This window comes from Tachyglossus aculeatus, chromosome 22, assembly GCF_015852505.1.
Source record: "Tachyglossus aculeatus isolate mTacAcu1 chromosome 22, mTacAcu1.pri, whole genome shotgun sequence".
In the NCBI taxonomy this organism is placed as follows: Eukaryota; Metazoa; Chordata; class Mammalia; order Monotremata; family Tachyglossidae; genus Tachyglossus; species Tachyglossus aculeatus.
In genome coordinates this window covers 48,459,599-48,530,803 of record NC_052087.1, presented here as the reverse complement: position 1 = coordinate 48,530,803, position 71,205 = coordinate 48,459,599, and the positions used below count along the sequence as shown (strand labels likewise).

The 71,205-nt window shown below is 51.0% G+C and overlaps 1 protein-coding gene across 1 annotated transcript; it reads left to right on the top strand.

Annotated features, from left to right (window-relative positions):
* The first annotated feature begins 37,427 nt into the window (after nt 1-37,427).
* Nucleotides 37,428-68,846, top strand: EHD1 (EH domain containing 1). Its single transcript, XM_038764932.1, has 5 exons — nt 37,428-37,910; nt 47,885-47,982; nt 64,584-64,996; nt 67,878-68,042; nt 68,285-68,846. Exons 1-5 carry the CDS (start codon nt 37,507-37,509, stop codon nt 68,807-68,809), a joined length of 1,605 nt encoding a protein of 534 aa, XP_038620860.1. The 5' UTR covers nt 37,428-37,506; the 3' UTR covers nt 68,810-68,846.
* Nucleotides 68,847-71,205: the final 2,359 nt, after the last annotated feature.

The following is a 71,205-nucleotide window of genomic DNA, read 5'->3' as shown; positions in this document are numbered from 1 at the left end:
ACTCTATTTATTAGTTTATTTTACTTGTACATATTTATTCTATTTATTTTATTTTGTGAATATGTTTTCTTTTGTCATCTGTCTCCCCCTTCTAGACTGTGAGCCCGCTGTTGGGTAGGGACCGTCTCTAGATGTTGCCAACTTGGACTTCCCAAGCGCTTAGTCCAGTGCTCTGCACACAGTAAGCGCTCAATAAATATGATTGAATGCATGAATGAATGATCATTCATTTGTACATATTTATTACTCTATTTATTTATTTATTTATTTTACTTGTACATATCTATTCTATTTATTTTATTTTGTTAGTATGTTTGGTTTTGTTCTCTGTCTCCCCCTTTTAGACTGTGAGCCCACTGTTGGGCAGGGACCGTCTCTATATGTTGCCAATTTGTACTTCCCAAGCGCTTAGTACAGTGCTCTGCACACAGTAAGCGCTCAATAAATACAATTGAATGAATGAATGAGAGAGCACAGTACAACCCCGCTGTTGGGTAGGGACCGTCTCTATATGTTGCCAACTTGTACTTCCCAAGCGCTTAGTCCAGTGCTCTGCACACAGTAAGTGCTCAATAAATATGATTGAATGAATGAATGAGCAGAGTTGGTAGATACATTCCCTGCCCCCAGTGAGCTTACAGTCTAGAGGAGGAGATAGACATTAGTATAAATAGAGAATTTATAAATACATAATAATAAAGGCATTTGTTAAGTGCTTACTATGTGCAAAGCACTGTTCTAAGCGCTAGGGAGGATACGAGATGATCAGTCTGGTGACCTCTCCTACTGAGAGCTCACCTCCTCCAGGAGGCCTTCCCAGATTGAGCCCCTTCCTTCCTCTCCCCCTCGTCCCCCTCTCCATCCCCCCATCTTACCTCCTTCCCTTCCCCACAGCACCTGTATATATGTTTGTACAGATTTATTGCTCTATTTATTTATTTATTCATTTTACTTGTACATATCTATCCTATTTATTTTATTTTGTTAGTATGTTTGGTTTTGTTCTCTGTCTCCCCCTTCTAGACTGTGAGCCCACTGTTGGGTAGGGACTGTCTCTAGATGTTGCCAACTTGTACTTCCCAAGCACTTAGCACAGTGCTCTGCACACAGTAAGCACTCAATAAATACGATTGATTGATTGATTGATTGATTGATCAGGCTGTCCCACGTGGGGCTCATAGTCTTAATCCCCATTTTACAGATGAGGTCACTGAGGCACAGAGAAGTGAAGTGACTTGCCCCAGGTCACACAGCTGACAATTGGCAGAGCCGGGATTTGAACCCGTGACCTCTGACTCCCAAGCCCGGGCTCTTTCCATTGAGCCACGCTGCTTCTCGTGCAGTGGGGCTGAGGGTGGCCTGAAGGGTACAGATCCAACTGCAGAGACGATCTGATTGCTTTGAGAAGCAACGTGGCCTAGCGGATAGAGCGCGGGCCTGGAGGACTGGGAATCAGAAGACCTGGGTTCTAATCCTGTCTCCACCACGTGCCCGCTGTGTCTTTTAGGACAAGTCACTTATCTTCTCTGATGCTCAGTTTCCCCATATGTAAAATAGGGATTCAATACCTGTTTTAAAAAATGGTACTTATTAAGCACTTACTATGTGCCAAACACCATTCTAAGTGCTGAGTGTATATATGTTTGTACATATTTTTTACTCTATTTATTTATTTATTTTATTTGTACATATCTATTCTATTTATTTTATTTTGTTAGTATGTTTGGTTTTGTTCTCTGTCTCCCCCTTTTAGACTGTGAGCCCACTGTTGGGTAGGGACTGTCTCTATATGTTGCCAATTTGTACTTCCCAAGCGCTTAGTACAGTGCTCTGCACATAGTAAGCGCTCAATAAATACGATTGATGATGATGATGATGATGAGGTAGATAGAAGTTAATCAGGTTGAACACAGTCCCTGCCCCTCATGGGGCTCACAGTCTAAGAAGGAGGGAGAACAGGTATTTAATCCCCATTTTCTAGATGAGGAAACTGAGGCACAGGGAAGTTAAATGACTTGATCAAGGTCACAGTTCTCCCTCTACCTCAAGCTGGGACCCCATGTGGGACAGGGACTATGAACGATCTGATCTTATTGCATTGTTCCCATGCCAGAGCTGAGTGTAAGGCTTGGCACAGAGCTGGTGGTTAATGAATACCATCATAATTATTATTTTTTAAAAATCCCCACTCCCACCCATCAGTCTGCCGGCCGCGGAGCTTCTTCTATAGCCCATATCCAGGCCTCATTGTTTAACACTGGGTCCAATGTGCCCTTAAAATATATTTTCCAGCCCATCCTCCCCAGTCTCTGGTTTCTCCTTTTTTTTTTTTAATGGTATTTGTTAAGCACTTACTGAGTGTGGGGCACTGTACTAAGCGTTGGGATAGATACAAGGTAATCGAGTTGAACCCAGTCCCTGTCCCACAAAGGGCTCAAAGTCTTAATCCCCATTTTAATAATAATGATGATGATGATGATGATGATGATGATGATGATGATGACGTGATGTTAGACTGTGAGCCCACTCTTTTAGACTGTGAGCCCACTGTTGGGTAGGGACTGTCTCTATATGTTGCCAAATTGTACTTCCCAAGCGCTTAGTACAGTGCTCTGCACACAGTAAGCACTCAATAAATGCAATTGATGATGATGATAATGATGGTATTTGTTAAGTGCTTACTATGTGCTAAGCACTATTCTAAGGCTGGGGCGATACAAGGTGATCGGGTTGTCCCACGTGGGGCTCACAGTCTTAATCCCCATTTTAATAATAACAATGATGATGATGGTATTTGTTAAGTGCTTACTATGTGCTAAACACTATTCTAAGTGATGGGGCGATACAAGGTGATTGGGTTGTCCCACGTGGGGCTCACAGTCTTAATCCCCATTTTGATAATAACAATGATGATGATGGTATTTCTTAAGCGCTTACTATGTGCTAAGCACTATTCTAAGCGCTGGGGGAATACAAGGTGATCGGTTGTCCCACGTGGGACTCACAGGCTTAATCCCCATTTTACAGATGAGGTAACTGGGGCACAGAGTAGTTAAGTGGCTTAACAAGACACAGCTGACAAGTGGCGGAGCCGGAATTTGAACCCATGACCTCGGACTCCCAAGCCCGGGCTCTTTCCACTGAGTCACGCTGCTTCTCTATGAGGTAACTCTATTTCACGTATTTTCTCTATTTTACATATGAGGTAACTGACGCCCAGAGAAGTGAAGTGACTTGCCCAGGGTCACCGAGCAGACAAGCGGGGATTAGAACCCAGGTCCTCTGACTCCCAAGCCCTAGGCCGTGCTGCTTCTCTGCTGCTCCTTTTCAGTTTCCCACCCAGCAGATGCTTGGGGAACCGGCTGCGCCTATTCTTCAATTCCCCTGGCATAATAAGAATAATAATGATGGCATTTATTAATCAATCAATCAATCAATCGCATTTATTGAGCGCTTACTGTGTGCAGAGCACTGTACTAAGCGCTTGGGAAGTACAAGTTGGCAACACATAGAGACGGTCCCTACCCAACAGTGGGCTCACAGTCTAATGGCATTTATTAACTGCTTACCTTGTGCAAAGCACTGTTCTAAGCGCTGGGGAGGTTACATTCATTCATTCATTCAATCGTATTTATTGAGCACTTACTGTGTGCAGAGCACTGTACTAAGCGCTTGGGAAGTACAAGTTGGCAACACATAGAGACGGTCCCTACCCAACAGTGGGCTCACAGTCTAATGGCATTTATTAAGCACTTACCTTGTGCAGAGCACTGTTCTAAGCGCTGGGGAGGTTACATTCATTCATTCATTCAATCATATTTATTGAGCGCTTACTGTGTGCAGAGCACTGTACTAAGCGCTTGGGAAGTCCAAGTTGGCAACATACAGAGACGGTCCCTACCCAACAGTGGACTCACAGTCTAGAAGGGGGAGACAGAGAACAAAACACAAAATATTAACAAAATAAAATAAATAGAATAAATGCAATAATAATGACGATGGCATTTATTAAGCACTTACTATATGCAAAGCACTGTTCTAGGCGCTGGGGAGGTGACAAGATGATCAGGTTGTCCCGCGGGGGGCTCACAGTCAATCCCCATTTTACAGATGGGGGAACTGAGGCACAGAGAAGTTGTGACTTGCCCTAAGTCACACGGCTGACAACCGGCAGAGCTGGGATTTGAACCCATCATCCCATGACGCTGCCTCCAATGATAGCATTTATTAAGCGCTTACTGTATGCAAATCACTGTTCTAAGCGCTGGGGAGGTTACAAGGTGATCAGGTTGTCCCACCGGGGGGCTCACAGTCTTCATCCCCATTTTACAGATGAGGGAACTGAGGCCCAGGGAAGTGAAGTGACTTGCCCAAAGTCACACGGCTGACAACTGGCAGAGCTGGGATTTGAACCCATCATCCCATGACGCTGCCTCCAATGATAGCATTTATTAAGCGCTTACTGTATGCAAATCACTGTTCTAAGCGCTGGGGAGGTTACAAGGTGATCAGGTTGTCCCACCGGGGGGCTCACAGTCTTCATCCCCATTTTACAGATGAGGGAACTGAGGCCCAGGGAAGTGAAGCGACTTGCCCAAAGTCACACAACTGGCAATTGGCAGGGCTGGAATTTGAACCCATGACCTCGGACTCCAAAACCCGTGCTCTTTCCACTGAGCCACGCTGCTTCTCTACTTCTGCGCATTTAGCTTTGATTCTATTTGTTCTGACGACTTTGACACCTCTTACTCTGCGCAAAGCCCTGTTCTAAGCGCTGGGGAGGTTACAAGGTGATGAGGTGGTCCCACGGGGGGCTCGCAGTCTTCATCCCCATTTTCCGGATGAGGCCCAGAGGGGTGAAGCGACTTGCCCGAAGTCACACAGCTAAGTGGCGGAGCCGGGATTTGAACCCACCACCTCTGACTCTCAAGGCCAACTGGTAATAATAATAATAATGATGGTATTTGTTAAGCGCTTACTATGTGCAAAGCACTGTTCTAAGCGCTGGGGGGGATACAAGGTGATCAGGTTGTCCCCCGGGGGGGCTCACTGGTACTTCCCAAGCGCTTAGTACAGTGGTCTGCACACGGTAAGCGCTCAATAAATACGATTGATGATGATGATGATGGTCTTTCTACTGAGCCACGCTGCTTCTCGTCCTTCGCTGCTCCACCCCAGAACCTAGCGGGCGAGGGTCCCGTCCGGCCGTTGAATCGGGCCTATGGCTAGTAGGGCAGCGCTAGTCGAAACAGTGGTATTTATTGAGTGCCTACTTTGGGGACAGGCCTAGGACCAAGTGTTGGGAAAGTACAAACAGGGAAGAGTCTGCACAGAAGAGTCTGCACTGCACAGAGTACAGTGCTCCGCACATAGTAAGCGCTCAATAAATACGATTGATTGATTGATTGAAGAGTCACGTTTCAAATACACGCACATTCCGGAGGCATATGGCATTCAGGCCAGGGATGAAGGCACCTGTATATATGTTTGTACATATTTATTACTCTATTTATTTTACTTGTCCGTATCTATTCTATTTCTTTTATTTTGTTCGTATGTTTGGTTTTGTTCTGTCTCCCCCTTTTACACTGTGAGCCCACTGTTGGGTAGGGACCGTCTCTAGATGTTGCCAATTTGTACTTCCCAAGCGCTTAGTACAGTGCTCTGCACATAGTAAGCGCTCAATAAATACGACTGATGATGATGATGATGAAGGACTCTTCTCCTGTCAAGAACGCCGGCTTCATCCTGAGTTGGAAAATGATGGTATTTGTTACGTGCTTACTAATATATGTACTTCCCAAGCGCTTAGTACAGTGCTCTGCACATAGTAAGCGTTCAATAACTACGATTGATGATGATGATGCTGATGAAGGACTCTTCTCCTGTCAAGAACGCCGGCTTCATCCTGAGTTAGAAAATGATGGTATTTGTTAAGTGCTTACTAATATATGTACTTCCCAAGCGCTTAGTACAGTGCCCGGCACACAGTCAGCGCTCAATAAATACGATTGATTGATTAATAATAATAACGATGGCATTCATTAAGCGCTTATTCTGTGCAAAGCACTTAATAAATGCCATCGTTATTATTATTAATAATTAATAATTATTAATTAGGTTACAAGGTGATCAGGTTACAAGGTGATCAGGTTGTCCCCCAGGGGGCTCACAGTCTTAATTCCCCATTTTACAGATGAGGGAACTGAGGCCCAGAGAAGTCAAGCGACTTGCCCAGAGTCACACAGCTGGCAATTGGTGGAGCCGGGATTTGAACCCGTGACCTCTGACTCCAAAGCCCGTGTTCTTTTCCACTGAGCCACACTGCTTCTCTATGTGCAAAGCACTGTTCTAAGCGCTGGGGAGGCTACAAGGTGATCAGGTTGTCCCACAGGGGGCTCACGGTCTTAATTCCCCATTTTACAGATGAGGTAACTGAGGCCCAGAGAAGTCAAGCGACTTGCCCAGTGTCACACAGCTGGCAATTGGTGGAGCCGGGATTTGAACCCGTGACCTCTGACTCCAAAGCCCGTGTTCTTTTCCACTGAGCCACACTGCTTCTCTATGTGCAAAGCACTGTTCTAAGCGCTGGGGAGGTTACAAGGTGATCAGGTTGTCCCACGTGGGGCTCACGGTCTTAATTCCGCATTTTCCAGATGAGGTAACTGAGGCCCAGAGAAGTGAAGTGACTTGCCCAAAGTCACACAGCTGACAATTGGTGGAGCTGGGATTTGAACTCATGACCTCTGACTCCAAAGCCCGGGCTCTTTTCCACTGAGCCACACTGCTTCTAAATATAATTTTATTATTATTATAATGTTATATATTATGTTATATAATAATAATAACCAATCAATCAATCGTATTGGGCACTTACTGTGTGCAGAGCACTGTACTAAGCGCTTGGGAAGTACAAGTTGGCAACATATAGAGACAGTTCCTACCCATAATAATAATAATAATGATTGTGATGGTATTTGTTAAGCGCTTACTAAGCACTGTTCTAAGCACTGGGGGCGATACGAGGTGATCAGGTTGTCCCACGTGGGGCTCACAGTCTTCATCCCCATTTTACAGATGAGGGAACCGAGGCACAGAGCAGTTAAGTGACTTGCCCACAGTTGCCCAGCTCACAAGCGGCAGAGCCGGGATTGGAACCGTGACCTCTGACTCCCAAGACCTTGCTCTTTCCACTGAGCCACGCCGCTTCTCTATTCTCCCAAGCGCTTAGTACAGTGCTCCGCGCGCAGTAAGCGCTCAGTAAATACCACTGATTGATTGCCATTGGCTCAGTGCAAAATAAATGCCGTATAAGGTCAACTAATAGGTTGTTGACAGGCATAATTCCTCAGTTTTCCCTGCCTGGCCTTCTTCCCAGCTTCCACCAACCACGCTTCCTGTCCCTCTGGCACCTCCCCTTACCCACTGGTAAGAATGCCAGCCCAGGGCACGGATATGCCCGGCGGGAGGGAAGATAATAATAATAATAATAATAATAGTGGCATTTGTTAAGCGCTTACTATGTGCAAAGCACTGTTCTAAGCGCTGGGGAGGATACAAGGTGATCAGGTTGTCCCCCATGGGGCTCACAGGCTTCACCCCCATTTTACAGATGAGGTCACTGAGGCACAGAGAAGTGAGCTGAGCGCCTAACACGTGCAGCGTGCTGTAATAATAATCATAATAATCATATTATTATATCATAGTCATATTATTACATTCAATATAATATAATATTATTCAATATTATTCAATAGTCAATATTAGTCAATATTATTCAACATATATTGAATATATTATTCAATAATCACATTATTCTATCATATTCATATTATATTATTATCATGATCATATTGTTATTCATAAGAATCATATTATGATTATAATAATAATCATAATAACCATAATAGTGGTCGCATTTTTTAGGCACTTACTATGTGCAAATCACTGTTCTGGGCACTGGGGAGGTTACGGGGTGATCACTGTGATCTAATGACTAGAAAACCAGAATAGAGGTTCCTTTATCAGTAGAAAGATTGCAAGGCTAAAAGTGAGAAGACATGACCCTAGTCCTGACTCTTCTAATGTTTAAATATGTGACCTTGGGTAAGTCACCAAGCCTCTCTGTGCCTCGATTTCCCCTTTTGTTAAACTAGGCTAACTAGTTAACTATATGACTATTCTAGTTATATACGTAAATATGTTTGTATGTATTTATTACTCTATTTATTCATTTTACTTGTACATATTTATTCTAATTATTTTATTCTGTTAATCTGTTTTGTTTTGTTGCCTGTCTCCCCCTTCTAGACTGTGAGCCCGCTGTTGGGTAGGGACCGTCTCTAGATGTTGCCAACTTGGACTTCCCAAGCGCTTAGTCCAGTGCTCGGCACACAGTAAGCGCTCAATAAATACGATTGAATGAATGAATGAATGAATGAAGTGACTTGCCCAAAATCGTGGGCAGCGGAGGGGTGTCAACTCACTATAGGCAAAGAATGTCTCTCCCACCTCTGTTGTTTTCCAAGCGCTTAGTACAGTACTCTGCACACAGTAAGCTCTTAATGAATATTATTGATGATGATTGGAAATGGGGGAAGGGGAAAGCCAGGGTGAGAGAAAGCAGGCTAGGAAAGCTTGCATGGCAGGAGTTCATTCATTCATTCAATTGTATTTTTTTTATAATGGCATTTATTAGGTGCTTACTATGTGCAAAGCACTGTTCTACGTGCTGGGGAGGATACAAGGTGATCAGGTTGTCCGCCGTGGGGCTCACAGTCTTCACCCCCATTTTACAGATGAGGGAACTGAGGCACAGAGAAGTGAAATGACTTGCCCAAAGTGGTGGGCGGCGGAGGGGGTGTCAACTCACTATAGGCAAGGAATGTCTCTCCCACCTCTGTTGTTTTGTACTCTTCCAAGCGCTTAGTACAGTACTCTGCACACGGTAAGCTCTTAATAAATATTATTGATGATGAGTGGAAATGGGGGAAGGGGAAAGCCAGGGTGAGAGAAAGCAGGCTAGGAAAGGTTGCATGGCAGGAGTTCATTCATTCATTCAATCATATTTTTTTATAATGGCATTTATTAAGCGCTTACTATGTGCAAAGCACTGTTCTAAGCGCTGGGGAGGATACAAGGTGATCAGGTTGTCCGCCGTGGGGCTCACAGTCTTCACCCCCATTTTACAGATGAGGGAACTGAGGCACAGAGAAGTGAAATGACTTGCCCAAAGTGGTGGGCGGGGGGCGGGGGAGGTAAACTCACTATAGGCAAGGAATGTCTCTCCCACCTCTGTTGTTTTGTACTCTTCCAAGCGCTTAGTACAGTACTCTGCACACAGTAAGCTCTTAATAAATATTATTGATGATGAGTGGAAATGGGGGAAGGGGAAAGCCAGGGTGAGAGAAAGCAGGCTAGGAAAGCTTGCATGGCAGGAGTTCATTCATTCATTCAATTGTATTTTTTTTATAATGCATTTATTAAGTGCTTACTATGTGCAAAGCACTGTTCTAAGCGCTGGGGAGGATACAAGGTGATCAGGTTGTCCCCCGTGGGGCTCACAGTCTTCACCCCCATTTTACAGATGAGGGAACTGAGGCACAGAGAAGTGAAATGACTTGCCCAAAGTGGTGGGCAGCGGAGGGGGTGTCAACTCACTATAGGCAAGGAATGTCTCTCCCACCTCTGTTGTTTTGTACTCTTCCAAGCGCTTAGTACAGTACTCTGCACACGGTAAGCTCTTAATAAATATTATTGATGATGAGTGGAAATGGGGGAAGGGGAAAGCCAGGGTGAGAGAAAGCAGGCTAGGAAAGCTAGCATGGCAGGAGTTCATTCATTCATTCATTCATTCATTCTTTCTTTCTTTCTTTCTTTCTTTCTTTCTTTCTTTCTTTCTTTCTTTCATTCATTCACTCAATTGGGTTTTTTTATAATGGCATTTATTAAGCGCTTACTATGTGCACTATTCTCAGTGCTGGGGAGGTTGGTTATTCATTCATTCATTCATTCAGTCGTATCTATTGAGCGCTTACTGTGTGCAGAGCACTGTACTAAGCGCTTGGGAAGTCCAAGTTGGCAACATCTAGAGACGTCCCTACCCAACAACGGGCTCACAGTCTAGAAGGGGGAGACAGAGAACAAAACAAAACGTACTAACAAAATAAAATAAATTGAGTAAATATGTACAAATAAAATAAATAGAGTAATAAATACGTACAAACATATATACAGGTGCTGTGGGGAGGGGAAGGAGGTAAGGCAGGGGTGCTCAGCGCTTAGAACAGTGCTTTGCACATAGTAAGCGCTTAACAAACACCAACATTATTATTATTGTCCCACAGGAGGCTCACAGTCCTCATCCCCATTTTCCAGATGAGGTAACTGAGGCCCAGAGAAGTGAAGCGCCTTGCCCAAGGTCACACAGCTGACAACTGGCGGAGCTGGGATTTGAACCCATGACCTCTGGCTCCAAAGCCCGGGCTCTTTCCACTGAGCCACGCTGCTTCTCGTTTGATCACGTACTGTGTGCAGAGCACTGTACTAAGCGCTGGGAAAGCACAATTCAGCAACAAATAGAGACAATCCCTCCCCAATAATGGGCTCGCAGGGTAGAAAAGTTAAAAGAGCAAGAAAGTTGAGCCTGGAAGGGAATTCTCGGGAGGAGAACAAACCCAGGAAGGAGAATTGGTGACGGGGAGGTGGGAAAAGACCTGAATTTTGGAAGGGAAGATCTGCTCCTTCTTCCTCCTAACTGCCTCCTTGGGGAAGCAGCGTGGCTCAGCGGAAAGAGCCCGGGCTTTGGAGTCAGAGGTCATGAGTTCAAATCCCGACTCCGCCAATTGTCAGCTGTGTGACTTTGGGCAAATCACTTAACTTCTCTGGGCCTCAGTTACCTCATCTGGAAAATCATCATCATCAATCAATAGTATTTATTGAGCACTTACTGTGTGCAGAGCACTGGACTGAGCGCTTGGGAAGTCCAAGTTGGCAACATCTAGAGATGGTCCCTACCCAACAGTGGGCTCACAGTCTAAAAGGGGGAGACAGAGAACAAAACCAAACATACTAACAAAATAAAATAAATAGGGAAAATGGGGATTAATAATAATGATGGCATTTATTAAGCGCTTACTATGTGCAAAGCACTGTTCTAAGCGCTTGGGAAGTACAAGTTGACAACATCTAGAGACAGTCCCTACCCAACAGTGGGCTCACAGTCTAAAAGGGGGAGACAGAGAACAAAACCAGACATACTAACAAAATAAAATAAATAGGGAAAATGGGGATTAATAATAATAACAATAATAATGGCATTTATTACATGCTTACTATGTGTAAAGCACTGTTCTAAGTGCTGGGGGGTTACAAGGTGATCAGGTTGTCCCACGGGGGGCTCACAGTCAACCCCCATTTTACAGATGAGGGAACTGAGGCCCAGAGAAGTGAAGTGACTTACCCAAGGTCACACAGCTGACAATTGGCAGAGCCGGGATTTGAACCCACGACCACTGACTCCAAAGCCGGGCTCTTTCCACTGAGCCACGCTGCTTCTCTAAGACTGCGAGCCCCCTGCGGGGCAACCTGATCACCTTGTAACCTCCCCAGCGCTTAGAACAGTGCTTTGCACATAGTAAGCGCTTAATAAATGCTATTATTATTAAATATAAATTATGGTAGCGCCTGTTTCCCCTACTCGATTCCAAACTCCTGGAGGGCAGAGGTCATGTCCACTCTCAGAATCTTACTTGGCAGGCAGTAAGTGTTCAAGAAATCATCAATCGTATTTATTGAGCGCTTACTATGTGCAGAGCACTGTACTAAGCACTTGGGAAGTACAAATTGGCAACATATAGAGACAGTCCCTACCCAACAGTGGGCTCACAGTCTAAAAGAAATATGATGGATCGACTGCCTCAATCCACCTGAGGTGAAGAAGTGTGGCCTAGTGGAATCAGAAGATCTGGGTTCTAATCCCACCTCCGTCACTGGTCTGCTGGGTGACCTTGGGCAAGTAACTTAATATCTTTGGGCCTCAGTTACCTCATCTGTAAAATGGGGATTCAGAGTGTGAGTCCCTTGTGGGACAGCGACTGTGTCCAACCTGCTTGGCTTATTTCTATCCCAGTGCTTAGTACAGTGCCAGAAGATCTGGGTTCTAATCCCACCTCCGTCACTGGTCTGCTGGGTGACCTTGGGCAAGTAACTTAATATCTTTGGGCCTCAGTTACCTCATCTGTAAAATGGGGATTCAGAGTGTGAGTCCCTTGTGGGACAGCGACTGTGTCCAACCTGCTTGGCTTATTTCTATCCCAGTGCTTAGTACAGTGCCAGAAGATCTGGGTTCTAATCCCACCTCCGTCACTGGTCTGCTGGGTGACCTTGGGCAAGCCGCTCAATTTCTTTGGGCCTCAGTTACCTCGTCTGTAAAATGGGGATTCAGAATGTGAGTCCCTTGTGGGACAGCGACTGTGTCTAACCTGATTGGCTTATTTCTATCCCGGTGCTTAGTACAGTGCCAGAAGATCTGGGTTCTAATCCCACCTCCGTCACTGGTCTGCTGGGTGACCTTGGGCAAGCCACTCAATTTCTTTGGACCTCAGTTACCTCGTCTGTAAAATGGGGATTCAGAATGTGAGTCCCTTGTGGGACAGCGACTGTGTCGAACCTGATTGGCTTATTTCTATTCCGGTGCTTAGTACAGTGCCAGAAGATCTGGGTTCTAATCCCACCTCCGTCACTGGTCCGCTGCGTGACCTTGGGCAAGTCGCTTAATTTCTTTGGGCCTCAGTTACCTCATCTGTAAAACGGGGATTCAAAGTGGGAGTCCATTGTGGGACAGCGACTGTGTCCAACCTGATTGGCTTATTTCTATCCCAGTGCTTAGTACAGTGCCAGAAGATCTGGGTTCTAATCCCACCTCCGTCACTGGTCTGCTGGGTGACCTTGGGCAAGCCGCTTAATTTCTTTGGGCCTCAGTTACCTCGTCTGTAAAATGGGGATTCAGAATGTGAGTCCCTTGTGGGACAGCGACAGTGTCCAACCTGATTGGTTTATTTCTATCCCAATGCTTAGTACAGTGCCAGAAGATCTGGGTTCTAATCCCACCTCTGTCACTGGTCCGCTAGGTGACCTTGGGCAAGTCGCTTAATTTCTTTGAGCCTCAGTTACCTCATCTGTAAAATGGGGATTCAAAGTGGGAGTCCATTGTGGGACAGCGACTGTGTCCAACCTGCTTGGCTTATTTCTATCCCAGTGCTTAGTACAGTGCCAGAAGATCTGGGTTCTAATCCCACCTCTGTCACTGGTCTGCTAGGTGACCTTGGGCAAGTCCCTTAATTTCTTTGAGCCTCAGTTACCTTGTCTGTAAAATGGGGATTCAGAATGTGAGTCCCTTGTGGGACAGTGACTGTGTCCAACCTGATCGGCTTATTTCTATCCCAGTGCTTAGTACAGTGCCAGAAGATCTGGGTTCTAATCCCACCTCCATCACTGGTCTGCTGGGTGACCTTGGGCAAGCCGCTTAATTTCTATGGGCCTCAGTTACCACGTCTGTAAAATGGGGATTCAGAGTGGGAGTCCCTTGTGGGACAGCGACTGTGTCCAACCTGATTGGCTTATTTCTATCCCAGTGCTTAGTACAGTGCCAGAAGATCTGGGTTCTAATCCCACCTCCGTCACTGGTCTGCTGGGTGACCTTGGGCAAGTCGCTTAATTTCTTTGGGCCTCAGTTACCACGTCTGTAAAATGGGGATTCAGAGTGGGAGTTCCTTGTGGGACAGCGACTGTGTCCAACCTGATTGGCTTATTTCTATCCCAGTGCTTAGTACAGTGCCAGAAGATCTGGGTTCTAATCCCACCTCCGTCACTGGTCTGCTGGGTGACCTTGGGCAAGTCGCTTAATTTCTTTGGGCCTCAGTTACCTCGTCTGTAAAATGGGGATTCAGAGTGGGAGTTCCTTGTGGGACAGCAACTGTGTCCAACCTGACTGGCTTATTTCTATCCCAGTGTTTAGTACAGTGCCTGGCTGCACACAGTAAGCGCTCAATAAATACGATTGAATGAATGAATGAATGGCACATAGTAATCCTTTAACAAATAACCTTAAAAAATAGCTAATATGATGACAGGCAGAGCCCGTTGTTGGGTAGGAACAGTCTCTATATGTTGCCGACTTGTACTTCCCAAGCGCTTAGTACAGTGTTCTGCACACAGTAAGCGCTCAATAAATATGATTGAATGAATGAATGAATGAGGAAATGTAAAACGGCTTGTCTGGGGGGAGACAGTGCACATCCTCACTCACAGAGGCTGGTTCTGATCCAATAAATGACCCCAAGCAGGGCCCTCTTCCTCAGCCTCAGTTTCCCCTTTGGAGATGAATAATTCCTGTGTTCTCCCAAGAGTTGCTGTGAGGGCCATGGATGTGACATTTTGTGAGTCCCTTGGTGGGAAGGGAACTGAAGGGACTAAATGTTTTCTTCTCATCCTGAGGAATTTTGTTTGACTTGAGCTCCATCCAAGGCAATAAGATGGGGAGAGAGGCTCAGAAATGAGAGAGATTGTGTGTGTGTCTGTGTGTGTGAGAGAGAGAGAGAGAGAGAGAGAAAGAGAGAGAGAGAGTGATGGGGGAGAAATAAATGGAGAAGAAAAGAGGGGCAGAAGAGAAGGGGGAGGGAAAAGATAATAATAATAATGATGATGGCATTTATTAAGCGCTTGCTATGTGCAAAGCACTGTTCTAAGCGCTGGGGAGGTTACAAGGTGATCAGGTTTTCCCGTGGGGGGCTCACAGTTTTAATCCCCATATTACAGATGAGGTAAGTGAGGCCCAGAGAAGTGAAGTGACTTGCCCAAAGTCACACAGCAGACAATTGGCAGAGCCGGGATTTGAACCCCTGACCTTTGACTCCAAAGCCCGGGCTCTTTCCACTGAGCCACGCTGCTTCTCTAAGATGAGGGAGGGAGGGAGGGAAGGAAAGAGTAAAGAAGGGGAGAGGGAAGGTGGGGGGGACTGGAAAGAATGAGGAAGGGATGGTGGGATGGAGGGAGAGAAAGAGATAAAGAGAGAAGGGGAGCAGGAAAGAGGGGAGAAGGGAAGGGGGGAAGGATGAGGGAGGGAGAAAGAGAGAGAAGGGGAGTTTCTCCTCTTATAATATTTATTTAATAATAATAATTATAATTATAATTATATAATATTTATAATATTCATATTATTTATTGATTGATTTTACTTGTACATTTCTACCCTATTTATTTTATTTTGTTGGTATGTTTGGTTCTGTTCTCTGCCTCCCCCCTTTTAGACTGTGAGCCCACTGTTGGGTAGGGACTGTCTCTATGTGTTGCCAATTTGTACTTCCCAAGCGCTTAGTACAGTGCTCTGCACATAGTAAGCGCTCAATAAATACGACTGATTGATTGATTGAGTGAGTGAGAAAGAGGGGTAGAGGGGAAGCAGAGGAGAAGAAGGATGAGGGAGGGAGGGAGAAAAAGAGAGTGAGAGAGAGAGAGAGAGCGTGAATGTGTGTGTTTGATACATATACATAAACCCAGAGTGACTTTATCTCAGCAGGAGGAAGGGTTCCCCTGCAAGCTGGCTGACTTTCTGTAAATAAATCCTCCAGGCCTCCAGCCGCCCCTTGCCCCCACAGGGGGTTCAAATAGCAAAGGACATCAATCGAACCCAGCGCAGGAGGGAGAAGAGTCTCCAGTGAAGTTCTGATGGCTTTGCCAAGGAATGCGTCCTCCAGACCTTTCTCCCTCGGAAAATTTCTTCATTTTCTTCCTCGTTCCCCACCCCTCCCCACAGTGGACTACAGCCTCCTTCCTCCTCCCAGCCCAGTTGGGGTTATCGTGTTATCGAGCCGTGGCCTAGAGCCAACCGCATTACGCTCAACGCCAATCTCCGCGGTGTCCCCTTCTCCCAGCGGAGTTGGGGTGGCGACCCTGGTGACCCCTCTCGCTGAGGTCACGCTGGACCAGGCCGGCCGCCTCTGTATATGTTGCCAACTTCTACTTCCCAAGCGCTTAGTCCAGTGCTCTGCACACAGTAAGTGCTCAATAAATACGACTGATTGATTGATTGATTGACTGAAGCCAAAGGAGCAGCATGGCCTAGTGTTAAGAGCCCGGGCTTGGGACTCAGAGGTCATGGGTTTTAATCATCATCATCAGCATCATCATCATCAATCGTATTTACTGAGCGCTTACTATGTGCAGAGCACTGTACTAAATGCTTGGGAAGTACAAATTTGCAACATATAGAGACAGTCCCTACCCAACAGTGGGCTCACAGTCTAAAAGGGGGAGACAGAGAACGAAACCAAACATACTAACAAAATAAAATAAATAAGATAGATATGTACAAGTAAAATAAATAAATAAATAAATAAATAGAATCCTTGTTTCCCAGACTGAGCCCCCGGCCTTTTCCTCTCCTCCCTCTGTCCTACCCGCTTCCCCTCCCCACAGCACTGGTGTCTATCTGTACATACGTATTCCTCTATTAATTTTATTAAAGATGTGTGTATAGCTATAATTCTAGTTATTTTGATGGTATTGACACCTCTCTACTTGTTCTGTTGTCCGTCTCCCCTTCTAGACTGTGAGCCCATTGTTGGGTAGGGACCGTCTCTATATGTTGCCAATTTGTACTTCCCAAGCGCTTAGTTCAGTGCACACAGTAAGCGCTCAATAAATACGATTGATCGAGTGGCTGAAGATCCCACACCCTTTCCGAGATCCCGGGCAGCAGCCGGGAAGGGGCCTGGATTCCCTGCCCATTCTGGGCACGCCGCTCCCGTGTTTTACTTTCAAGATGAATGTGACAGACTTCCCCAACGGAAAAAACGGTTGCCCTCGGCATCTCCTTAGAAACAATCCTGCATCTCCATCCTCCATCCTGGAGAGACGCTTGGCTTTAGTTGGTTCGAAATGAATTTCGATTCTAAGGGATCCCAATCTCTTGGCCAAAGGCACGGAACAAAGCGGCTGAGTCTCACTTCCCCACCAGCTTTTTGAGAATACAAGAGGAAAGGAAATCCCTTTTCTCTCCAGCTAGAATGGAGCCTTTCAGGGCGAGCCTGCTTGGGGGGGACCACCATTCAGAACGAAATGACCGAGACCTTCTTTTTTTTTTAGTCAATCCATGCGCGTGAATCTGCTTTTATTTTTTTTTTTAAATTGGATTGGCTTCAGAGAAAATGTTTGGGAAGAAAAAGGAAAAGATGTCTGAAAACAGTAGGCCAAATGTTCGACTCTTTCTTATTTTACCCCTCCCACGCCCTAGTCCCTGGGCAAACACAGCTTGAAAAGTGAAACTGTTCCAATTCAAAGAGGCTTGTTAGGACGCCCATTCCGAAACAGTTTCAACCAAGTGCGGTGAGAGTAAAATAGGGGCCTGGGAGTTAGGAGACCTGGGTTCTAGTCCCTGTTCTGCCACTTGCCTGCTGAGCAAGTCACTTAATTCTCTGTGCCTCAGTTTCCTCATCTGTAAAGTGGAGACAGAATACTGTTCTTTTAGACTGTGAGCCCACTGTTGGGTAGGGACTGTCTCTATATGTTGCCAATTTGTACTTCCCAAGCGCTTAGTACAGTGCTCTGCACACAGTAAGTGCTCAATAAATACGATTGATGATGATGGTTCATTTATTCATTCGTTCATTCAATAGTATTTAGTGAGCAAGTGCTTACTGTGTGTAGAGCACTGTACTAAGCGCTTGGGAGAGTTCAATACAACAAAACAGATACATTCCCTGCCCACAGTGGGCTTAGAGCCTAGGGGAGGTAAGCATTAACAGAAATAAATAAATGACAGATATTGGTTCTCAGACTGTGAGTCCCACGTGGGGTGTTCAGCCCACAGTTAAAGCATTTAATATATACTATCACTGTTATTCCACCTGGAACAGATTTGCCTACCAGTTTTCTGGATTACAATAATAGTAAGATTAATTATGGTACTTGTTATGGGCTTACTATGTGCCAAGCACTGTTCTAAGCGCTAGACTAGATACAAGTTAAGTAGGTTGGACACAGTCCCTGTCCCACCTGGGGCTCACAGTCTTAATCCCTATTTTACAAATGAGGCCACTGAGGTACAGAGGAGTGAAGTGACTTGCCTAAGGTCACACAGCAGATCCATGGCAGAGCCAGAATTAGAACCCATATCCTTCCAACTCCTAGGCCCGTGCTCTATCCACTAAGCCACGCTGCCTCTCCGGATCTGTCAAAGCGGTGGTCTGGGGAGAATTATTTCTCCTCTCTTGCAGCCTCTGCGGGGTCGATGAGCTGCAGTGGAGAAAGTTACTGCGTAACTACAGGCCAAGAGATTTTTATAAATAACCCAGAAACATTTTGTCTTGAAACTTGGGAGGGTTGAGTTTTCCCACCATTCACTCAGGGCTCTGGGGATGTCTGAGAAATCAAGTGACAGGTCTTTTGGCCCTGCCGATGAAATTGCCGCCAGCAGATCCAGGATTTCTGTCTCTGCCTGAAACCAGGGTCTCGTGAAGGGCTCCGGGGTCTACCCTGCTTCTGGAAGAAAAAAAATCACCTCTCGGGAGATAAGCACTTGAGTCTTGGTGACTCGGCAGAAAGATTCTACCGCCCGTTCATCCACCGCCCTCAGTTTCCCTTTCTGAGGGAGAAGCAAGGTGAATTTACAAAGCACTTGATAGATGGAGGGGTTGAAGGAATTCTTGTGCCTGGGAGAAATTTTTTGATCTCCTGCTTCAGCTAGTAAAGACTCCAGCTTCTCAATCAATCAATCAATCAATCAGTGGCATGGTGGATAGAGCACAGGCGTGGAAGACAGAAGGTCATCCCCCTCATCCCCCTCTCCACCCCCCCATCTTACCTCCTTCCGTTCCCCACAGCACCTGTATATATGTATATATGTTTGTACATATTTATTACTCTATTTATTTATTTATTTTACTTGTACATATCTATTCTATTTATTTTATTTTGTTAGTATGTTTGGTTTTGTTCTCTGTCTCCCCCTTTTTAGACTGTGAGCCCACTGTTGGGTAGGGACTGTCTCTATATGTTGCCAACTTGTACTTCCCAAGCGCTTAGTACAGTGCTCTGCACACAGTAGGTGCTCAATAAATACGATTGATGATGATGATGATGATGGGTCCCAATCCCGGCTTCACCACTTCTCTGCTGTGTGACCTTGGGCGAGTCGTTTCACTTCTCGGTGCCCCTTCTGCAAAATGGGGATTGAGACTGTGAGCCCCACGGGGGACAGGGACTGCGTCCAACTTGATTTGCTTGTATCCACCCCAGAGCATAGCACAGTGCCTGGCACATAGTAAGTGCCAAATACCATCATTATTATTTATTGAGTGCTTACTACGTGCAGAGCAAGAGGGTTTAATTGGGGAAGGATTCCGGTTCTCCTTTCCCCTAGGGGTGTGAATCCCAGGGGAGGCAGGGACTGAAGCCCATCTGCTTATAATCAATCAATCAATTGTATTTTTTGAATGCTTACTTTGTGCCGAACACTGTACTAAGGGCAGAGTGGGTAGGCCTGCTCCCTCCCCACAAGGAGCTTACAGTCTGAAGCAATACAATCTATACTGCTTCTGCTTGGCGCGAAGAAAGCGCTTAACAAATCCCCCAATTATTATTATTGAATCTTTCAAATGTTAACTGTGCCACAGTCAGTCTTCCTAGAGTGGACCCAGTGAGATAAAGCAGTGTGGCTCACTGGTTAGAGCTCAAGCCTGGGAGTCTGAAGGACCTGGGTTCTAATCCCATCTTGGCCGTGTCGGCTGCGTGATCTTGGGCAAGTCACTTAACTTCTCTGGACCTCAGTTACCTCGTCTGTATCATAGAGATTAAGAGTGTGAGCCCCGAATGGGGCAGGGACTGGGTCCAACCTGATTAACTTGATTCTACCCCCGTGCTGAGAACAGTGCTTGGCACAGAGTAAGTGTTTAACAAGCACTATTATTATTATTATGAAGTAAATTAAGGCTACAGAACCCAACTCGCTCTCAGATAGGAAAGGGGATGCCTCAGCTCCCAGGTTTCCAACCCCTCTCATTAAATGGAAATTAGAAATTTAAATTCAAAATGAGACCGCACCCTCAGCCCTTACCTCCTTCCCCTCCCCACAGCACCTGTATATATGTATATATGTTTGTACGTATTTATTCCTCTATTTATTTATTTTATTTGTACATATTTATTCTATTTATTTTATTTTGTTAATATGTTTTGTTTTGTTGTCTGTCTCCCCCTTCTAGACTTTGAGCCCGCTGTTGGGTCGGGACCGTCTCTATATGTTGCCAACTTGTACTTCCCAAGCGCTTAGTACAGTGCTCTGCACAGAGTAAGCGCTCAATAAATACGATTGAATGAATGAATGAATGAATTTACTTATGCTCATCCTCAGCATTTGTGTATCTTCTAGACTGTGAGCCCGCTGTTGGGTAGGGACCGTCTCTGTATGTTGCCAACTTGTACTTCCCAAGTGCTTAGTACAGTGCTCTGCACACAGTAAGCACTCAATAAATATGATTGAATGAATGAATGAATGATTCTACGTGTATTCGACTGAACGTTCAATTTTATTTCTTCCGACTGCATGGTCTGGGACTGTTTCTACATCCATCTCTCCTTGTGGGCAGGCAACTTGCACAGGACAATCCCAAGAGCCTATTATGAGAAGCAGCGTGGCTCAGTGGAAAGAGCACGGACTTTGGAGTCGGAGGTCATGGGTTCAGATCCCTGCTCCGTCACTTGTCAGCTGTGCGACTTTGGGCAAGTCACTTCACTTCTCTGGGCCTCAGTTACCTCATCTGTAAAATGGGGATTAAGACTGTGAGCCCCCCATGGGGCAAACTGATCACCTTGTAACCTCCCCAGCGCTTAGAACAGTGCTTTTCACATAGTAAGCGCTTAATAAATGCCATTATTATTATTAAGGGCATTGCACTCAGTCATGCTCATTAACTAGGAGAGGCAGTTTGATGCAGGGACATGAGAATGGGTGTGGGGCTCAGAGAACCTGAGTTCTAATCCTACTCCCACTCCCTTCCACGTCACCCTCGGAGCTTGGATTTGCACTGTTTACTCACCACACCCTCAGCCCCACTGACTTCTGTATATATCCATAATGTATTTATTTATTTAATGTATTTATAACCCTCAGCCCCAGTGACTTCTGTATATATCTTTAATGTATTTATTTATATTAATGTCCACCTCCCCGTCTAGACTGTAAACTTGTGGGCAAGGAACACATTTATCAATTCTGTTATACTCTCCCGTTTGCTTCTTACATTGCTCTGAACAAGAGAAGCAGCGTGGCTAAGAGAAGCAGCGTGGCTCAGTGGAAAGAGCCCGGGCATTGGAGTCAGAGGTCGTGGGTTCAAATCCCGGCTCCGCCGATTGTCAGCTGTGTGACTTTGGGCAAGTCACACAGTCTTCTAGACTGAGCCCGCTGTTGGGTAGGGACCGTCTCTACATGTTGCCAACTTGTACTTCCCAAGCGCTTAGTACAGTGCTCTGCACACAGTAAGCGCTCAATAAATACGATTGAATGAATGAATGAAAGTCACTCCTCTGTGCCTCAGTGACCTCATCTGTAAAATGGGGATTAAAACCGTGAGCCCCCCGTGGGACAACCTTGTAACCTCCCCAGCGCTTAGAACAGTGCTTTGCACATAGAAAGCACTTAATAAATGCCATTATTATTATTACACAGTAAGCACTCTCAATAAATACAATTGGTCGACTGATGGATTGATTGATAAATCTGTCTCTGCCTCTTCCCTGCCGTGTGATTAGAGGCAAATCACTTGCGCTCTCTGAGCCTCAGTTACCTCATCTGCAAAGTGGGTATCATACCTACCTTTCCCTCCTTCACAGGGTTGTTGCGAGGACAAGAATGACTTAAGTACTGTGAAAGTGTTTTGGAAAGAAAGGCAAGGTATTATTACTACGCCCTTTCCTCTCCATTCAAACCGCTACTAAATTAATCCAATCGCATATCCTATCTCGCCTTGATTACTGTATCAGCCTCCTTGCTGACCGCCCAGCTTCCTGTCTCTCCCAATCCAGTCCATGCTTCACTCCGCTGCCCGGATCATTTTTCTACAGCAACTTTCAGGACATGTTTCTCCGCTCCTGAAGAAACCCCAGTAGTTGCCCATCCACCTTCGCATCAAACAAAAACTCCTCACCATTGGCTTCAATCAATCAATCAATCAATCGTATTTATTGAGCGCTTACTATGTGCAGAGCACTGTACTAAGCGCTTGGGAAGTACAAATTGGCAACACATAGAGACAGTCCCTACCCAACAGTGGGCTCACAGTCTAAAAGGGGGAGACAGAGAACAGAACCAAACATACCAACAAAATAAAATAGGACAGAAATGTACAAGTAAAATAAATAAATAAATAAATAAATAGAGTAATAAATATGTACAACCATATATACATATATACAGGTGCTATGGGGAAGGGAAGGAGGTAAGATGGGGGGATGGAGAGGGGGACAAGGGGGAGAGGAAGGAAGGGGCTCAGTCTGGGAAGGCCTCCTGGAGGAGGTGAGCTCTCAGCAGGGCCTTGAAGGGAGGAAGAGAGCGAGCTTGGCGGAGGGGCAGAGGGAGGGCATTCCAGGCCAGGGGGATGACTGACTGACTGACTTCAAAGCGCTCAGTCAATCTTGCCCCCTCCTACCTCACCTCACTACTCTCCTATCATCATCATCATCATCAATCGTATTTATTGAGCGCGTACTGTGTGCAGAGCACTGTACTAAGCGCTTGGGAAGTATAAATTGGCAACATATAGAGACAGTCCCTACCCACAACCAGCCCGCACACTTTACTCTTCTATTGCTAACCATCTCACCATACCTCCATCTTTCCTATCTCACTGCCTCGTCCTCATCCGGCCGCCGGCCTGGAACACACTCCTTCCCCAAATCCGGCAGACAATTACTCTCCCCCGCTTCAAAGCACATCTCCTCCCAGGGACCTTCCTTGACTAAGCCCCCTTTCCTCTTCTCTTTTCCTTTTCCACTCCCTTCGGCATCACCCTGACTTTGCTCCCTTGGTTCTCCCCCCCTCCCAGCCCCACCACGCCTCCATCCATATCCGTCATTTATTTATTTTTATCAATGTCTGTCTACCCCTCTAAACTATAAGCTCGTTTTGGGCGGAGAATGTGCGTTCATTGTATTGCCCTCTCCCAAGCACTTCCTACAGTGCTCTGCACCCAGTAAGTGCTCAATAAATACTATTGAATATTATTGAGCCTCAGTTACTTCGTCTGTAAAATGGGGATTCAGAATGTGAGTCCCTTGTGGGACAGCGACTGTGTCCAACCGGCTTGGCTTATTTCTATCCCAGTGCTTAGTACAGTGCCGGAAGATCTGGGTTCTAATCCCACCTCCGTCACTGGTCTGCTGGGTGACCTTGGGCAAGTCGCTTAATTTCTTTGAGCCTCAGTTACCTCATCTGTAAAATGGGGATTCAGAATGTGAGTCCCTTGTGGGACAGCAACTGTGTCCAACCTGACTGACTGGAAATTAGAAATTTCTATGAATGAATGAATGAATACTATTACTACTGCTATCAATCAATCCATCAATTGCATTTATGGAGCACTTATTGTGTGCAGAGCACTGTACTAAGCGCTTGGGAGAGTACAATACAGGTACTCCCCCTTCTAGACTGTGAGCCCGCTGTTGGGTAGGGACTGTTTCTATGTGTTGCCGACTTGTACTTCCCAAGCGCTTAGTACAGTGCTCTGCACACAGTAAGCACTCAATAAATACGATTGATTGATTGATTGATTACAATATGATAGAATTGGTAGACACACTCCCTGCCCAGGAGCTTACATTCTAAAGGGGGACACAGACATTAATATAAATTAAAAAAAGACAGATATACAGACACCGAAGTGCTGTGGGACTGAGAGAGAGGTTAATAAAGGCTACAAATCCAAGTTTAAGGGTTCATTCATTCATTCATTCATTCATTCAATCGTATTTATTGAGCACTTACTGTGTGCAGAGCACTGTACTAAGCACTTGGGAAGTACAAGAGAAGCAGCGTGGCTCAGTGGAAAGAGCCCGGGCTTTGGAGTCAGAGGTCATAGGTTCAAATCCCGGCTCCGCCACTTGTCAGCTGGGTGACTTTGGGCAAGTCACTTAATTTCTCTGGGCCTCAGTTCCCTCATCTGTAAAATAGGGATTAAGACTGTGAGCCCCCTGTGGGACAACCTGATCGCCTTGTAATCTCCCCAGCGCTTAGAACAGTGCTTTGCACATAGTAAGCGCTTAATAAATGCCATCATTAATAAATGCCATCATTATTACAAGTTGGCAACATATAGAGACGGTCCCTACCCAACAATGGGCTCACAGTCTAGAAGGGGGAGACAGACAACAAAACAAAACAAAACATGTGAACAGGTGTCAAGTCATCAGAAGGGTGATGCAGAAGGATGTGGGAGAAAAGGAAAAGAGGGCTTAGTTGGGGAAGGCCTCTTGGAGGAGTGCTATTACTACTACTACCAGTTATAATAATAATAATAATGGCATTTATTAAGCGCTTACTATGTGCAAAGCACTGTAGCAATCCTAACCCTCAGACCTAGCTTCAACCTGGACTCCATGCCCTCTCAGGAATTCAGGAGATCAGCCTCCTACCTTACCCCAGTTTTTATTATCATCATCATCATCATCAATCGTATTTATTGAGCGCTTACTGTGTGCAGAGCACTGTACTAAGCGCTTGGGAAGTACAAGTTGGCAACATATAGAGACGGTCCCTACCCAACAGTGGGCTCACAGTCTAAAAGGGGGAGACAGAGAACAAAACCAAACATACTAACAAAATAAAATATTTTATTCCCTTCCCTGAATCTCCTTTCAGTCCCCCGCAGTGATCAGCCAAGCAATACTCCTTCCTGAAGCAGGAGAACTAGAACACTTGTCTGCTGTGTGAGCTTGGGCAAGTCAGTTCACTTCTCTGGACCTCAGTTCCCTCATCTGTAAAATGGGGATTAAGGCTGCGAGCCCTTTGAGAGACAGGGACTGTGTCCAACTCAGTTATCTTTTATAATAATAATGATGATGGCATCTGTTAAGTGCTTACTATATGCCAAGCACCGTTCCAAGCACTGGGGGGGATACAAGGTAATCAGGTTGTCCCACATGGGGCTCGCAGTCTTAATCCCCATTTCACAGATGAGGGAACTGAGGCACAGAGAAGTGAAGTGACTTGCCCAAAGTCACAAAGCTGACAAGTGGCAGAGAGGGATTAGAACCCATGACCTCTGGCTCCAAAGCCCGGGCTCTTTCCACTGAGCCATGCTGCTTCTTCAGCTTTATCTATCCCAGTGCTTGGCACATAGTAAGCCCTTAAATACCATTTTAAAAAGCCCATAAAGCTGTAATTTCACCGTTTCCAGAGTGGATCCATCTAAGAGCTAGCCTATCGCCCTACTCCTGTCTCTCCCATCAACCGCTTCCAGGGAAGCGACTGTCCGGCATCAAGGCAGGTTACCTAACAATGACCATTCCCAAAATTCCTACATCACTGCCGCTACTTGCAGAGGCCCTCAGTCACAAAGCTGACAAGTGGCGGAGAGGGATTAGAACCCATGACCTCTGGCTCCAAAGCCCGAGCTCTTTCCACTGAGCCATGCTGCTTCTTTAACTTTATCTATCCCAGTGCTTGGCACATAGTAAGCCCTTAAATACCATTAAAAAAAGCCCATAAAGCTGTAATTTCACAGTTTCCAGGGTGGATCCATCTAAGAGCTAGCCTATCGCCCTACTCCTGTCTCTCCTATCAACTGCTTCCAGGGAAGCGACTGTCCGGCATCAAGGCAGGTTACCTAACAATGACCATTCCCAAAATTCCTACATCACTGTCGCTACTCGCAGAGGCCCAAGGGCAGGGGTGGGGAGGGGACGACAACCAGCCGGAAGGAACAAGAAGACATGGGTAAGGACATGACCAGACCCGAGAGTAAAGAAGGCAACTCTGAGGGGAAAGCAGAAGTTGCCTCAATTTCCTAAGTCCCAGAGTTCCCCTGCAAAGATCGTTTGCCCTTTAGTTGCTGTCCTTCTTCCCCAAGAGAGGGTATTTCCAACTGTGGTTCCTCAAAACTTGAGAAGCTGACCACTTCCTTCGCTGTACCCCCTCGACTTCTCCATGAGCTTCTCCTGCTGTCTGTGAATCGTGTCCTGTCCAATTTGCCGCACTCACCCAGAGGCGGGATTCTCTGCTTTTCCCATCTAGACCCCAATCCTTAGCCCCCGCTGCAGGAAGTTATCCTCTCTTTATTTCCCTCTCTTACCCCCATCATGCCCCATCTCCCTCCTGCTTTCTTCCTCTATCTTCCGCTCATTCACTTCTTTTCACACCGAGTCTCCATTTTGACCTCTGCTTCCTCACCCCACTCTTCATCCCCCCAGATTGGTGTTTGAGGAAAACCAGGACATGGGAGTGTGTGGAAAAGGAATGAATGAAAGAAGGATTATGGGGAGACAGGGAGAGTGGGTAATCATCACTCTATTTATTTAATTAATTTATTTGTACATATCTATTCTATTTATTTTATTTTGTTAGTATGTTTGGTTTTGTTCTCTGTCTCCCCCTTTTAGACTGTGAGCCCACTGTTGGGTAGGGACTGTCTCTATATATTGCCAATTTGTACTTCCCAAGCGCTTAGTACAGTGCTCTGCACATAGTAAGCGCTCAATAAATACGATTGATGATGATGATGATCTAGGCTTTTGAGACCCCCCCTCGCACTTTCGATGCTCAAGAGTTTAGGGGAGATGGGAAAGGAGTATTTGTGAGGAGTCTCTAGACTGTAAACTCCTGTGGGCAGGGAATGTGTCTACCGATTCTGTTGTATTGTACTTTCATTCATTCATTCAATCGTACTTATTGAGCGCTTACTGTGTGCAGAGCACTGTACTAAGCGCTTGGGAAGTACAAATCGGCAACATATAGAGATGGTCCCTACCCAACAACGGGCTCACAGTCTAGACGGGGGAGACAGACAACAAAACAAAACAAGTAGACAGGCATCAATACCATCAAAATAAATATAATTATAGCTATATACACATTATTATTAATAATAATAATGGCATTTATTAAGCACTTACTATGTGCAAAGCACTGTTCTAAGCGCTGGGGAGGTTACAAGGTGATCAGGTTGTCCCACGGGGGGCTCACAGTCTTTAATCCCCATTTTACAGATGAGGTAACTGAGGCACAGAGAAGTGAAGTGACTTGCCCAAAGTCACACAGCTGATAATTGGGGGAGCCAGGATTTGAACCCATAACCTCTGAACCCAAAGCCCGTGCTCTTTCCACTGAGCCAAGCTGCTTCTCTATTAATAAAAATAGAGTAATATGTATGTACAAATAGACACCAGTGCTGTGGAGAGGGGAAGGGGGTAGTGTAGAGGGGGGCGATGAGGAGGAGAGGAAGGGGAGGAGAGGAAAAAAGGGGGGGGCTCAGTGTGGGAAGGCCTCCTGGAGGAGGTGAGCTCTCAGTAGGGCTTTGAAGGGAGGAAGAGAGCTAGCTTGGCGGATGAGTGGAGGGGGGCATTTCAGGACAGGGGGAGGATGTGGGCCGGGGGTTGATGGCGGGACAGGCGAGAACGAGGCACGGTGGGGAGGTTAGCGGCAGAGGAGCGGAGGGTGCGGGCTGGGCTGGAGAAGGACAGAAGGGAGGGGAGGGAAGAGGGGGCAAGGGGATGGATGGACAGCCTTGAAGCCCAGGGTGAGGAGTTTTTGCTTGATTCGAAGGTTGATAGGCAGCCACTGGAGATTTTTGAGGAAGGGAGTGACATGCCCCAAGCGTTTCTGCACATAGATAATCCAGGCAGCAGAGTGAAGTATAGACTGAAATGGGGAGAGACAGGAGGATGGGAGATCGGAGAGGAGGCTGATGCAATAATCTAGTCGGGATAGGACAAGAGATTGAACCAGCAAGGTTGCGGTTTGGATGGAGAGGAAAGGGCAGATCTTGGCGATGTTGTGGAGGTGAGACCGGCAGGTTTTGGTGGCGGATTGGATGTGCGGGGTGAATGAGGGAGCGGAGTCGAGGAAGACACCAAGGTTGCGGGCTTGTGAGACGGGAAGGATGGTAGTGCCGTCTACCGTGATGGGAAAGTCAGGGAGAGGACAGGGTTTGGGAGGGAAGATAAGGAGCTCAGTCTTGGATATGCTAAGTTTTATATGGCATGCAGACATCCAGATGGAGATGCCCTGAAGGCAGTAGGAGATATGAGCCTGGAGGGAGGGAGAGAGAATGGGCGGAGATGTAGATTTGGGTGTCATCAACGTAGAGAGATGATAGTTGAAGCCGTGTGAGCCAATGAGTTCACCAAGGGAGTGACTATAGATGGAGAACAGAAGGGGACCAAGAACTGACCCTTGAAGAACCCCTACAGTAAAGGGATGGGAGGGAGAGGAGGAGACCACAAAGGAGACTGAGAAGGAAATGCTGGAGAGATAAGAGGAGAACCAGGAGAGGATGTAGTCTGTGAAGCCAAGGTTGGATAGCGTGTTGAGGAGAAGGGGGTGGTCTACAGCGTCGAAGGCAGCTGAGAGGTCAAGGAGGATTAGGATGGAGTAGAAGCTGTTGGATTTGGCAAGAAGGAGGTCATTGGCGACCTTTGAGAGGGCAGTTTCGGTGGAGTGTAGGGGACGGAAGTCAGATTGGAGGGGGTCGAGGAGAGAGTTGGCGTTGAGGAATTAGAGGCAGCGCGTGTAGATGACTCGTTCAAGGAGTTTGGAAAGGAATGGTAGGAAGGAGATAGGGCGATAACTAGAAGGGGAGGTGGGGTCAAGAGAGGGTTTTCTTTAGGATGGGGGAGACGTGGGCATGTTTGAAGGCAGAGGGGAAGGAGCCAGTGGAGAGTGAGTGGTTGAAGATGGAAGTTAAGGAGGGGAGGTGGGAAGGGGTGAGAGTTTTCATAAGATGAGAGGGAATGGGGTCCAAAGCACAGGTGGAGGGGGTGGCACTTGAGAGGAGGGAGATCTCATCTGAAAATACTGCTGGGAAGGATGGGAAAGTAGCGGAGAGGGTTGAAAACGGCGGGGATGGAGAAGGGGGAGGGGTGACTTTGGGGAGCTCAGACCTGATGGTGTTAATTTTTACTAATGAGGTAGGTGGCCAGTTCGTTGGGGGTGAGGGATGGAGGAGGGGGAGGAACAGGGGGCCTGAGGAGAGAGTTAAATGTCCGGAAAAGCTGACGGGGGTGACGGGCATGGGTGTCAATAAGGGAAGAAAAATAGTTTTGCCTGGCAGAGGAGAGGGCAGAGTTAAGGCGGGAAAGGATAAATTTAAAGTGAACAAGGTGGGCTTGGTGTTTAGACTTTCTCCAGCAGCGTTCAGCAGCTCGAGCATAAGAGGCGGACAGTGGCAGCTATACAAGGCCGTGGGTTACTGAAGGGAAAGGGAAGCGAGCGAGCTGAGTTGAGTAGAGAGGGTGGAGTTGAGAGCAGTAATCTGGTCATCAAGAGCCGGTAGAGAGGATAGGGAGGTGAGGGGGTGTGTGATCATCATCATCAATCGTATTTATTGAGCGCTCACTGTGTGCAGAGCACTGTACTAAGCGCTTAATGTGATGCGCTGAGAGAGATGGATGAGGTTGAGAGAGCGGAGGTCTCTGTGGGAGAGTAATATAGATTTACAGGGTGGAGGAGTGTGAGAGAGAGACAGGTGAGAAGGTTATGATCAGAGAGAGGGATCAGAAGAGAGAGAGCTTTCCGAGCGCTTAGTTCAGCGCTCTGCACACAGTTAAGTGCTCAATAAATAACATTGATTTATACGCGGGAGTGCCTGGAGGGCCTATCAAGGAAGAGTTATTGATCAGAAAAGGGATAATTTCCAGCTTTATTGGGCAGGGATAATGGTGAAGAAGGGATTCGTGGGGTACGAGTCCCCCTTCTTCCTGCCCCCTGGCTCTTACGTATCTATCTGTGATTTTATTTATTTATATTGATGCCTGTTTATTCATTCATTAAAATCGTATTCATTGAGCGCTTACTGTGTGCAGAGCACTGAACTGAGCACTTGGGAAGTACAAATTGGCAACATATAGAGACGGTCCCTACCCAACAATGGGCTCATAGTCTACAAGGGGGAGACAGACCACAAAACAAAACAAGTATTGGTATTGACGTCTATCTCCCCCCACAATAATAATCATTATTATTATTATGGTATTTGTTAAGTGTTTACTATGTGCCAAGGACTGTCCTAAGCACTGGGGTAGTTACAAGGTAATCAGGTTGTCCCAAATGGGGATCCCAGTCTTAAACCCCATTTTCCAGATGAGGTCACTGAGGCCCAGAGAAGTGAAGTGGCTTGCCCAAGGCCACACAGCAGACAAGTGGCTGAGTCGGGATTAGAACCCATGACCTCTAACTCCCAAGCCCATGCTCTCTCAGGACTGTGAGCTCGTTGTGGGCAGGGATTGTCACTTTATTGCCATAGTGTATCTTCCCAAGCGCTTAGCCCAGTGCTCTGCGCACAGTAAGCGCTCAATAAATAATAATATAATAATAATATAATAATAATAAATAATTACAAATATAATACAGTCTTTTAGACTGTGAGCCCACTATTGAGTAGGGACTGTCTCTATATGTTGCCAAATTGTACTTCCCAAGCGCTTAGTACAGTGCTCTGCACACAGTAAGCGCTCAATAAATACGATTGATGATGATGATGATGATGACCGAACGAATGAAATCAAAGCTCTGCTGAAGGCTCACCTCCTCCAAGAGGCCTTCCCAGACTAAGCCCCCGCTTTTCCTCTGCTCCTCCTCCCCTCCCCATCGCCTCTCCCCTCTGCCCTACCCCTTTCCCCTCCCCACAGCACTTGTGTGTATTTGTACATATTTATTACTTTATTTTATTAATGATGTTTATATAGCTATAATTCTATTCATCTATTCTGATGGTATTGACACCTGCATGCTTGTTTTGTTTTGTTGTCTGTCTCCCCCTTCTAGACTGTGAGCCCGTTGTTGGGTTGGGACCATCTCTATCTGTTACCGATTTGTACTTTCCAAGCGCTTAGTCCAGTGCTCTGCACACAGGAAGCGCTCAATAAATACGATTGGATGAATGAATGAAAGAATGAATGAAGGGGAGGCAGATCCCCCCTCAAACCTCAAAGGGCAAACTGTAGGGCAGCAATGGGCAGGCCTTTGGGCTGTGGTGCCGGCCTGAGGTGACGCCCTCGCACCTGCCCCCTTTCCCACCTTTTCCCAACCTCATTTATTTTCATTTAATTGCATTTATTCATTCATTCATTCATTCAATTGTATTTATTGAGCGCTTACTGTGTGCAGAGTGCTGTACTAAGCGCCTGGGCACTGTTCTAAGCGCTTGATAAGGGCAGCAATGGGCAGGCCTTTGGGCTGTGGGGCAGGCCTTTGGGCTGTGGTGCCGGCCTGAGGCGACACCCTCGCACCCGCACCCTTTCCCCAACCTCCTGATTTATTCATTCATTCAATTGTATTTCTTGAGTGCTTACTGTGTGCAGAGCACCGTACTAAGCGTCTGAGCACTATTCTAAGCGCTTGCTAAGGGCAGCAATGGGCAGACTTTTGGGCTGTGGTTCCGGCCTAAGGCGACGCCCTCGCACCTGCCCCCTTTCCCACCTTTTCCCAACCTCCTCATTTATTTTCATTCAATCGCATTTATTGAGTGCTGTGTGCAGAGCACTGTACTAAGCGCCTGGGCACTGTACTAAGCGCTTGCTAAGGGCAGCAGTGGGCAGGCCTTTGGGCTGTGGTGCCAGCCTGAGGCGATGCCCTCGCACCCACCCCCTTTCCCACCTTTTCCCAACCTCCTCATTTATTTTCAATCACATTTATTGAGTGCTGTGTGCACAGCACTGTACTAAGCACCTAAGCACTGTTCTAAGCGCTTTCTAAGGGCAGCAATGGGCAGGTCTTTGGGCTGTGGTGCCGGCCTGAGGCGATGCCCTCGCACCTGCCCCCTTTCCCACCTTTTCCCAACCTCCTCAGTTATTTTCATTCAATTGCATTTCTTGAGTGCTGTGTGCAGAGCACTGTACTAAGCGCCTGGGCACTGTACTAAGCTTTTGCTAAGGGCAGCAGTGGGCAGGCCTTTGGGCTGTGGTGCCAGCCTGAGGCGACGCCCTCGCACCCGCCCCCTTTCCCGCCTTTTCCCAACCTCCTCATTCATTCATTAATTCAATTGTATTTATTGAGCACTTACTGTGTGCAGATCACTGGACTAAGCGCTTGAGCACTGTACTTAGAGAAGCAACATGGCTCAGTGGAACGAGCCCGAGCCTTGGAGTCAGAGGTCATGAGTTCAAATCCCCACTCCGCCACTTGTCAGCTGTGTGACTTTGGTTAAGTCACTTCACTTCTCGGGGCCTCAGTTACCTCATGTGTAAAATGGGGATGAAGATTGTGAGCCCCCAGTGGGACAACCTGATCACCTTGTATCCTCCCAGCGCTTAGAACAGTGCTTGGCACATAGTAAGTGCTTAATACATGCCATTATCATTATTATTATTACTACTACTAAGCGCTTGCTAAGGGCAGTAATGGGCAGGCCTTTGGGCTGTGGTGCCGGCCTGAGGCGATGCCCTCGCACCTGCCCCCTTTCCCGCCTTTTCCCAACCTCCTCATTTATTTTCATTCAATCGCATTTCTTGAGTGCTTACTGTGTGCAGAGCACTGTACTAAGCACCTGAGCACTGCTCTAAGCGCTTGCTAAGGGCAGCAATGGGCAGGCCTTTGGGCTGTGGTGCCAGCCTGAGGCGACGCCCTCGCACCCTCCTCCTTTCCCGCCTTTTCCCAGCCTCCTCATTTATTTTCACTCAATCGCATTTATTGAGCACTTACTGTATGCAGAGCACTGTACTAAGCGCCTGGACATTGTTCTAAGCGATTGCTAAGGGCAGCAATGGGCGGGCCTTTGGGCTGTGATGCCGGCCTGAGGCGACGCCCTCGTACCCGCCCCCTTTCCCCAACCTCCTCATTTATTCATTCATTCAATTGTATTTATTGAGTGCTGTGTGCAGAGCACTGTACTAAGCGCCTGAGCACTATTCTAAGCGCTTTCTAAGGGCAGCAATGGGCGGGCCTTTGGGCTGTGGTGCCGGCCTGAGGCGACGCCCTCGCACCTGCCCTCTTTCCCGCCTTTTCCCAACATCATTTATTTTGATTTAATCGCATTTATTCATTCATTCATTTATTGAGCGCTTGCTGTGTGCAGAGCACTGTACTAAGCGCCTGGGCACTGTTCTAAGCGCTTGCTAAGGGCAGCAATGGGCGGACCTTTGGGCTGTGGTGCCGGCCTGAGGCGACACCCTCGTACCCGCCCCCTTTCCCCAACCTCCTCATTTATTCATTCATTCAATTGTATTTATTGAGTGCTAACTGTGTGCAGAGCACTGTACTAAGCGCCTGAGCACTGTTCTAAGCGCTTGCTAAGGGCAGCAATGGGCGGGGCTTTGGGCTGCGGTGCCGGCCTGAGGCGACGCCCTCGCACCTGCCCTCTTTCCCGCCTTTTCCCAACCTCATTTATTTTGATTTAATCGCATTTATTTATTCATTCATTCATTCAATCATATTTATTGAGTGCTTACTGTGTGCAGAGCACTGTACTAAGCACCTGGGCACTGTTCTAAACGCTTGCTAAGGGCAGCAATGGGCGGGCCTTTGGGCTGTGGTGCCGGCCTGAGGCGACACCCTCACACCCGCCCCCTTTCCCCAACCTCCTCATTTATTCATTCATTCAAATTGTATTTATTGAGCGCTTACTGTGTGCAGAGCACTGTACTAAGTGCCTGGGCACTGTTCTAAGCACTTGCTAAGGGCAGCAATGGGCAGGCATTTGGGCTGTGGTGCCGGCCTGAGGCGACACCCTCGTACCCGCCCCCTTTCCCCAACTTCCTCATTTATTCATTCATTCAATTGTATTTATTGAGGGCTAACTGTGTGCAGAGCACTGTACTAAGCGCCTGGGCACTGTCCTAAATGCTTGCTAAGGGCAGCAATGGGTGGGCCTTTGGGCTGCGGTGCCAGCCTGAGGCGACGCCCTCGCACCTGCCCTCTTTCCCGCCTTTTCCCAACATTATTTATTTTGATTCAATCGCATTTATTCATTCATTCATTCATTTATGGAGCGCTTACTGTGTGCAGAGCACTGTACTAAGCGCCTGGGCACTGTTTTAAGCGCTTGCTAAGGGCAGCAAAGGGGCGGGCCTTTGGGCTGTGGTGCCAGCCTGAGGCGACACCCTCGTACCTGCCCCCTTTCACCAACCTCCTCATTTATTCATTCATTCAATTGTATTTATTGAGTGCTGTGTGCAGAGCACTGTACTAAGCGCCTGAGCACTATTCTAAGCGCTTTCTAAGGGCAGCAATGGGCGGGCCTTTGGGCTGTGGTGCCGGCCTGAGGCGACGCCCTCGCACCTGCCCTCTTTCCCGCCTTTTCCCAACATCATTTATTTTGATTTAATCGCATTTATTCATTCATTCATTTATTGAGCGCTTGCTGTGTGCAGAGCACTGTACTAAGCGCCTGGGCACTGTTCTAAGCGCTTGCTAAGGGCAGCAATGGGCGGGCCTTTGGGCTGTGGTGCCGGCCTGAGGCGACACCCTCGTACCCGCCCCCTTTCCCCAACCTCCTCATTTATTCATTCATTCAATTGTATTTATTGAGTGCTAACTGTGTGCAGAGCACTGTACTAAGCGCTTGGGCACTGTTCTAAGCGCTTGCTAGGGGCAGTAGTGGGCAGGCCTTTGGGCCGTTGTGCCGGCCTGAGGAGACGCCCTTGCCCCTGCCCCCTTTCCCGCCTTTTTCCAACCTCATTTATTTTGATTTAATTGCATTTATTCATTCATTCATCCATCCATCCATTCATTCATTCAATCGTATTTATTGAGCACTTACTGTGTGCAGAGCACTGTTCTAAGTGCCTGGGCACTGTTCTAAACGCTTGCTGAGGGCAGCAATGGGCGGGCCTTTGGACTGTGGTGCCAGCCTGAGGCGATGCCCTTGCACTCGCACCCTTTCCCCAACCTCCTCATTTATTCATTCATTCAATTGTATTTATTGAGCGCTTACTGTGTGCAGAGCACTGTACTAAGCGCCTGGGCACTGTTCTAAGCGCTTTCTAAGGGCAGCAATGGGCGGGCCTTTGGGCTGTGGTGCCGGCCTGAGGCGACGCCCTCGCACCTGCCCCCTTTCCCGCCTTTTCCCAACATCATTTATTTTGATTTAATCGCATTTATTCATTCATTCATTTATTGAGCGCTTGCTGTGTGCAGAGCACTGTACTAAGCGCCTGGGCACTGTTCTAAGCGCTTGCTAAGGGCAGCAATGGGCGGGCCTTTGGGCTGTGGTGCCGGCCTGAGGCGACACCCTCGTACCCGCCCCCTTTCCCCAACCTCCTCATTTATTCATTCATTCAATTGTATTTATTGAGTGCTAACTGTGTGCAGAGCACTGTACTAAGCGCTTGGGCACTGTTCTAAGCGCTTGCTAGGGGCAGTAGTGGGCAGGCCTTTGGGCCGTTGTGCCGGCCTGAGGAGACGCCCTTGCCCCTGCCCCCTTTCCCGCCTTTTTCCAACCTCATTTATTTTGATTTAATTGCATTTATTCATTCATTCATCCATCCATCCATTCATTCATTCAATCGTATTTATTGAGCACTTACTGTGTGCAGAGCACTGTACTAAGCGCCTGGGCACTGTTCTAAACGCTTGCTGAGGGCAGCAATGGGCGGGCCTTTGGACTGTGGTGCCAGCCTGAGGCGATGCCCTTGCACTCGCACCCTGTCCCCAGCCTCCTCATTTATTCATTCAGTCAAATGTATTTATTGAGCATTTACTGTGTGCAGAGCACTGTACTAAGCGCCTAGGCACTGTTCTAAGCACTTGCTAAGAGCAGCAATGGGCGGACCTTTGGGCTGTGGTGCCGGCCTGAGGCGACGCCCTTGCACCCGCACCCTTTCCCCAACCTCCTCATTTATTCATTCATTCAATTGTATTTATTGAGCGCTTACTGTGTGCAGAGCACTGTACTAAGCGCCTGGGCACTGTCCTAAATGCTTGCTAAGGGCAGCAATGGGCGGGCCTTTGGGCTGTGGTGCCGGCCTGAGGCGACGCCCTCGCACCTGCCCCCTTTCCCGCCCTTTTCCAACCTCCCCCCCCCCCTCCAGCGAGCATGCGCAGGAGACAAACGGACGCGCTGTTGCCTCGGGGGGCCGACCCTCGCGAGAGTTTGAATTAGCCAATAAGAAGCGGGGAAAACGTGGCGGGGCCGGGCGCGGCGCCGAGGCCCGTTGAGGCGAGTCCGCCTCCATCCCCTCGCGACTTCTAGACTGTGAGCCCACTGTTGGGTAGGGACCGTCTCTATATGTTGCCAACTTGTACTTCTCAAGCGCTTAGTCCAGTGTTCTGCACACAGTAAGCGCTCAATAAATACGATTGAATGAATGAATAGCGCGCGCGCGGCTAGGGCGGGCCCCGCGCCTGCGCAGAGTGGGCAGGGAGCGCGGCTAGGGCGACCCCCGCGCCTGCGCACAGTCGGCAGGGAGCGCGGCGAGGGTGGGCCCCACGCCTGCGCAGAGCGGGCAGGGAGCGCCGCTAGGGCGGGCCCCGCGCCTGCGCAGAGTGGGCAGAGCGCGCAGCGAGGGCCGGCCCCGCGCCTGCGCAGAGCAGGAGAGGTACGTGCCGGGGGCTGGCCCCGCGCCTGCGCAGAGTGGGCAGGGAGCGCGGCTAGGGCGGGCCCCGCGCCTGCGCAGAGCGGGCAGGGAGCGCAGTTAGGGCGGGCCCCGCGCCTGCGCACAGTCGGCAGGGAGCTAGGCGAGGGTGGGCCCCGCGCCCGCGCAGAGTGGCCAGGGAGCGAGGCGAGGGCGGGGCGCCCGGCGAGGCTGGGCCCCGCGCCTGCGCAGAGCGGGCAAGGCACGCGGAGAGGGCGGGCCCCGCGCCTGCGCAGAGTGGGCAGGGCGTGCGGCGAGGGCGGGCCCGCGCCTGCGCAGAGCGGGCAGGGAGCGCAGTTAGGGCGGGCCCCGCGCCTGCGCACAGTCGGCAGGGAGCGCGGCGAGGGTGGGCCCCGCGCCTGCGCAGAGTGGCCAGGGAGCGAGGCGAGGGCGGGGCGCCCGGCGAGGCGGGGCCCCGCGCCTGCGCAGAGCGGGCGAGGCACGCGGAGAGGGCGGGGCCCCGCGCCTGCGCAGAGCGGGCAAGGTACTCGACGGGGGCTGGTCCCGCGCCTGCGCAGAGCGGGCGGGGCGCGCGGCGAGGGCGGTCCCCGCGCCTGCGCAGAGCGTCGGGTCCCGCCCCTCCAACGGCGCCGCCCCCCGCGGTTACCCGGCGGGCCCGCCGCGTCCAACCGGTCTGGAGCGGTCGTCCCGCTGGGCGCTCCCTCAGCCTCCTCAGCCGCCTCGTCGTCGTCCTCGTCGTCCTCCTGGTCCTGGTCGTCCGGCGGCGCCATCATGTTCAGCTGGGTGAGCAAGGACGCCCGGCGCAAGAAGGAGCCGGAGCTGTTCCAGACGGTGTCGGAGGGTCTGCGGCAGCTGTACGCGCAGAAGCTGCTGCCGCTGGAGGAGCACTACCGCTTCCACGAGTTCCACTCGCCGGCCCTGGAGGAGGCCGACTTCGACAACAAGCCCATGGTGCTGCTGGTGGGCCAGTACAGCACCGGCAAGACCACCTTCATCCGCCACCTGATCGAGCAGGACTTCCCCGGCATGCGCATCGGGCCGGAGCCCACCACCGACTCCTTCATCGCCGTCATGCACGGGCCCAGCGAGGGCGTCGTCCCCGGGAACGCCCTCGTCGTCGACCCCCGGAGGCCCTTCCGCAAGCTCAACGCCTTCGGGAACGCCTTCCTCAACAGGTGACGACCCCCCCCCCCCATCCTCCTCCTCCTCCTCTTCCTCCTCCTCCTCCTCACGCGCCAGGCCCTCTTCTAATAATGATAATAACGGCATTTGTTAAGCCCTTACTGTGTGCAAAGCACTGGGGAGAATACGCGCCAGGCACTGTTCTAATACTAATAATAATAACGGCATTTGTCGAGCAATTACTATGTGCAAAGCACTGTTCTAAGCACTGGGGAGAATACGGGCCAGGCACTGTTCTAGTAATAATAATAACGGCATCCCCCTCCTCAATCATTACGGCGCTTATCACGCGCCAGGCCCTCTTCTAATAATAATAATGATGGCATTTGTTAAGCCCTTACTGTGTGCAAAGCACTGGGGAGGATCATCATCATCAGTCGTATTTATTGAGCGCTTACTGTGTGCAGAGCACTGTACTAAGCGCTTGGGAAGTACCAATTGGCAGCATATAGAGACAGGCCCTACCCAGCAGTGGGCTCAATCAATCAATCAATCATATTTATTGAGCGCTTACTATGTGCAGAGCACTGTACTAAGCTCTTGGGAAGTACAAATTGGCAACATATAGACAGTCCCTACCCAACATTGGGCTCACAGTCTTAAAGGGGGAGACAGAGGACAAAACCAAACAAACTAACAAAACAAAATAAATAGAATAGATAGGTACAAGTAAAATAAATAAATAAATAGAGTAAAAAATATGTACAAACATATATACAGGTGCTGTGGGGAAGGGAAGGAGGTAAGACGGGGGGATGGAGAGGGGGACGAGGGGGAGAGGAAGGAAGGGGCTCAGTCTGGGAAGGCCTCCTGGAGGAGGTGAGCTCTCAGCAGGGCCTTGAAGGGAGGAAGAGAGCTAGCTTGGCGGATGGGCAGAGGGATTGGGGGCATTCCAGGCCCGGGGGGGCTCACAGCGCGCCAGACACTGTTCTAATAATAATAACGGCATCCTCCTTCTCTGTCATTACGGCGCTTATCACGCGCCAGACACTCTTCTAATAATAATAATGGCATTTGTTAAGCGCTTACTATGTGCAAAGCACTGGGGAGAATGAGCGCCAGGCACTGTTCTAGTAGTAATAATAACGGCATCCTCCTTCTCAGTCATTACGGCGCTTATCACGCACCAGGCCCTCTTCTAATAATAATAATAATAATAATAATAATGATGGCATTTGTTAAGCCCTTACTGTGTGCAAAGCACTGGGGAGAATCATCATCATCAGTCGTATTTATTAAGCGCTTACTGTGGGCAGAGCACTGTACTAAGCGCTTGGGAAGTACCAATTGGCAACATATAGAGACAGTCCCTACCCCACAGTGGGCTCACAGTCTAAAAGCGCGCCAGGCCCTCTTCTAATAATAATAATAATAATAATGGCATTTGTTAAGCACTTACTATGTGCAAAGCACCGTTCTAAGCTCTGGGGAGGATACAAAGTGATCAGGTTGTCCCATGTGGGGCTCACAGTCTTCATCCCCACTTTACAGATGAGGGAACTGAGGCCCAGAGAAGCGAAGTGACTTGCCCAGGCAATCAGGTTGTCCCATGTGGGGCTCACATTCTTCATCCCCATTTGACAGACGAGGGAACTGAGGCCCAGAGAAGCGAAGTGACTTGCCCAGGCAATCAGGACGTCCCATGTGGGGATCACATTCTTCATCCCCACTTTACAGACGAGGGAACTGAGGCCCAGAGAAGCGAAGTGACTTGCCCAGAGTCACACAGCTGACAGTTGGCGGAGCCGGGATTTGAACCCATGGCCTCCGACTCCAAAGCCCGGGCTCTTTCAACTGTTCCGCAGGATATTACAATTCAATCAATCAATCAATCGTATTTATTGAGCACTTACTGTGTGCAGAGCACTGTACTAAGCACTTGGGAAGTACAAGTTGGCAACATACAGAGACGGTCCCTACCCAACAGTGGGCTCACAGTCTAAAAGGGGGAAACAGAGAACAAAACCAAACATACTAACAAAATAAAATAAATAGAATAGATATGCACAAGTAAAATAAGTAAATAGAGTAATAAATATGTACAAACATATACATATATACAGGTGCTGTGGGGAAGGGAAGGAGGTAAGACGGTAATGGCATTTGTTAAGCGCTTACTATGTGCCAAGCACTGTTCTAAGCTCTGGGGGGTGTTACAAAGTGATCAGGTGATCCCACATGGGTCTCACAATCTTCACCCCCATTTTACACATGAGGGAACTGAGGCCCAGAGAAGAGTAAGAATAATGACGATGGCATTTGTTAAGCGCTTACTATGTGTCAAGCACTGTTCTAAGCGCTGGGGAGATTACAAGGTGATCAGGTGGTCCCCCAGGGGGCTCACAGTCTTCATCCCCATTTTACAGATGAGGTAACCGAGGCGCAGAGAAGTTGCGACTTGCCCGAAGTCCCGCAGCTGACAAGTGGCGGACCTGGGATTTGAACCCTTGACCTCTGACTCCCAAACCCGGGCTCTTTCCACCGAGCCACGCTGCTTCAGGTGGTCCCACCGGGGGCTCACAGTCTTCATCCCCATTTTACACATGAGGGAACTGAGGCCCGGAGAAGTGAAGTGACTTGCCCAAAGTCACAAAGCTGACAAGTGGCGGAACTGGGATTAGAACCCATGACCTTTGGCTCCCAAACCCGGGCTCTTTCCACTGAGCCACGCTGCTATTTCACTCACTCGTATTTATTGAGCACCTCCTGACTGCACGGGACTGAGCTCTTGACAAGTACCAAGAGAAGCAGTGGGGCTCAGTGGCAAGAGCCCGGGTTTGGGAGTCAGAGGTCGTGGGTTCTAATCCCGGCTCCGCCGCTTGTCAGCTGTGTAACTTTGGGCCAGTCACTTCACTTCTCTGGGCCTCAGTTCCCTCCTCTGTAAAATGGGGATTAAGACCGTGAGCCCCACGTGGGACAACCTGATCACCTTGTGTCCTCCCCAGCGCTTAGAACAGTGCTTGGCACATAGTAAGCGCTTAACAACTGCCATATTATTATTGCCATTCTATTCTGACGGTTTTGACACCTTTCTACTTGTTTTGTTGTCTGTCTCCCCCTTCTAGACTGTGAGCCCGTTGTTGGGTAGAGTCCGTCTCTGTTGCCTAATTGGACTTCCCAAGCGCTTAGTACAGTGCTGTGCACACAGTAAGCGCTCAATAAAGACGATTGGATGAATGAATGAATGAAATTCAGCAATAAAAAGAGACAATCCCTGCCCACCCCGGGCTTAGAGTCTTGTTAAGCGCTTACTATGTGCAAGGCACTGTACTAAGCACTGGATAATAATAATAATTATGATTATATTTGTTAAGCCTTTACTAGGTGCTAAGCACTGGGCTAGATACAAGGTTATCAGGTTGTCCCCCGTGGGGCTCACAGTCTTCACCCCCCATTTTACAGATGAGGGAACTGAGGCCCAGAGAAGTTGTGACTTGCCCAAGGTCACATAGCTGACAAGTGGCAGAGGTGGGATTAGCACCCATGACCTCTGATTCCCAAACCCGGAATCTTTCCACTAAGCCACGCTGCTGCTTGTTTTCCCTGAGGGGAGGAGGCTTCGTCCCCCCATGGTCCAGTCCCTCGTGGAGAGGGGTGTGTGGAAAAATCATCCTCCAGTCTCCGGCGGGACCCCCACCCCCTTTCTCTTCCCATTCTCCCCTCCCTTTGGACCGCTCAGCACACTCCCAAGTAGCCTCTCCCCCAGGCCCAGAGGGCCTCCCCTTCACCCACCCTTTAAACCTGACCCCCTATTTGCCCCCTTCCCGGATCCAAGCCCCCCTCCACCCTTGTCTCTGTGTCTTCCATCGGCCCCTTTCCCCCACACGTCTGTGATTCATATCTGGAGGGGAGTGTAGCCACGAAGCCAGCCAACGTGGATTACCACATTTCTCCCACTCTTTCTTCCCCCACCACTTTTTTCCTTTAAATCGACTTGACTACCCACATCCCCAAATTCCCCTGTAGGCTCGGTGTTTTTCCCCTGATCCAAATCTAGGCAGGGTCCGGCATTCCCCGGCCACTCCCTCATTTGGTCAACGACTCCCAATCCAATCATTCTTTCCCTTTTTCTCCTCTTTCCCCTGACACTCCTTCCTTCCAGCTGCCTTTAACTCCAGTCAAATCTCATTCATTTTTTTTTTCTTTCCTCTGGCCTCCTTAGGGGCATAGTTCTTAAATGTGTCATTGAACGAGAGAGTGAGACATTTACCACTCACCCATTTTGCTCTCAGGGTGTGGGGTGTGCACTCTTGTGTCGTCTTTATTTTATCTTTTTAATTAGGCCCCTGGTGCTCAATCAGTGGTGAGGGGATCATGCTTGTCCGCCATCAGTTGTGGATTGCAGGGTAATCCCTCCTGCCAGGCAAGAGTCAGAAGGTCATGGGTTCTGATTTTGCTTCCGCCACTTGGGCAAGTCACTTCATTTCTCAGGTCCTCTGTACCCTCATCTGATAAATGGAGATTAAGACTGGGAGCCCTAAGCGGGACATGGACTGTGCCCGGCTTGATTAGTTTGTGTGTACTCCAGCACTTAGTACAGTGCCTGGAACATAGTAAACCCTTAACAGATACCATTAAGGGCTTACTCTTGCTGCTCCTGCTGATCTCTGGAACCTGTCACAAGAGTCAAAGGCGATTTCTGGGAGTTCAGGAAGCAGGTCCTGGGAAACTTGAGGGGGGACTGGAGTCTGAAGATCCAGGCCTTTATTCCATTTGGTTTTCTTCTTTCCCGGGCCTGGTCCCAAAGCCGAATTTCACCCCAGCTTCCGCAGAGCGGTGGCCTTCCCTGCCCTGACTTTAGGAGAGTTGAACTAGTGACCCGCAGGAGAGACTTAACCCATGACTAGTCCCTTCCCCTTCTCCTCCTCCCCCCAAATTATCACATTCCTCAGCCATCACGGGGCCTGCCGTGCTGGGTAGACCAGCTCTTCTGAGACAGATTGAGGACGAGGCTGGGTGAGGTCCTGCTGGGCTGCCTCTGTTTTATCCTGTTGAAGTTCTCCCAGGATTTGTTTCCTATCTCCAGAGTCTGCGTGAGGTGGAGGGGAGGATACCTACCCAGTTAAATAGCCCTACCAGTTTCCAGAGATTGTTGACCATTTGGAATTGTGGAACTGGGCCGCCTTTGTTTTATCCTGTTGTAGTTCTCCCAGGATTTGTTTCCTATCTCCAGAGTCTGCGCGAGGCGGGAGGGGAGGTTACCTATCCAGTTAAATAGCCCCACCAGTTCCCTTTTCCAGAGATTGTTGACCATTTGGAATTGTGGAACTGGGCCACCTTTGTTTTATCCTGTATATATGTTTGTACATGTTTATTACTCTATTTTACTTGTACATATCTATTCTATTTATTTTATTTTGTTAGTATGTTTGGTTTTGTTCTCTGTCTCCCCCTTTTAGACTGTGAGCCCACTGTTGGATAGGGGCTGCCTCTATATGTTGCCAACTTGTACTTCCCAAGCGTTTAGTACAGTGCTCTGCACACAGTAAGTGCTCAATAAATACGATTGATTGATTGTAATTCTCCCAGGATTTGTTTCCTATCTCCAGAGTCTGCGCTAGCTGTGAGGGGAGGTTACCTATCCGGTTAAATAGCCCTACCAGTTCCCTTTTCCACAGATTGTTGACATTTTGGAATTGTGGGAGTTAATGTTCAACTGTCACCGGCTGCTTGCCTGCTATTCCCGATCCCCAGAGCCCCTGCTGTCCTGGAAAAGTACCCCCCGCTCCCCCAGACCTCACACTCAAAATGAAAAACTGGGCACTGAGTTCAGATCTCTCCTGGTTCCTCTCCCTTCTGGCTGGGGAGCAGAATTAAACCAAGTGGTATTCTCAGTATAAGTCCCAGGCCAGCCAGGAGTGTCTTGGTCTGGAAGACTCACTAGGGGTTCACAGATTAATCCCTTCGGGTGTGGTCGAAATGGGAGAAGGCCCCTGGTCACTCATTCATTCAGTTGTATTTATTGAGCACCTACTGTGTGCCCAGCACTGTACTAATCGCTTGAGAGAGTACAAGCCACATTCCCTGCCACAGTGAGTTTACAGTCTACTGGTTGGATTGGCTTAGTCCTCAGCTGCTTTGAGTTCCCAAGCAATTCTCTTTTTTTTTATGGTATCTGTTAATCAATCAATCAATCAATCATATTTATTGAGCGCTTACTATGTGCAGAGCACTGTACTAAGCACTTGGGAAGTACAAATTGGCAACATATAGAGACAATCCCTACCCAACATTGGGCTCACAGTCTAAAAGGGGGAGACAGAGAACAAAACCAAACATACTAACAAAATAAAATAAATAGAATAGATATGTACAAGTAAAATAAATAAATAAATAGAGTAATAAATATGTACAAACATATATACAGGCCTTTGTTTTATCCTGTTGTAGTTCTCCCATGTGCCAGGCACTGTTCTAATCACTCTGGTAATAATAATGATGGCATTTATTAAGCGCTTATTATGTTCAAAGCCCTGTTCGAGGCGCTGGGGAGGTTGGTTACAAGGTGATCAGGTTGTCCCACGGGGGGCTCACAGTCTTCATCCCCGTTTTACAGATGAGGGAACTGAGTGAGGCACAGAGAAGTTAAGTGACTTGCCCAAAGTCACCCAGCTGAGAATTGGCGGAGCCGGGATTTGAACCCCTGACCTCTGTCTCCAAAGCCCGGGCTCTTTCCACTGAGCCACGCTGCTTCTAGATACAAGCTAATCAGGTTGGACACAGTCCACGTCCCACACGGGAGTCAGTCTTAATGCCCATTTTCCAGATGAGGGAACTGAGGCCCAGGGAAGTGACTTGCTCAGGGTCACACAGCAGACAAATGGCGGAGCTGGGATTAGAATCCGGGACCTTCTGATTCCCAGGCCCTGCTGCTTTTTGAGAAAAGGGCTGAATAATAATAATAATGTTGGTAGTTGTTAAGCGCTTGCTATGTGCAAAGCACTGTTCTAAGCTCTGGGGGGGATACAAGGTAAAGAGGTTGTCCCACGTGGGGCTCACAGGCTTCATCCCCATTTTACAGGTGAGGTAACTGAGGCCCAGAGAAGTGAAGTGACTTGCCCGAGGCCCCACAGCAGACAAGTGGCGGCGCCGGGATTAGAACCCATGACCCCTGACTCCCAAGCCCAGGCTCTTTCCACGGAGCCCCGCCGCTTCTCAGGCGAGCATGCAGACGGACCACCGAGCACCGTGCCGAGGCTGGGGCACGGTCCTCTGTCTCCCCCTTTTAGACTGTGAGCCCACTGTTGGGTAGGGACTGTCTCTAGATGTTGCCAGTTTGTACTTCCCAAGCGCTTAGTACAGTGCTCTGCACATAGTAAGGGCTCAATAAATACGATTGATGATGATGATGATGACGGGGCGGGCGGGTGACCCTTCCCTGAGCCTCCGAGGCTAGTCCGCTCTCTTCCCCCGGAGCCACGGCCTGCTGATGCAGGGGAGCTGATAGGCCCGGCCTGACCGAGGAAGTCGAGGAAGTCGCTAACCGGGGAGGGTGTCCTAAGACACCGGCTTGTGAAAACCCCCTCTTGTGTAAGCGGGGAACGCCCACGGCGGACTGCCCCCGCTCCCTCCATTAGTAAGTGTGGGGAGCTGGAGAGGAAACCCCCCGCCACCCCCAATCCTCCACCCCGCCTTTACTGGTGAGGCTGGTACTCTTCGGGGAGCGAAGTAGCGGGTGTTAGAGTGAAGTAGAAAAGCCCTCCGACTGAACCATTAAATGAAACTCTATGGTTTGGGGCAGAAGCTGATGATCATCATCATCAATCGTACTTATTGAGCGCTTACTGTGTGCAGAGCACTGTACTAAGCGCTTGGGAAGTACAAGTTGGCAACATCTAGAGACAGTCCCTACCCAACAGTGGGCTCACAGTCTAAAAGGGGGAGACGGAGAACAAAACCAAACAGACTAACAAAATAAATAGAATAGATATGTACAAGTAGGCTAAATAAACAGAGTAATAAATATGTACAAACATATATACAGGTGCTGTGGGGAAGGGAAGGAGGTAAAATGGGGGGGATGGAGAGGGGATGATGATGATTGTGGATTGTGTATTTTTGGGGTTTTTTTTTTTAAATGTAAATGGTACTTAAGTACTTACCGTGTGCCCGGCACTGTACTAAACTCTGGGGTACATGGAACCGAATCGGGTTGGACACAGTCCATGTCCCACACACGGGGCTCCCCCGTTTTACAGTTGAGGGAACTGAGGCACAGAGAAGAGACTTGCCCAGGATCACAGCAGACTGAGTGGTGGAGCCGGGATTAGAACCCAGGTCCTCCCGACTCCCAGGCCTGGCCTCTGTCCACTCGGCCTTGCTGCTTCTCGGTTTGTGGTGTGTTACAATAATAATGGTAATGGTGGTGTTTGTTAAGCGCTTACTATGTGCTAAGCATCGCTCTATGCGCTGGGGTGCATACAGGTTTGTCAGGTTGTCCCACGTGGGGCTCACAGTCTTAATCCCCATTTTACAGGTGAGGTTATAAGCGCCCGGACCGCATAGACTGTGAGCCCGCTGTTGGGTAGGGACCGTCTCTATATGTTGCCAACTTGTACTTCCCAAGCGCTTAGTACAGTGCTCTGCACACAGTAAGCGCTCAATAAATACGATTGAATGCTGGGATGGATAGAGGCTTGTCGGATCAAACCCTGTCCCCCTCCCACAAAGGGCTCTTTGGCCTAATCGCCTTCATTCTAGACCGTCCATCTTCCCCCATTTTGGTCCCGAGTTGGCACTTATTCATTGTCGTATTTGTTGAGCGCTTATTGTGTGCAGAGCACTGTACTAAGCACTTGGGAAGTGCAAGTCGGCAACATATAGAGACGGTCCCTACCCAACAGTGGGCTCACAGTCTAGAGGCTCTCGGGAAAGATTGTGGGCCTGGGTGGCAAAGACTCAGGCTACTTTGTGATCTAGGAAAAGTCTCAACCTCTCTGAGCCTCAGTTTCCTCGTCTGCCAAATGGGGAGGCTACCTCGTGGGATGGGGACTGTGGCCGGGAACCCGGTTGTCTTGTGTCTTTCCGGGGCTCGGTAAGCAGCGAGTGCTTAACGCGTACCGTTACAATTATGCAGTCACATTCTTGGGTGCATTTTAAAGGCAACTCATCAGGGTGGGGTTGGGGGAGAGGGGCATCGCACAGCTGACGATTTGAGAACAACCTCCGCCTCGCCAGCCGTTCCAAAGCCGGGCAACCGGCGTGGCTTATAATAATAATAATAATGATGGCATTTATTAAGCGCTTACTATGTGCAGAGCACTGTTCTAAGTGCTGCGTCGATACCACCCGGTTGAAACCGACTCAGCCAGTCCTGGAGTATCTTAGATGTCAGAGCGGTCGGGGGAAGAGGATTTGAGAGGGTGATTTTGGTTTCATTGTCTTAGGTCAGCGGTAACTGTTCCTCCACCTCCTCCTCCCGGCAGGACTTGCAGTTCGTATTTCCAGTCCAAAGCCGTGGCCAACCCCTCCTCCCCCATCCCCGGCCCCCCGCAACAGCAGAGTCGGGGGGGAGGTCGTTGGAGAGACCCCTGTGAGAGGAAGGAAAGCTGAAGCCCAAACGGGAGGGAGCCCGGCCGGGTCGGTCAGAGTTGGCGGCGAAATTCCAGGGTCCAAGCGTCGCCCTCCCGACTCCCTTTCCGTCGGGAGAGCAAGCGGACCAGTGGCGTTGGTGTCAGCAGCTTGGAGGCCGACCTCTAACACTAGGCTAAAAGCTAATGTGTCCGGGTTGGCCGCGTTGTCTGCAGAAGTGCTGGTCTTGCAGAGAATTTGCATACGTGGCCGGCTGGCCTCTTGTCGGAGGCGGGGACTCGAATCGGCTAGAACGGGTCTGTTTGCGAGGTGAGGATTGGGCCTCCCGGCGTCCCCGGGATGCGCAAACCTGTAGGTCCCGGCTTCCCAGTGTCCGGAGGAAGGAAGGTCAGCGTTTCGGAGCTTGTCGTCACCGCTCCTTCCGCCTTCTCCGCAGGTTCATGTGTGCCCAGCTGCCCAATCCAGTCCTGGAGAGCATCAGCATCATCGACACCCCGGGGATCCTGTCCGGAGAGAAGCAGCGCATCAGCAGAGGTAACTCAACTGTTCCTTTCCCCGCTTCCCACTGAGATAAATAATAACGATTGTGGTTTTTAAACGCTCACCAGGTGCTAGACACTGTACCAAGCACTGGGGTGGATACACGCAAATCGGGTGGGGCCCACATTGGGCTCACAGTCTCAATCCCCGTTTTACAGACGGGGGAACTGAGGCACAGAGAAGTGAAGTGACTTGCCTCAGGTCACCCAGCAGAGAAGTGGCGGAGCCGGAATTCTGGGATCCCGACGCCCAGGCTCTAGCCACTACGCCATGCCGCTTCTCTGAGCTGCCGAGTTCCTCCTGCACCCTGTCTGGGCGGTGCTCCGGGTGGGCCGGAGTCCTCCCCCTTTTATCAATCAATCAATCAATCATATTTATTGAGCTCTTATTGTGTGCAGAGCACTGTACTAAGCGCTTGGGAAGTACAAGTCGGCAACATATAGAGACGGTCCCTACCCAACAGTGGGCTCACAGTCTAGAAGACACACAAATGCTGAGGATGAGCATAAGTAAATTCACTCATTCATTCATTCAATCGTATTTATTGAGCTCTTACTCTGTGCAGAGCACTGGACTAAGCGCTTGGTAAGTGCAAGTTGGCAACGTATAGAGACAGTCCCTACCCAACAGCGGGCTCACAGTCTAGGAAGGGGAGACAGAGAACAAAACCAAACATACTAACGAAATAAAATAAATAGAATAGATATGTACAAGTAAGATAAATAAATAAATAAATAGAGTAATAAATATGTACAAACATATATACATATATGCAGGTGCTGTGGGGAAGGGAAGGAGGAAAGATGGGGGAGATGAAGGGGGGACGAGGGGGAGAGGAAGGAAGGGGCTCAGTCTGGAAAGGCCTCCTGGAGGAGGTGAGCTCTCAGTAGGGCCTTGAAGGGAGGAAGAGAGCTAGCTTGGCGGATGGGCAGAGGGATTGGGGGCATTCCAGGCCCGGGGGAATGTGAGCCCGTTCTAGACTGTGACTAGACTTCTAGACTGTGAGCCCGTTGTTGGGTAGGGAACGTCTCTATATATTGCCAACTTGTACTTCCCAAGTGCTTAGTACAGTGCTCTGCACACAGTAAGCGCTCAATAAATGCGACTGAGTGAATGAATCCCCCCACACCTTTCTCTTTCCGGGGGAGGCCTGAGTCTGCACTCCAGAACCTCCCACGGACGAGAAAGCCAACAAGTGTCCCTCCCGGCCACTGGGGAGCCAAGAACCCAAGGGCTCCAGCTTCAGGGCCACGTCTGATCCCAAGCCTCCCGGGCCTCGCTGCCGGCCTGTGGCTGAACAGGTAGCCACTGTACCGAGGAGCTGGCTGTCGGGAATCCCGACTCCCGGGCCTGGGTGCTCGCTTCCTTCTCGGGGTCATGAGGGCAAGTCAGTTGCTGATCCAGGGGCCTCCCATTGCTTCGGCTTTAAGATGGAGAGCACGCACCACCGGCCCACGGCATGGGTGATACGCAGAGCCTGAGAACACCTGTGGAGGAAAGTCAATGAGTCTGATTTATTGCTTGCAGAGTGCTGTACTAAGCACTTGGGGGAGAGTACACTATAACAATAAACAGACACATTCCCTGCCCACAACGTCGGGTTGGACCTGACTGTGGGCGCTGATTTTGACAAGTTGAGGTAAACTGTAGCTTTTGTCAGGTGCTTCCTATGTGCCCAGCACTGTGTTAAACTCGGGGATGGAGACCAACAATCGGACCGTTCATCATCATCATCATCAATTGTATTTATTGAGCGCTTACTATGTGCAGAGCACTGTACTAAGCGCTTGGGAAGTACAAGTTGGCCACATATAGAGACAGTCCCTCCCCAACAGTGGGCTCACCGTCTAAAAGGGGGAGACAGAGAACAAAACCAAACATACTAACAAAATAAAATAAATAGGATAGATATGTACAAGTAAAATAAATAAATAAATAGAGTAATAAATATGTACAAACATATATACATATATACAGGTGCTGTGGGGAAGGGAAGGAGGTAAGATGGGGGGGATGGAGAGGGGGACGAGGGGGAGAGGAAGGATGGGGCTTCATTCATTCAGTCGTATTTACTGAGCGCTTACTGTTTGCAGAGCACGGTACTAAGCGCTTGGGAAGTACAAGTCGGCAACGTATAGAGACGGTCCCTACCCAACAACAGGCTCACAGTCTGGAAGGGGGAGGCAGACAACAAAACAAAACATGTAGACAGGTGTCGAAATGGTCAGAACAAAATTAATAGAATAGTAAATATGTACAAGTAAAATAAATAGAGTAATAAATCTGTACAAATATATTCAAGTGCTGTGGGGAGGGGAAGGAGGTAGGGCGGGGGGTGGGGAGGAGGAGAGGAAAAGGGGCTCAGTGTGTAGTACAGTACTCCACTCACAGCATTTATTATTATTAATAATGATAATAATGGCATTCATTAGGCAGGGTCCCTTTTCCACATGGGACTCAGACGTTAAGAGGGAGGGAGAAGAGGCACTTGATTCCCATTTGGAAGCCGAGGCACAGAGTCATGTGACTCACCCGAGGTCACTCGGCTGTCAAGTGGCAGAGCCGGGTTCGTAACCCGGGTCTCCCGATTCTGGCTTCTGTGCTCTTTCCGTTAGGCCACACTGCTTCTCTCGTTAAGGTCAGAAGCGTGTGGTCTGGGGAAAGCACAGTTCACCAAGGGGCAGAAGCGTATTGAAGGTTTCTGGGTTTCCCCTTTTGGTTTCAGAGCCGTGCTGCGAGGCCCGGACAGGTCAGCGGGTCCCCACGTCCCTCCCCGTCCCCCTGTGGCGGAGCTGGCCGCCCGTCTCGGACCATGCGTGTCTGAGAGGGAGTGGGTGTGTGGCTGTCCGGGACGCTTCTCCCCGGGACGCAGCTGCCGGCTAGAAAGGGGGTCCTGGCCGGTCTGCTGCGCCCACTCGAATAAATCTCCCCACCAACCTTGCAGCTAAGCAGTTTTTCCTGTCGACGGCGTGAAGCCCCTGGCCGGAAGCGCCCAGCTGCAGTAGCACTAATAGTCCGGGTAACAGTAACGTGGTATTCATTAAACGCTTATGTGCCAAGCACTGTACTAAGCACTGGGTTAGATAGGAGGTCATCCGGTCCCACATGGTAACAAGTGGTATTTCTTAAACACACCTACTGAATGCCATGAAACCCTTGGGGGAAAGGCAGTGGAAGCAGGAAACCCAGGTCCCAAAGAGCTTCCCACTTTATGGGACTACTGTAATCAGTTCTAGTCTTCACCCCTGTCCCCCACCCCCCCCACCCCCCTTTTTTTTTTTAATTCTTGGAGAAATTCAATTTCGCCGAAGTCCGGCCTTTGTTTCAGGCCTTTGGGCCCAGGTCAAGAGGCAGGAGTGAATTCTTCCGACCCAACTTGCCGTAGCGCGTAGACTGCGGCTCTCACGTGGTCAACTGATGCCCTCCGCCTAGACTTCACACCAAAAGTCTACTCTGCAGAAAAATTTTATGGGAGGGTGTTGGGGGAAGCCGGTGGGGGTCACCAGGCTCCTCTGGTGAAAGAATTCAAGCCTCCCCCGCCAGAGCCAGAATAGGTGGGTCAGGAGCCGAGCTGGTACGCGTGGCCGGGTGGAGCGGCGGTTGAAAGGTCGAGGTAGCGAGGCCACTGAAGGGACTTTGTTCCCCTTTGCCGGCAGTAAAGATAGATGGCTTCATGCAGGGCCCCCCCCTGGGGTCGAGGGGTGGTCCGGCCAATCTCCCCTCCTCCAGTCCCTTCCCCTCTTCTGGGGGTGGTCCCAGGGCTCCGGGGGTTTCCAGCCATCCGTCCGGCTTCTCCGGCTAAAGGTGCGCGGCCCAGCTGTTAGGGCTTATCGCGGGAGGCTGAAGGTCGGCCCAGCCTGCGGAGCAGAGGGTTGAAGTGTAGGGTAGTTCAATCCCCTGGGATGGAATCCTTATCGAAAGGACCCTCCGGTCATCATCATCATCAGTTGTATTTATTGAGCACTTACTGTGTGCAGAGCACTGTACTAAGCGCTTGGGAAATACAAGTTGGCAACATATAGAGACAGTCCCTACCCAACAAGTGGGCTCACAGTCTAAAAGGGGGGAGACAGAGAACAAAACCAAACATACTAACAAAATAAAATAAATAGAATAGATATGTACAAGTAAAATAAATAAATAGAGTAACAGATGTGTACAAACATATATACAGGTGCTGTGGGGAAGGGAAGGAGGTAAGATGGGGGGGGTGGAGAGGGGGACGAGGGGGAGAGGAAGGAAGGGGCTCCACCAGCCTCCTGCCGTCTAATGGGCGCATCTTCCCCGCGGTGTCTGCTGTGGCCCCGAGAGCCAGGGAACTCGATGGGCTCGGCCTGGCTCCGACAGCCCCGTGGCTCTTGGTGTCTGAGCCAGGAGAGGAGATGGTTGAGGTTTGGGCAGCCCAGGGCGGCCGCTCCTTCTCGGGCAAACCGGACTCCCGACTGGAGAGGATTACCCTTGGGCAGGGCTGATCGGTGATGGTTCCTGTTCCTCCTCCTCCTCCTCCTCCTCCTCCTCCTCCTCCTCCTCCTCCTCCTCCTCCTCCTCCTCCTCCTCCTCCTCCTCCTCCTCCTCCTCCTCCTCCTCCTCCTCCTCCTCCTCCTCCTCCTCCTCCTCCTCCTCCTCCTCCTCCTCCTCCTCCTCCTCCTCCTCCTCCTCCTCCTCCTCCTCCTCCTCCTCCTCCTCCTCCTCCTCCTCCTCCTCCTCCTCCTCCTCCTCCTCCTCCTCCTCCTCCTCCTCCTCCTCCTCCTCCTCCTCCTCCTCCTCCTCCTCCTCCTCCTCCTCCTCCTCCTCCTCCTCCTCCTCCTCCTCCTCCTCCTCCTCCTCCTCCTCCTCCTCCTCCTCCTCCTCCTCCTCCTCCTCCTCCTCCTCCTCCTCCTCCTCCTCCTCCTCCTCCTCCTCCTCCTCCTCCTCCTCCTCCTCCTCCTCCTCCTCCTCCTCCTCCTCCTCCTCCTCCTCCTCCTCCTCCTCCTCCTCCTCCTCCTCCTCCTCCTCCTCCTCCTCCTCCTCCTCCTCCTCCTCCTCCTCCTCCTCCTCCTCCTCCTCCTCCTCCTCCTCCTCCTCCTCCTCCTCCTCCTCCTCCTCCTCCTCCTCCTCCTCCTCCTCCTCCTCCTCCTCCTCCTCCTCCTCCTCCTCCCCCCCCCCCCCCCCTCCCCCTCCCCCTCCCCCTCCTCCTCCCCCTCCCCCTCCCCCTTCCTCCTCCTCTCCCCCCACCACAGTTTGCACTGAGCAAAGTTAGAGATGACTGCAGTAGAGTGGAAGGTTTGTTGTGAGCGACGGGCCGTTGTGCGGGGGTCTGGCATGTAGAGCCAGCGTGCTGCAGCAACCTCAGCACAGTCACCAGAATGACGTGTTTGAAGCCACTTGCCTGCCAGTTGTGACAAAGTGCGAAAGTTCTCATAGTGGGAGGCAGCGCAGGCTACGGGGAAGAGCCCGGGCCTGGAATAATAGTAGTAATAGTTGTTAAAGGTGTTTGTGAGAAGCAGCGTGGCTCAGTGGAAAGAGCACGGGCTTTGGAGTCAGAGGTCATGGATTCAAATCCTGGCTCCATCAGCTGTGCGACTCTGGGTGAGTCACTTCTTTGGACCTCAGTTACGTCATCTGTCACATGGGGATTAAGACTGTGAGCCCCCCCGGGACAACCTGATCACCTTGTAACCTCCCCAGCGCTTAGAACAGTGCTTGGCACATAGTAAGCGCTTAATAAACGCCATTATTATTATTATTATTAAGTGCTTACTATGTGCCAGGCATTGTTCTAAGCGCTGGGGTAGATACAAGCTAATCGGGTTTTTTGACTTTGACACCTGTCTACATGTTGTATTTTGTTGTCTGTCTCCCCCTTCTAGACTGTGAGCCCGTTTTTGGGTAGGGGCCATCTTTACATGTTGCCAGGTTGCACTTCCCAAGCGCTTAGTACAGTGCTCTGCGCACAGTAAGCACTCAGTAAATGCGATTGAATGAATGGGTTGGACACAGTCCCTGTCTCACATAGGGTTCACAGTCTTAATCCCCATTTTACAGATGAGGGAACTGAGGCACCGCGAAGTTAAGTGGATCACCCAAGATCACATAGCAGACGAGTGGCAGAGCCAGGATTAGAACCCATGACCTTCCGACTCCCAGGCCCGGGTTCTATCCACTATGTCCTGGACCGGCGTTCTCATCCTGGCTCCGCCACTTGCCTACCTGGTGACTTCGGCCAAGTCGTTTCACTTGTTTCTGCCCCAGTGTCCTCACCTGTCAAAGGGGAATGAGGTATCTGTTCTCCCTCCCTCTTAGGCTGGGAGTCCCAAGTGGGACAAGGGCTGTTTGACCTGTTTGTAGTGTATCTTCCCCCAGCGTTTAGTACAGTGCTTGGCCCATAGTGAGTGCTTAAACACCACGTGGAGCCGGCTGATCTTCTTGCTCTCCCACCGTCTTCATTGACAGAATTTACCCATGGCTGAGCCCTTGGGAGAGCACAGAAGAATTAGTGGGTGCGAACCCCGCCCTTAGGGAGTTTACAGACTCAGAGCAAGGGCTGAAGTGATAAACATTTTCCCACGAGTGACCCCCGTAATCAATCAATCAGTCAATCAATCGTATTTATTGAGCGCTTACTGTGTGCAGAGCACTACTAAGTGCTTGGGAAGTACAAGTTGGCAACATATAGAGACAGTCCCTACCCAACGGTGGGCTCACAGTCTAAAAGGGGGAGACAGAGAACAAAACCAAACAATACTAACAAAATAAAATAAATAGAATAGATATGTACAGGTAAAATAAATAGATAAGTACAAACATATATACATATATGCAGGTGCTGTGGGGAAGGGAAGGAGGTAAGATGGGAGGATGGAGAGGGGGACGAGGAGGAGAGGAAAGAAGGGGCTCAGTTGGGGAAGGCCTCCTGGAGGAGGTGAGCTCTCAGAAGGGCCTTGAAGGGAGGAAGAGAGCTAGCTTGGCGGATGGGCAGAGGGAGGGCATTCCAGGCCCGGGGGATGACGTGGGCCAGGGGTCGATGGCCGGACAGGCGAGAACGAGGTACGGTAATGCCATCCCCAGCCCCGAACTAGGTCCCTTCTGGGATCGGATTTGCCAAGGCCAGCTGAGTGGTGGGATAGTAAACCCCGAAGGCGGGCTAGAGTGGGTAGGGCCCGCGGAGGAGCCGAGTGGGTGCCGCCCTTCTCCCTCTCCCCCCGGCGAGGGTCACCGGGCGTCTGCTCATTGGTGGCAGCAACGCCCTGTGACTGGAAAGCAGGTGTTTCCCCCCGCGGCGCCCCGGTTTGGGGTCAATGGGTCCCAGCCCCAAAATGTGCCCTGTCCCAGCCGCCCACATCCCCGGGTCCGGCATATCCATTTCCGCCGGCAGAGGTTCTTTGGCCCTGAAACCTAAGGAATTAGGTTGATGCTGTTTCTCCCTCGCAATCTGCACCCCCACCTCACCTCTGGCTCCTCGCCACTTCTTCTCCCCGCCCCGACCCTCTTTTTTCTTTCTGTTTCCCCGCTGCTTTGGGTGATGTGTGCAGGAAATTCTGCTCCAACAGATAAGGCAGAGGGAGGCCAGCTGAGCTCCAGGCAACCAGGATGCAACTTTAAACAAAGCTACGGGTTACTCCGCAGATGGACACATTCCCTGTTTGGGTGGGATTGGGTGTGCATGTGCATGCGTGGGTGTACACATGGACGCATACCTCTGGCTGTGCCTCCTGGGGCTGGGGCTCCCCTCCCACCCACCCCCGACCCCCAGAATGCTGTGTCCGCCGGTCGGCTTCCCGAAAGCCCCGGGAGATAAGGTTTTCCCATGTCAGCACGTCTTGTGCTGCGGGGCAGTGCTGTCCCAGACCCCCAGGGAAAGGGGGACGGCTCAGGAGAGGAGAGGCCTGCAGAACCCCCCTAGCCCTCCGCCCTTCTGGGGCAAGTTGCCTCCACATCAGGGGGCTCCCTCCTTCCTCGTCCTGGGTGTGCCACCCACAGCCCGGAGGGGATTATTTATTTATTTATTTTACTTGTACATATCTATCCTATTTATTTTATTTTGTTAGTATGTTTGGTTTTGTTCTCTGTCTCCCCCTTTTAGACCGTGAGCCCACTGTTGGGTAGGGGCTGTCTCTATATGTTGCCCATTTGTACTTCCCAAGCGCTTAGTACAGTGCCCTGCACATAGTAAGCGCTCAATAAATACGATTGATGATGATCAGGAACCCTGTGTGACCCGTGGCTGGGTGGGTACTTTCTCCAGGCTCACTGCTTGCTTTCCTCATTCATTCAGTTCTATTTATTGAACTCTTACTGTATGCAAAGTCCAGTTCCACACGCTCAGGAGGGTGCAGTATAACAACAGACACGTTCCCCGCCCGCAATGAGCTCACAGTGTCAACCGAATCACCCCAGCTGGTAGTCTGCAATAGCCAGGCGGAACTCCCACCTTGCCCCGATGGGGAGTAGGTGTCCCCTTGAGAAGGGGTTGGAGGTCGGGGACCGCTGAGGCAGGGTGGCCTAGCGGAAAGTGCCCCGATCTAGATCTGGGAAACCCGGGTTCAAGCCACGGTCCCGACCCAACTTCCCAGGCCGAGTTTCCCAATGGTCATCCATCACCGTTGCTGACCAGGTGACGTTGGCTGACTGATTCCTCGAATTATGGTCCAGACTCCCATGTGCCCGGGGGGGCAGCTGAGATGCCAACAGTCCGCCCCATTGGGCCACCCGCCCCCAGGAGCCCTCCAGGCCCTCAGCTGCAGCCAGGGGTTTTGGAGAGTTCTGGGCGGAGAGAAGCTCAGCGAGTCTTCTCTGACCCTCGGGACTCTGCCTTCCATCCCCACCCCGTTTCCCCGCCGCCTCCTGTGCTGCTTCTCTCTCCCCCCGCCAGCTTCCCATCTCCCAACCGACGTTCCTAGACTGTGAGCCCGCAGTTGGGTAGGGACCGTCTCTATATGTTGCCGACTTGTACTTCCCAAGCGCTTAATCCAGTGCTCTGCACGCAGTAAGCGCTCAATAAATACGATTGAATGAATGAATGCTTTTCCAAACTGGAGCCTTCCCGCCTTCTTCCTGCCAATCCCCATCCGATACCTGCCGTTCTCCGCTGCTCCTTTTCGGAACGTCTCCTTCCCTTCCCACTTCCTCCTCCTCCCCGTCCTGTCCCGTTTCAAGCATGTTCCTGGCCTCGAGCCTCCCCAACCACCGCCCCCCCTCACCGTGAGAGCCTGCTGGGGCGTTAGCTTGGGTGGGAGTCGCCTTACCCCCTCGTTCCCCTCTGGGAAACCCCGCCTGTCGGACTCCAGGGAGCGGTGCCCAGTGAGAGTTGCCGCCTGGCGTGCCCACTGTGGAGTAGAAGTGCCCCTTCCTCTTCTAAAGTCTGCCCCCCGGGAAGGCCGGAGGAGGCTGGATATTTGTTTCATGGCATGGCTGGGGCATGTCTTTGGGATGGGGGCGATCCACAGGGTCCTCCGGACTCCGATCGTCCTGATGGTGGGATGTGGTGAGTGCTTACTGTATGCCAAGCACCATGCTGGGCACCGGGGCAGATACAAGATGATCACAGCGTCCCATCCGGGGCTCCCAGTCTGAGGAGGGAGAATGGGGATCTTGCCCCCGTTTTCCAGATAATAATACTAACGGCATTTGTTAAGCACTTACTATGTGCAAGGCACTGTTCTAAGTGCTGGGGGGGGGATACAAGAGAGTGTGGCTCAGTGGGAAGAACCCGGGCTTTGGAGTCAGAGGTCGTGGGTTCGAATCCTGACTCCACCACAAGTCTGCTGTGTAACCTTGGGCAAGTCAGCTTCTCTGAGCCTGTTACCCCATCTGTAAAAATGGGGATTAAGACTGTGAGCCCTACGTGGGACAACTTGATCACATTGTATCCCCCCCAGCGCTTAGAACAGTGCTTTGCATGTAGTAAGCGCTTAACAAATGCCATGATTATTATTATTATTATTATATACAAGGTGATCAGGTTGTCCCACATGGGGCTCACAGTCAATCCCCATTTTACAGATGAGGCACAGAGAAGTCAAGTGACTTGCCCAAAGTCACACAGCTGACAAGCGGCGGAGCCGGGATTAGAATCCATGACCTCTGACTCCCAAACGCGGGCCCTTTCCACTGAGCCACGCTGCTTCTCAGATGAGGAAACCGAGGCCGCAGAAGGCCAACGATTTGCCCAGGGTCACGCAGCGGGGAGATGGCATAGCCGGGACCGGACCCCGGGTGTCCTGACTCTCTGATCCCAGCCTCTGGGCCTCTCGCCCCGTGTCTCCTCTAGACGGGCACTCTGACCCTCTACCGCACCGGGGGGTGGGCATGGGGGTCCTCTACGTGGCGTGACTGGCAGGAGACCGGGGTCCTCGGGAGAGGAGCCAGCTGCTGCTCCCTCCCCGGGCACGTTTGGAATGTGGGAAGCCGGGAGGCGCCGTGTAGGGCAGGGAGTGGGAATGTTCGGGCAGCTGTTTCTCTTCCTCCCTCCCCCCCACTCCCACCCCAGGAATGGGGCAGAGGGAACCCCGAGGTCTCGTGCCTATCGAGAAGCACACGTGCCACTTGAGGGCCGGGCCGGAGCTGCGGGGGAGCGAGGCCGAGATAAGAGAAGGGCCGCTCGTGCATCTTAGGAACTTGTCCTGAGTCCAAAGCGCCCACGGCATTAGCTGTGCCCACTCCCAAATCTCCCCGGCCCGGGCACCCACGCCCCAGCCGGCCCGCCCGCTCGCACCCTCGAAGCTACCATGGCCGACCTGGTGCCAGGAAGGTGGAAAGCGTTGGGCGGGCAGGGAGAGGCCGCCTTTCGCTTTCCCTTTCTGCAGCATGTTTTTCCCATCCCCACCCCGCTGGCGTTCAAGAAGCAGGGTGGCTCAGTGGAAAGAGCCCGGGCTTCGGAGTCAGAGGTCGTGGGTTCAAATTCCGGCTCCGCCGATTGTCAGCTGTGTGCCTGTATATATGTTTGTACATATTTATTACTCTATTTTACTTGTACATATCTATCCTATTCATTTTATTTTGTTAGTATGTTTGGTTTTGTTCTCCGTCTCCCCCTTTTAGAGTGTGAGCCCACTGTTGGGTAGGGACTGTCTCTAGATGTTGCCAACTTGTACTTCCCAAGCGCTTAGTACAGTGCTCTGCACACAGTAAGCGCTCAATAGATGCGATTGATGATGATGATGATGACTTTGGGCAAGTCAGTTCACTTCTCTGGGCCTCAGTGACCTCATCTGTAAAATGGGGATTAAGACTGTGAGCCCCTTGTGGGACAACCTAATCACCTTGTAGCCCCCCCAACGCTTAGAAGAGTGCTTCGCACATAGTAAGCGCTTAATAAATGCCGTTGTTATTATTATTAAGTCCCGATCGGGAGTCAGAATGGCCGGCTGACCCAAAAACGAACATCTGGGACCAGGAGCTGTTTTCGATCTAACCAGGCAAACCACAACTTCCACTTTCGCTCCTCAGTGACCCCGGCACTTGGTAACTGGGCGGTTGCCCCTGACAACAGATCAGACATTCCCTTCTCACTGCTGTATCCGATTGTTCTTCCGAACCAAGCTGGCCACGCGTCCGACAGTGGCAATCAATCAGGTGGTGGTTTCTTTTGTTTCTTGAGCACTGACAGGGTACCGAGCAGCAGACTAAGCACTTGGGATGGGACAATAAAGTAGATGGGATTCATCCCCTTGAGGTGCTCACAGTATAGCCAAGGAGATGGACATTCAGAATAGAGAAGCAGCATGGCTCAGTGGAAAGAGCCCGGGCTTGGGAGTCAGAGGTAGTGGGTTCAAATTCTGGCTCCGCCACTTGTCAGCTGTGTGACTTTGGGCAAATCACTTAACTTCTTTAGGCCTCAGTGACCTCATCTGTAAAATGGGGGTTAAGACTGAGCCCCCCGTGGGACCACCTGCTCACCTTGTAACCTCCCCAGCGCTTAGAACAGTGCCTTGCACATATTAAGCTCTTAATAAATGCCAGTATTATTTTATGTTATTATTACACTCAGGGGAGGAAGAACAAGGTAAGAGCTTCTGGGCTGATCTCTGTGTCTGACCACTGGTGTGGCCATCTTGGTGCCTAGACTCACACACTTTTTTTTGTGTGTGTGTGGTTTTTGGTTATTTTTTGTGGTGGGGGAGGGCAGTGTTGGAAGTGAGCTCCAGCACCCATTACCTAGAGATGATTTGAGCTTCTTTGAGCAGGTGGGGGTCCCGGCCCAGACCTGGTGTGGGTCGGGGGCCCCTTTCAGTGGTCCCGTAACAAGAGAGGAAGCGGCACCTTGGCAGATGGTCGGTCAGCTGCCACGTTTCAGAAAGGAGGCTGAACTTCTTATCTTCCCACCCAAATCCTGTCCTCCAGCTCACTTTCCCATCACTGTTGAGGGCGCCTCCATCCTTCCCGGCTCACAAGCCCATAACCTTGGCATCAGCCTTGACTGCTGTCTCTCATTCCACCCGCATATTCAAGTCATCCTTAAATCCTGTCAGTTCTGCCTTTACATCACTAAAATCTGCCCCTTTCCATCCAAACTGCTATCACATTAGTTCAAGCACTTGTCCTAGCCCGCCTTGATTGCTGTATCAATCACCTGGCTGACCTCCCTGCCTCCTGTCTCGCCCGACACCAGTCCATATTCCATTCTGCTGCCCGGATCATTTTCCTTCAGAAATGTTCAGCCCATGTTTCCCCACTCCTCAAGAAACTCCAGTGGTTACCCATCCACCTCCTCATCAAACAAAAACTCCTCACCGTTGGCTTTAAAGCATTTAATCACCCCCCCCCCCCACCTCACTACTCTCCTACTACAACCCAGCCCACGTGCTTTGTTCCTCTAATACTAAACTTCTCACTGTACCTCGATCTCATCTTTCTCACCGCCGACTACTCGCTCTCATCATACCCTCCCTCCGTAGATAATTGCTCTCCCCCACTTCAAAACCTTATTGAAGACCCATCTCCTCCAGGCAGCCTTCCCTAAGCCCTCCTCTCTTCTTTTCCCACTCACTTCTGTGTTGCCCTGATTTGCTCCCTTTATTTAGCCTCCCTCCCATCCCCACAGCACATATATATATCTGTTATTCATTTGTGTATACTAATGTCTGTTTCCCCCTCTAGACTGTGAATTCGTCGTGGGCGGGGCATGTATCTGTTGTTGTTTTGTTCTCTCCCAAGCACTTAGTACTGTTCTTGGCACACAGTAAGTGCTTAATAAGTATAATTGAACGAATGAATGAAAATGCCCGTTTCCTGTTGTGTCTCCCAACGCTGTTGTACTGGACTCTCCTAAGCAGTTAATACAGGGCTGTGCCCACAGTAAGTGCTCAATTAATGCCATTGATTGATAGCAATCTGGGGAGGGGGGCCTGTGCTCCGATCCCCTGCCCCACATGGAGACACCCAAGATTTGAACAGTACAGCCTAGGACTCAGAGGACCTGGGTTCTAATCCCAGCCCTGCCACTTTGTCAGTCAGTTGTGTTTTTCAGTCACGTGTATTTATTGAGCACGTCCTGTGTGCAGAGCACCGTATGAACTGCTTGGGGGAGTACAGTACAATGGAGTTGGTGGTGGTAATAATAATAATAATAATAATAATAATAATAATGTTTAAGTGCTTACTCTGTGCCAGGCACACTACTAAGTGCTGGGGTGGTTATAAGCAAATCGGGTTGGACACAGTCCCTGTCCCATGTGGGATCCCCATTTTACAGGTGAGGTAACTGAGTGAAGTGACTTGCCCAAGGTCACACAGCAGACAAGTGGGGGATTGGGGGAGCCGGGATTAGAACTCATGACCTTCTGATTCCCAGTCCCGTGCTGTATCCACTATTCCGTGCTGCTCGGTAGGCACGTTCCCTGCCCACAATGAGCTTACAGTCTAGAGCGGACATTTACCTGCTGAGTAACCTCGGGCAAATCACTTTGCTTCTCTGGGCCTCAGTTTCCTCTACTCCCTCTACTTGGGGACTGTGGGACAGGGACTGTGTCCAAACTGAATGTCTTATTCAGTTGCTATTATTATTACTATTATCATTATTATTATTAATAAGCACTTTAATAATAATGATAGCATTTATTAAGTGCTTACTATCATCATCAATTGTATTTATTGAGCGCTTACTGTGTGCAGAGCACTGTACTAAGCGCTTGGGAAGTACAAGTTGGCAACATATAGAGACAGTCCCTACCCAGCAGTGGGCTCACAGTCTAAAAGCACTGTTCTAAGCACTGGGGAGGTTACAAGCTGATCAGGTTGTCCCACGGGGGGCTCACCGTCTTAATCCCCATTTTACAGATGAGGTAACTGAGGCCCAGAGAAGTGAAGTGACTTGCCCAAAGTCACCCAGCTGGCAATTGGAGTACGGTGCTTGGATCAGAGTGCTTAACACCTTCTAGACTGCGAGCCCGTTGTTGGGTAGGGGCCGTCTCTATATGTTGGTGACTTGTTCTTCCCAAGCGCTTAGTACAGTGCTCTGCAAACAGTAAGCGCTCAATAAATATGATTGAATGAATGAACAGATATTATCAAGTACTTGGCACAGTGCTCTTCACTTGTAAGTGCTCCATAAATCTGATCGACTTAACCGTGGGAAACAGCTGCCCATCCTGCCTTTGTGGTTAGTCTTGGACAGCTACCTCTGGGAATGGCCCGGAGCCGCCGTGGCCTGGGGGAATCCCCCAAGTGCCCCCTCTGTCCCTACTGACCTGCTGGATCCTGCCAACTTGTACTTCCCAAGCGCTTAGTACAGTGCTCTGCACACAGTAAGCGCTCAATAAATACGATTGATGATGAACCAGCTCGGGGAAATGTCACTGCCCCGATCTCCCCCTCTCCCTCCCCCTCAGGATGGCGGAGTCCAGCAAACCAGCCGGGCTGGGGAACGGGATCTTCCCAGGTGGGGTTGGGCTCTGGTGACTCGGTTTCCCCGAGTTGGCCCAGCTCAAAGCAAACATCCAGCAGAACCCGGGGCCAGCCAGGGGAGGTTAGGCTGCAGTTCCACTGGACTCTTGAACCCAGAGCCATTCAGTTTTACAGCCCAGACGGAGGGCCTTGGCTAGAAACGGGCCCCGCGGAGGCCCTGTCTGGAAGGCGCCGGGCCCTCAGCCCTCATCCTGTCCCCCGGCCACCGGCAGAATCGCTGGTTGGGAAACGAGGCGGAAACCCCCAGGAATTCCTGGCCGAGGGGGAAGTTGCCTCGGACAACTGCTGAGGTGGCGGGTTTTACCCGGATTGCCTCATGCTTGCGGGCTCCCTTCTCTTCGCTCGGGCCGCTTCTTTGTGATTTCCCCCAGGATGGGCCTGAGGGCTCTCTGACTGGTGTTCCTGGAATTGGGGAAGAGCAGGGAGGAGTGCTTTGTCACACCTCTGCGCTTCCAGGCCAGGCTGTGCATTGAGAAGGCCCAAGTGGGAATTTCGTGTGGGGCCCCGGCCAGAGATTGCCTGGTGGATGCTGTCTCCGGTCAGGAGAATGGCTCCGGCGGGGTTCGTTGGCGTCTGCGGCCACCCCAGCCCCCAAAAAAGGAGCAAAATGACCCCAAGCTGCCACTGGCTTCCAAGTTTTGAGTCAGCCCCTTTCTAATAAGGTGTGTGAGGGAAACCTAAAGAGAGACTGTGAACCAGGACGTGTTGAGGCCTCTGGCTGACAAGCAGCCCATGACGAACCTCCCGGCCGCTCAGCACCGGTGCCCACGCCTATCTCGTTCATACCAAGGCCACTGCTGGGCCCTGTCACCGGGCCATTTTATTTATGTTGGTATTTTTTAAAAACGGCATTTGTCAAGCGCTTGCCGTGTGCCGGGCACTGTACTAAGTGCCGGGGTAGATACAAGCTATTCGGATTGGACGCAGTCCAAGTCCCACGTGGGGCTCACAGACTTAATCCTCATTTTACACGTCAGGTAACTGAGGCCCGGAGAAGTGAAATGACTTGCCCGAGGTCATACAGCAGACAAGCTAGAATTAAAACCCAAATCCTCCGACTCCCAGGCTCATAAGTCTTTCTTCCCAGTCAGAGCGGTCAGGAAACGGATCCACGGCCTCTGTCGTCCTCTCCCCAGTGCTCGATAAATGCCATTCCCCCAGTTTCTCTGGCTTTCCCGTCAGCATGCTGCCGACTCCTCCTGGCTGAGATGGGGCTGCCCGGGGCTGGGGAAGGTGGGTTGTACTTCCCGAGCGCTTAGTATAGTGCTCTGCACACAGTAAGTGCTCAATAAATGCGACTGAATGAATGGTACCGGACCAAGTCTGGCCTTGAAAATGGGAAGCTTGGCCACTCTGCCCCGGAACCGTAAAATAACGGTATTTTAAACGAGGCTCCGTTGAGCCTCATCCCTGGAAAGTGCTTTGAACGCCACGGGAGGTAACTGGCTGGCAGCTCCGTCTTGGTCTCCCTGGGGATGGAGTGGCAGTAGACATCGGAAGGCGACGGAAATGAGGAGCCGCTTGTCGGGGTCGCCTCCTGGCCCTCGAGTGTGGCTCTGAGGTCTCACGCCTCCACACTCCTGGGAGACAAGCAGTGGGAAGGAAGGGGGGATCCCGGGTTGGGGGACCTGTGGGCTGGGGGGGCCCCCAGCCTCTCCACCTTCCGTCCTCTTAGTGACTTTTCGGGCCGGGCTTCTTCCCCCGCCTCCCAGGGTACGACTTCGCGGCGGTCCTGGAGTGGTTCGCCGAGCGGGTGGACCGCATCATCCTGCTGTTCGACGCCCACAAGCTGGACATCTCGGACGAGTTCTCGGAGGTGATCAAGGCCCTGAAGAACCACGAGGACAAGATCCGCGTGGTGCTGAACAAAGCGGACCAGATCGAGACGCAGCAGCTGATGCGGGTGTACGGGGCCCTCATGTGGTCCCTGGGCAAGATCATCAACACGCCCGAGGTGGTGCGCGTCTACATCGGCTCCTTCTGGTCCCACCCCCTGCTCATCCCCGACAACCGCAAGCTGTTCGAGGCCGAGGAGCAGGACCTCTTCAAGGACATCCAGTCGCTGCCCCGGAACGCCGCCCTCCGCAAGCTCAACGACCTGATCAAGCGGGCCCGGCTGGCCAAGGTGATGGGCCGGGGGGAGAGGGGACCTCGGGGCGGCCGGGAGGTGAGCGGGGGTGAGGTTCCCCCCCCCACTGTGGAGGTAACCGAGGCACAGAGAAGCTAATTAGCGATAATTATCGTACTTGTATCTACCCCAGCGCTTAGAACGGTGCTTGGCGCGTGGTGAGCGCTTAACAAGTACGATCATTATTAGCTGACTTGCCCCAAGCCCTCTGGAAAACCTAGAGGAGAGCGTGGACCAGCAGCCCAGCCACCTCCTGCGACGATTCTGTCGATGCCAGAAGAGCCCGTCTTCCCCTGGCTAGAGAAGCAGCGTGGCTCGGTGGAAAGAGCACGGGCTTTGGAGTCCGAGGTCATGGGTTCGAATCCCTGTCTGCTGTGTGACCTTGGGCAAGTCGCTTCACTTCTCTGAGCCTCAGTTACCTTATCTGGAAAATGGGGATAAAGACTGGGAGCCCCACGTGGAACAACTTGGTCACTTTGTATCCCCCCCCCAGCGCTTAGAACAGTGCTCTGCACATAGTAAGCGCTTAGCAAATGCCATCATTATTGTTATTATTATATTAAGCGCTTAACAAATGCCATTATTATCATTATTATTATTATTATTCCCCATCAGAGTGTGTTGGTCGGGGGAGCTTTAGCTGGAGTCCTGGCTCTTTCCAGGAGGGGCCCAGGGCTTGCTAATCGCTAACCCGCCAAGCCACCTGTGGGTCTCGGGCATTCATTCATTCATTCAATCGTATTTATTGAGCGCTTACTGTGTGCAGGGCACTGTACTAAGCACTTAGGAAGTACAAGTTGGCAATAAATCAATCAATCCATCGTATTTATTGAGCGCTTACTGTGTGCAGAGCACTGTACTAAGCGCTTAGGGAGTACAAGTTGGCAATATATAGAGACGGTCCCTACCCAACAATGGGCTCATAGGCTAGAAGGGCATGCCATGTGTTGTCAGTGGGAGCTCACGCTTAGTCCCTCCCTTCCCCTCCTGCCAACACCCGCTGGTCTTCCAAACCCGGCAACTCGCCGCCACAACTCTCCTCATCAGTCGTCATCAATCGTATTTATTGAGCGCTTAGTATGTGCAGAGCACTGTACTAAGCGCTTGGGAAGTACAAATTGGCAACATATAGAGACAGTCCCTACCCAACAGTGGGCTCACAGTCTAAAAAGTGCCCTTGGCCACCGGGCCGGCCTGGACAGACAGGAAGCCGCGGGCAGGATTCGCTGGTGGGTCTTGGGTCCCTTTGCCCCGCGGGGGCCGGCGTAGCCTGGCCAGAAAAGCCGTCAAGGTCCCGAAGGGAGCTCCCATCAGCACCCCGTGCTTTCTCTGTCTTTCCCGGATGACTGTTCTGCCCCATGGGCAGAGGCTGCCAGGTGCCAAAACCAAGCAAAATGCCCTCCCCTTGGGGCCTGCACCTGCTCCTGGGGTGGCTGGCTTTCGGAGCCCAGTTCAGAGCATCGGCCTCCAAACCTCCCGCCTCCCCAGGTTACCCCGGGGACCCTGGGGACGGGGGTGATGAAGGATGTCGCCGGGCCAGGCGGGGAAAGACCTGAGGCCCGGATGAGTGAGGACTTGGCTTTTCTGCAACAGGGAAACGGCACCAGGTCGGGCCTGGGGGAACGGGAACGGACAGAACTCGCCCACAGCTCCCACCGGTGCCCCTTTTCCCGGGGGCAGGAGTGCCGTGTGAGCTGCGGGCTCATTTAACTTTTAATTTAAGAGAAGCAGCGAGGCTCAGTGGAAAGAGCACGCGCTTTGGAGTCAGTGGTCGTGTGTTCAATCAATCAATCGTATTTATTGAGCGCTTACTGCGTGCAGAGCACTGTACTAAGCGCTTGGGAAGTACAAGTTGGCAACATACAGAGACAGTCCCTACCCAACAGTGGGCTCACAGTCTAAAAGGGGGGTACAGATTCCCGGCTCCGCCAATTGTCAGCTGTGTGACCTTGGGCAAGTCACTTAACTTCTCTGGGCCTCCGTTACCTCATCTGTAAAATGGGGGTTGACTGTGAGCCCCCCAACCTGATCACCTTGTATCCCCCCAGCGCATAGAACAGTGCTTTGCACACAGTAAGCGCTTAATAAATTCCATCATTATTATTATTATTTAACAAACTGGAAACCAAGTGGGAGAGGAGGCTCAGGGCGGCAAGTGGGAATTCTCCAGTCATCCCCCCCAGGGCTGTGGCAGTAAAATGGTGTTTACATCCCGGGGCCTCCTCCATAAACAGCTCCCTCCCTCCCTTCACCCCTGCTCCTCCTCCTCCCCGCTTGATGAGTCCCATATGGCCAGAGGCAAACCGAGGCCTGATGACAGGCCCCGAGCTTAGACCGGTCCCCATTTGGCTTACTTGTACATATCTATTCTATTTATTTTATTTTGTTAGCATGTTTGGTTTTGTGTCCCCCTTTTAGACTGTGAGCCCACCGTTGGGTAGGGACTGTCTCTAGATGTTGCCAATTTGTACTTCCCAAGCGCTTAGTACAGTGCTCTGCACACAGTAAGCGCTCAATAAATACGATTGATGAGGATGATTTGGCTTGGGTTGGAGCCCGCCCCAGGGCTCGGGAAGAAAATACCGCCGGGGCTCACCGTGGTGCTTGGCCTTCCCACTGTACCCTCCCTCCTTCCTTTGTCCTCTGGGAGAGCCCGGTGCTTTAAGCCCCATACTCTGAGCCTCGGTTCCTCCCCAACGTAGACAAGGGGTGGACCAGAAAAGGACCCTGGTGCCCGGGACCTGGAAGCTAAGCCACCCGGTGTGTCGTCCCCGGGGAGATCCGTTTTCAGAGGAGGCAGGCCTTGTGTCTGGAGAGGGGCGTGGGGCCAGCAGCGGGGCTACACGGGCTAACCTGAACTGGCCCCGCGGTCCCGCAGGTACACGCGTACATCATCAGCTCCCTCAAGAAAGAGATGCCCAACGTGTTTGGCAAAGAGAGCAAGAAGAAGGAGCTGGTCAACAACTTGGGGGAGATCTACCAGAAGATCGAGCGGGAGCACCAGATCTCGCCGGGGGACTTCCCCAACCTGCGCAAGATGCAGGTGTGTTTTCCGTTCTGGGGGCTGGGTGTCCGCCCGTGACCGGGGCCGCTGTGGCGCGGGAGACCAAAGTGGGCTCCCAGAAGCCCCCCAAATCGGCCCGGCTTGACCGTGACTCCTGTGGGGCTCGCAGAGTGCGGCGACTTAGGGCGAGGGGCCGTTTCCGGGGCAGGGGTGACCTTGGGCGACCCTCGGAGCGGAACGGCGAAACTAACCCCCCGCCCGTCCTTCCCCCCCCCTCCCAGGAGCAGCTGCAGACCCAGGACTTCAGCAAATTTCAGACGCTGAGGCCCAAGCTGCTGGACACGGTGGACGACATGCTGGCCAACGACATCGCCCGCCTCATGGTCATGGTGCGCCAAGAGGAGGCCCAGATGCCCAGCCAGGCGGTCAAGGGCGGCGCCTTCGAGGGCACCATGAACGGCCCCTTCGGCCACGGCTACGGGGAGGGGGCCGGCGAGGGCATCGACGACGTCGAGTGGGTGGTGGGCAAGGACAAGCCCACCTACGACGAGATCTTCTACACCCTGTCGCCCGTCAACGGCAAGATCACCGGCGCCAGCGCCAAGAAGGAGATGGTGAAGTCCAAGCTACCCAACACGGTCCTGGGGAAGATCTGGAAACTGGCCGACGTGGACAAGGACGGGCTGCTGGATGACGAGGAGTTCGCCCTGGCCAACCACTTAATCAAGGTCAAGTTGGAAGGGCACGAGCTGCCCGCCGACCTGCCCCCTCACCTGGTACCGCCCTCCAAGCGGAGGCACGAGTGACCGCCCCCTCCCCTCTCCCTCCCCCCACCCCCTGCTCCCCGCTGTTCCTCCCCCCCCACCCCCCCAACACCCACCCGGGACTGGGGGGCGATGTCACCGTTCTAAGGGGGCTGGCGGTTCCCGAAAGGGTGGATGCCCTTTACAGGCCTTGAAAGGAAAAGCCACCGTTACTTTTATTTTGTTTTGTTTTGTTTTTCGTTTTTGGAAACCTATTTCCAGGCCCGGGAGTGGGGGGCGACCGCTGTAAATGTTGGAACCTGTGCGCAGGAACTACGGATATTTTTTTTAATACGGCGCTCGAGGCAGTATTCTTTCTCACCCTGTCCCGGAGGCCTCGTCCTCAGGCCGCCGCGCCCACCCACGCCCCGGTCTCCACAGGACCGAGGCCCCCCGGCTTCCCCCTCCCGGACGGCCCGGCGGGGGAGATGGGGGCTTCTACGCGCACCCGGCGCTCTCCCCCCCCGACCCAACCCGGGCAAGCGGAAGCGGCGGATCGCGTGCGTGGCCGTCTCCGTTCGGATGCTGGCGTGGGGGGTGGCCGGCGCGTGGAACAGACTCTCTAACCTGCCGAACCCCTTCCCTTCCTCTGGTTTTTGGCCCCATCTGGTGCCCGGGCCTCGGCGCCCCGTCTGCGGAGCAACGGCAGGAGCCCCCACCCCTGCCAGGGCTTCCAGAAGTCGTCTTCCTGTGCACCGTCTGCCCGCGGGCGGAACCGCTCCACGGCAGGGCTTTAAACGGCGTCCGCTCGGTTCTCTGCCCGGCTGGGGACCAAGCGGCGGCCGGACAGCCCGGCGGGGAGGGGGGCGTGGGTGTGGACTCCCGGCCCGCCGAAACTCACTCTTCACAACGTGGCCTGGGCACAGCCGGTCCGTGGGCACTGCCAGCTTCCAGGTCCCGTTGGGCCCTTGACCTCCTTTGGGGTTTGCCTTCCCTCACGTCCCCCCCACTCCCTGGTATGTGGCACCAGCAACCGCTTCCTCCAGGACTTTCCAGGAGTCGGGCGGCGCCCCACCCGCTCCGAGCCCCTTTCGGTGGCACCTCAAATCCGGGATCTGTAGTCGCTCCGGAGGGGCGGGATCGGGGGTGGGCCTGAGGGGGCTACCTGAGGGGGGAGACACCCCATCGCCCCCCCCCCAAACAATTCCCCGGGCCGCGTCGGCCGCCTCTTTTGTGTTGGCGGCTCCCAGAAACGGCCGTGTCACCTCCAGCGACCCTAACCTCAGCCGCCACGAGTCCCGCCATCAGGTTGGAAGCGGCCAACTCCCAGGGCCGCCGTCTGTTCGGAGGGGCACTATCTTATTTATACACACCTGTGAAAATCTGAGAAGTTTTGAGACCTTTTTTTCTCCCCCCCTTGCATTAAAAATGTTGAAATGGTGCCAAATCTGGAGCGGTTTCTGGTGGTTGGGTGTCTTCCCTCTGGCCCTATTCCTGCTCCCCGCATCTCTGCGAGGTTGAGCCCCGCCTGCTTCCCGGGCATCTTCCCGCCCGGTCCCTTCAGCTGTCTCGTGGGTGAGCAGCTGCCAGCTCCTATTTATAGAGCCGGGCAAGGGCTCGTCGGAGGAGCGGGTTCGGGGTTCTTCCCCGGCGGGGGCCTCGGCCCTACCGGCCTGGGGTGTGTAGGCTCTAGGCTGGAAAGAACGGTAGAGCTAGCGGAACTGATTGCGCGCCCACTCGCTGCGGTGCGCTTGTACAGAACAATGAAGTGACACTTCCTGCCCACGAGGAGCTTACGCTCCACCGTGGGAGGCAAAACACAAACGTCCCCCTTACCGTCAGCCCGTGTCCATCTGTTCCTGCCCCTCCGCAGCCCCAGAGAGGGTGGCTGTCCCACCCAGCCTCAAAATGCGGGCCCCTCTTGCCGAGGTATCAGCTTTCCGAGCCCCCTCTGGGCTGCCAACTGGCCTCATTTGGGTTGTGAGGTCATTCTGGTTAAGGGGTTCTGTTTTCCCAGGAAGCAGAGGAAAGGATGTTGGGAAAACCCAAGCTTCCGAGCAGCAAAATGGCGGCAGATGTGGATTGGGGACAGGGTATTTCAAGACTCGTAATAATAGTGGCATTTTATTAAGCACTTACTATGTGCAAAGCACCGTTCTAAGCGCTGGGGAGGATACAAGGTAATCAGGTTGTCCCACATGGGGCTCACGGTCTTCATCCCCATTTTCCAGATGAGGTACCCGAGGCACAGAAAAGTGACTTGCCCAAAGTCCCACAGCTGACAATTGGCGGAGCAGGGGTTTGAACCCATGACCTCCGACTCCAAAGCCCGTGCTCTTTCCTTTGAGCCACGCTGCTTCCCAAGCCTTCGTAAGCCTTAGCGTTTGGCCTACCGGTAATAATTGCGGAGTTTAATCATTAGTACTAATAATTATGGTATTTGTTAAGCGCTTACAATG

Excerpts from the sequence above, each read along its gene's own strand:
- EHD1 (XM_038764932.1), top strand. The coding sequence starts at position 37,507 with ATGTTCAGCTGGGTGAGCAAGGACGCCCGGCGCAAGAAGGAGCCGGAG. Across the intron at positions 47,983-64,583 it reads GAAGCAGCGCATCAGCAGAG|GGTACGACTTCGCGGCGGTC; the intron begins GTAACTCAACTG and ends CCCGCCTCCCAG. Across the intron at positions 68,043-68,284 it reads CCAACCTGCGCAAGATGCAG|GAGCAGCTGCAGACCCAGGA; the intron begins GTGTGTTTTCCG and ends CCCCCCTCCCAG.